At 47.3% G+C, this 72089-nt stretch overlaps 2 protein-coding genes across 2 annotated transcripts; one reads left to right on the plus strand and one right to left on the minus strand.

Annotated features, from left to right (window-relative positions):
• Nucleotides 1–27642: 27642 nt before the first annotated feature.
• On the plus strand, nucleotides 27643–33989 carry LOC123182909 (probable protein phosphatase 2C 71). Its single transcript, XM_044595582.1, has 9 exons — nucleotides 27643–27942; nucleotides 28031–28509; nucleotides 29699–29760; nucleotides 30015–30084; nucleotides 30821–30908; nucleotides 32749–32918; nucleotides 32999–33142; nucleotides 33225–33353; nucleotides 33445–33989. Exons 1-9 carry the CDS (start codon nucleotides 27768–27770, stop codon nucleotides 33610–33612), a joined length of 1485 nt encoding a protein of 494 aa, XP_044451517.1. The 5' UTR covers nucleotides 27643–27767; the 3' UTR covers nucleotides 33613–33989.
• A 941-nt stretch (nucleotides 33990–34930) lies between these two features.
• LOC123182910 (uncharacterized) lies at nucleotides 34931–38046 on the minus strand. Its single transcript, XM_044595584.1, has 4 exons — nucleotides 37666–38046; nucleotides 36916–36965; nucleotides 36743–36795; nucleotides 34931–35604 (listed from the first exon to the last, which is right to left on the minus strand). The coding sequence occupies exons 1-4, from the start codon at nucleotides 37920–37922 to the stop codon at nucleotides 35233–35235; spliced, it is 732 nt and encodes a 243-aa protein (XP_044451519.1). The 5' UTR covers nucleotides 37923–38046; the 3' UTR covers nucleotides 34931–35232.
• Nucleotides 38047–72089: the final 34043 nt, after the last annotated feature.

Raw genomic sequence — 72089 nt, forward strand, 5'->3', positions numbered from 1 at the left:
TCGGTCTCCTACCCCCTCCCGCCGCGCCCATACCCTTGAAGCGTTGCCTAGGCCACCCCAAACCCGGAATAAGCTAGGTCTACGTTTGCACTAATATATCCACCTGCTGTCATGTTTGTGTAATAATTGCCATGTTGTAATATTTGCAGAAACAATGGAGCACGGACGAGATGAGCAAGCAGAAGAGGTGTTGGGGGACATAATCTTAGCCGGAGGTGATATCTTGTCGTATCTTAACGACAATGATGGTCTGGAAGAACAGGGTGAAGAAGCAGGCTACGGTGATCGAAGAGTGGAGGAGGAAAGACATGATTATGATGGCCGGTGACCCAATGCTGGTGCAAGAAGGAGCCCGTGGTGACGGCTCCGGTGACCGAACAGAGTCCGGCCAGGTAAATATATTAGTTAAGCCTGTGCTGACTAGCTAATTGATGCATTCATTGTTTTGGTATGTACACATATTAATTAACACTCGTCTTTCTTCTTTTTTCTAGCCCTCCGGATCGAGCACAACTGCGGTAAAGAGACGAGGCCCGAAGAGAAAGTTGCGCTCGGATGAAAGGTTTGAGATCACAGCAATCGCGCGCGACGGCCAACCGATTGAACCCCTCCGGACAAAGGATGCTTTTGCTGCTCAGTGCGGGGTTCTAGTTAGGGACAAGATCCCGATCAGCATCCACCAATGGTATAAGCCTAAGAAGGAAGACCCTGAGGTGTCTTATGTCAATGATATGCAGAAAGATGATCTTTGGACTGAGCTGAAGGCAAATTTCACCCTACCGCCAGAGGAGGATCCGGAGAAGCCAGTTATAGAGCAATTAATCAAGTCTCATGCTCTTAAGAAGATGGCAGACCTATTCAGGAGGTGGAAGAATGAGCTGAAAACGTTTGTCGACAAAGAAGAGACACCAGAATTCATCGGCCGGTATGAGAAGATCAGAGATCACTGGCCCGCATTTGTGGCCCACAAGACATCGGAAAAGAGTAAGAAGATGTCAGCGACAAACAAGAAGAATGCTGCGAAGAAGAAGCTTCACCATCGCACGGGGTCAGGTGGCTACCTCAAAGCCCGGCCTAAGTGGGCCAAGTCTGAGAGGGATCTGCTTGATAAAGGGATCGAACCAGAGACAATGAACTGGCCAGACCGTTGCCGGACTTGGTTCTTCGGGGCTGGCGGAACCTTGGACCCTGTATCAGGGAGGTGTCGTTGGACGGACGAGCAACTTGCAATACCCGTCAAGAAGCTTAAGCACTATATCGATGCAGCGCAGCAAGGGACGTTCGTTCCAGACAGAGAGAACGACGAGCTCACAATGGCCCTCGGGAATCCTGAGCACCCTGGACGGACACGAGGCACGCCAGGCTCCGTTCCGTGGAAGGCTGGTTTTCCGGACGCGGGCGGTTACAAAACCCAGGAGAGGAGGAAAAAAGTGGAGCAGATCCAAATTCAGAAGCTGCACGAAAGGGTTCAAGCGCTAGAGGAACGAGACGGCAATCGAGATGCCGAAACTGCCCCCGAAGCTACACCGCCATCTCAGCGGAGAAGCAGCGTGGCTTCCACCGAGCTGCCTCAGCTGGAGCATGCGGCTCCTGCTAGCTACCCCGTGGATGCTATCACGGAGTCTCAACATTGCCACCTTATGGCGGAATGGCAGAACTTGAAAGTCAAGGCGGCTGTTGGCTCTGTTTTACCTACTGAACCCGGCGCAACCTACCACTGCCGGCCGATTCCAGAAGGATATGCTAGGGTGATGGTGGATGAAATAACGGAGGGATTTGAGGACCTCCAGCTTGACCACCCTACCGGTGAAGGGGAGACTCGGCTGGGTTTAGCTCTGAAGACTCCATGCCTATGGCGGAAGGAGCTCATCAAGCTTCCGAACTGGACGGCTCCGGCGAGTAAGGGCACTCCGCCTCCTCCTCCGCCTCCTCCTCCGGCGAGTGATCAGGGCACTCAGCCTCCTTCTCCGGCGCGTGGCGGCACTCCGCCTCCTTCTCCGCCAGCGCCGGCGCGCCAGAGCAGCCAGCCTCCTCCTTCTCCGCCTCGTCAGCAAGGGCGGAAGAGACCCGCCGCCGCTGCGGCTGCTCCGGCGCGTCGTAGTCCTTCTCCTCCGCCTCGTAAGCAAGGAAAGAAGACAGCCGCAGCCGCTCCGTCTGCTCTGCCGGCGTCTAGCAGTACAGCTGCCAGAGGCGGGAGGCAATACAGATTCGGTCCTTCTCTGAAGACTCCAGAGAAGTTACCATATGAGAGGACCGAGGAGGAGAACGCGAAGATCGTGCGAGCCGAAGTGAAGAACTTCTTTGAAGGGGTGAAAGCAAAGAAACATCCACCTCCGGAGGAGAAGGTAGATCCGGTGAAAGCAAAGCGCACTCTGGCTGCCCTGACAAAACCACCAAAGTCTCCGCCGAGAGGCAACTATGAGCGCGTTCTTGCAAAGACATATGCCGAAGCGGAGCGGTCGGGAAGTACTGTCAGTGATAAAAGGATGAAAGAACGACGAGCTGGGAAAAAAATTGCCCAGCTCGGCGAACAAGCGAACCAATCGTGCCCCCCGCTCAAGGTGTCAAAAGACATCGTCGCTAATGATCCGAGTATGGTGCCCGGTTATAGCAATCTTGGAGATTACCTGCCCGACGATGTACATTATGAAATCATGGAGGTGGACGAACACAAATACCATTACGGGAAGCCTCTCGTCAAAGATGTCAGATCTCTAAGCACGATGATGCGAAGACTACATGATTGGTACATGAAAACCTGCAGAGAGTCTGATGGGATGAGTACTTTGACGCTGAGAGTTAAACCGGAGCATGACCTCGTTGGAATTGAACTGCTGAATGTTCCATTTGAGGATTTCTTCCAGTTTTACAATCAAAAGGCCCTCGATAAAACAACGATCACTTGCTACTGTCTGTAAGTAGTACTACTTCTGTCATTAAGTCTCTCTATATAGGTCAGCTCTTTCATTGCATGTATTTATACTTATCCTCACTATATTATGCAGATTGAAGATCGCCGAATTGAAGAAAAGACAAATCGGTGATATTGGGTTCATTAACACAAATCTCATAGATGCATATACGGTTGAAAAACATCCCAAAGAAGCCGAGGCCAACTTGCTACAATCGTTGGTATTAAATCAAAACAAAGATATAATACTCTTTCCTTACAACTTCAAGTGAGTGTTACTGTCTTGTGCATATTCGGTTTCCCTTATTAGTCCAGGTTATGGTAATGTAATTGATGACTTATGCATGCATGCGCAGCTTCCACTATATTCTCCTAGAGATTAAGCTTGAGCCGGGAGTAGTAACCGTCTTAGACTCGAGACGAAAAGATCCCCAGGACTATGCGAACATGACTCAAATGCTCGAGAAGTAAGTTAAATCGATCATTATCCACCATATCAGCAACTTTGTTCATTTCCTGATATCAAGTAATTGTTTTCTTTGTCTGGCAGGGTTTGGAGAAAATTCACCTCAAAAGCTCCGGGACTGCCGAAGAAGCTGCAATTTAATCACCCGAAAGTAAGTACTATAGTAGCATGTTCCGCGCATCTCCTAGTGATTCAAGCGCTAGTTTCATCAATACCATTTAGCATGCTTGCTTATCAGTTTGATTGACCTCTATTTCTTGTAAAGTGGTTGTGGCAGGAACCCGGGAATAATTACTGTGGATACTACGTTTGCGAGTCCATCCGCTACCATACCTGTGAGCGGGGCTACACTGAAGAACAATATGAAGTGCGTAAGCAATAATATTCACAATTTTATTTTATTACCATCATTTGTGTTGAGTTTCATTTATTCATATATATATGTATTGACCCCCTTCTTCAAATTAGATGTTTCGGAAGCGGGATGAACTCCTAGCAGAAGATCGTATGCGAGGAATTCAAGAGGAATTGGCGGCATTCTTCCTTGACCACGTGATCGCTGAAAACGGAGAATACTATGTGGACCCTGTGTTCCTACAATATAATTAGGAGATTGTATTGTAAGAGATAATTATTGTATATATGTAGCCGGTAGTGTCGGATAGATATACGAGAACTTGTTGTTCGACCAATATCTCGGAGAAGGAGAGGTGGTCGATATCACTTCTCTCTGTATGCATATGTTCATGACGATCTTCTGTTTCCTTCATTTGATTACTAGCTAGCGTGTCTACTCCTCTCCATACGTATATAGTACGTAGCGTCGACCAAGCACGGAGATAAGAGAGGACACTTCTCTCTATTCATTAGCTAGCTCACACAATATATGAAACACCTAAATTAACCCCCCAAAACCCCTAAACCACCCCCTTTCAAAAAAAAACAAAAACCTCAGCTCCTGCCAGGTGCTGACGCGTGGATGCCTATTGGTCCCGGTTGGTGACACCAACCGGGACAAAAGGCCCTGCCTATTGGTCCCGGTTGGTGGCACCAACCGGGACCAAAGGCCCTCCTGCCTGGGCTCCCCGCACCGGCCACGTGGACGGCCTTTAGTCCTGGTTCATGTAAGAACCGGGACTAAAGGGCTAGGGCATTAGTAACAACCCTTTAGTCCCGGTTCCAGAACCGGGACTAAAGACCCTTATGAACCGGGGTAAAAGCCCCTTTTCCTACTAGTGTGCTGCTAAATATTCCGCCTTTGTTTTCCTTTATGCAGATTATTTCTAAAGATAATGCAAATATAATTTTTTGCGACAATCAGATATTAAGTATTGATCGGAAGAAAGCAAACAGAATCTATCAAAACAACGCAGGTTGTTTCTTTTGAGAACATATAGATTACACAAGTAGACCACCGTGTGTACATGTTGTCCGTTTCACAAGGAAACCGGCAGATGGCTACGACCGCAGCACGGCTGATGAAGTGTCCCGAAGATGAAACATTCAGGTACAAGACAGCTGCTTTTGTTGCAGTTTTTCTCCGGTAATTGTAATACCAATTGATTGCTCTGCGTAGTACAGTAGTAGGCGCTCCTGCACCGAAAATCATACACAGAGATATAATAATTGAAAATATCATACTCCTATGGCGGCGACCAGCCGTCGTCCACTTCCTTTGTATCCCATATCGACGACCACCTCCTTCATCATGCCGTCTCCATGAACGGCGGCGGTAAGACCCGTGAAGTGAAGGTGCAGTCTTCAACAAGGAAGAGTAGAATATGGAAGACGAACTAGCCCACTTGGGACACAATGCCCTGCTCATCCTCGAAGGAGTCTGAGACCTATCCATCGCTAGCACCGGTGGACGTGACGTCGCTGATGGACATGGATGGTCCGTCACTGTCCACTTGCCATGTGCGCCCCGAATGTTGGACAGCAGCGCGTAGGACGGGCACCTGGCAGCCGCGTCCGCGTCTGATTGCAGCAGAACTTCGTTGCGAGCGGCACGTGCGGCCTCGTAGATCGTGCTTTGCTCCGCAACGAAGTTCGGGTTCGCCGTAGATTTGGCCCTCCGCCAGCCGGTGCTGCTCGAGGAGGAACAGGCTGTACCTCTGCGCCTCCTAAGCATGCTGGAACGCCGACATAGGAGCCGACTCAGGCTGCTCCTCCTCCGCCATGACAACGTCATAGTGCGCCTGGGTCTGCTCCATGGTCAGGCCGGCATGCACCGTCGCGGGGTCCGGCGCCGTGTCATCATCGCAGCCAGAGGGATCATCGTTGGAGACCTCAGGTGAGCTGCCCGGTGTGCCCTGCTCGATCCGCCTAGCACGGCGGGACTACCATGCGGCTACAAGAGCGACCACCTCATGTTTCATCTCTGGCGATAGACAATCCCGCAGAGTGTTCCCGCTCGCGGTCATGGCAAATGTGGAGCAAAGGGAGGAGGGCGTGTTCTGGTGTGGAGTTAGTTGGGTGTGGTCGCCTTTAAATAGCGGATATAGGTGAGGCCAAGCGTCTGGGTGCATCAATGCGCGACGCTGGAGTTGTTTCCTTGGGCGGCGAGCCTGCAATGGCGGCATACAGACGGACTGGCATTGGTCGGGTGTGTTAGATATTTGTCCCGTCTCATACAGGAAACGCCACTCCAGCATTGAATAGGCGCGGGCACCCGGGACGCGGCCGGGGCGGCTCCCTCGGTCGGCACGGCGCTTCAATGTCGGTGGCAGTGAGAGGTCGCGTCCGCTTAGGGCCGGCGTCATTGCGGAGCGGCCGCTCTACAGCGGCATGAATACGAGTAGCTGACGCCGAGTGGGACGCATGGGGGCGAGGGAAGAGGGTTTTGGGTGGGTTAGGATGGTCAGGAGCGGGCATGACAGCGGTCCGAAGGCATGCAAAGGTCCCCTAGTTTGTCTCCGGTTTGAGAAAAAAAGCACGTCCATACCGCCCAGCATACCGATACAGTCACATGTTGGATGGCACAACATGTCCGGACAGTGCAGTTCCGACGTATACGGGCGGTTAGAGGGTCTACGTTGGACATGCCTAAAAATGAAAAATATACGTAGAGAAATTGATCTACTTTGTGATTGGGCAGGAGCTCATATGATCTTAAATCTTGAGCCACCTATGGACTGACATCTAACTATGTAAGTGTCTAATCTTTAGACATCATAACATGACGCCCATTTCCTAGTGATTCGCCGTCAGACGCAAATAGGGAGAAGCTACAATTTTGAAACAGCCGAGGTTTTCCATTGAACCGCAAGTCAGTTCCTAGCGTTTCGGCGCGTGGCATAGTAGGAAGCCAAATTGTGAAACAATTGAGGCCATTCGATGGATCACAACACACTTTTTTCGAAAATGAGCGTTTTTTCTTTACTTAAAATATTTAAACATTATATCCGGTCTCTGCATAACTAATATGCACACGATCAAATAAAGGCCTCTCACACAAGCGAAAAATAAAAAGGCGAAATACAAAGAGACATGTAAAATCCGTATAATGTCTAAAGCAGCGGATAAATACTTCCGATGGTGGTGGTAACTGGCACCCACAGACATACTTGGAATTTCACTGATGCGCCGCATTGCTCAACAACCATTCTCTTCACATACTAGCAAGACCCGACTCTACGAACACATACCATGCACACTATATCATACACGCACAGTACATGGCATGCTTAAACAAATTGAATACCACAACACAAACTTTAAAGCCGGGGATTAAGAATACATAACACATCTCTTATACATGAGTAGGTAGATAATTACAAACAAAACATCTCAAAGCATAAAACACATGGGATGGCAGCCCCACCATCCCACCCAAGAGTGCGCCTCGAACGAGCTAGCCAACCGAGCGACCTAACAACTAGGCATCGCCCAAATGACCGGAGTCAAAGTAATCGCCTATGCTTGACTCACCTGCAAAATATTAGGATTGAAATTTCCAATGAGTACTTTCGTACTTGCAAGACTTATACAATTATCTAAAATGAACTAACAACAAGTCCATGGATGTAAAACATAACATAACACCTAGACCAAACACATGGCACAAGAGGTGCCCATTCAACATATCATGTGGTTTTGTACTCCTGGAAATTAAATTATAAGATTGTTATACAGCAAGTCACTGTGATACACCTCGCTACAACTGAAAACAAAGGATACACCTCCATTTCACCATTTTTTGTCAAACAAAAAATGTAGAAGTGATCTGTTCAGTTCACGTCTCAATGGCATCTAAGTGCCTCCTCCAAACCACGAGTAGTGAGCCCGTTGGAAGACGACCAACATAGACACCATTGATATGCTTTACGTGATCCTTTTACCCGGCTCATCGAGGGTACTCCGATTGGTTCACGATAGCAGCCTCCAAACACATGGTTACCCACCATCAACAATTGCGACCACCGCCAACCTGTAATAAACTACCGTTGCTCGCAACTCACTTTACTAGTTCCATAGTTGAGTTAGTCAAAATTAATTTCATGACCCACTGATCATGAACAGCAAGCAACTCCTAGACAAGACACGCAACTCTAGCAGGGATATCACAAAAGGAAATTACCACATGATCACTAGGAGGGTCATCATGACAAGAGATAATCGTTATTTGCAACATGAATAAAGGTATGAGACAAGTTCAACAAGTGGATGTTTGCCTTGTTGATCAAAGTTATGGTATTATTGCTGGTCAATCTCGTAGTACCCCTCGTTTTCAAACTCTATCAAAACGATGAAGAAAAATCCCCAGAAAAGGGTCAGACGAAGCAAAATCAATATCCATGAAGCCCAACATGTTAGCAATGAAAGGAATGCAAGTAATGACATGAAGAAAGATGAAATGAAGCTACTGAAAATTCGAATCTATATTTTTGGGAGCTCCAGAAAGTAAGTTATGCATTTTTTTAGGGAAACGTATATTTCTTGTCCCTAAACTTTCTCAAAAGTATAGAAATTGTTCTTGAACTCCAAAACCGGCAAAAGTTAGTCCCTCAACTTCTCAAAACGGATTAGCTTAGTCCCTTAAGTTTGATAAAAGCGGATTCGTGCTGACTTGGCATGGTTTTGACCGGTTATCGCCCACGTGTCAGTCTTCTTCCTTTCTATCCTGACCTCGGCTGGGCATTTTGTCAACCAGTGGCGCGCACCGAGCAACAAAAGGAGTAGACCGAGTTCGTGTGGCTTGTGACGGCACACACAGAGGGTGCGGGCGACCAGGGAGCTGCGGCACGGCGAGTCTCGCAAGACCAGCAGGGCCGAGGCGGGGCTGTTCTAGCGGCACGGAGGCAAGCGGCGGCTTGGTCTCCGAGAGGCAAACTCGTAACACAACTGCTGTTCCTTGCTGTCTCATTCTCATGGTCCGCCTCGGCCATTGTAAATGACGGCGCCGTCGATGTCTCCCCGTGATCCAGTTCTCATCCACATCCATCACTTAGCGCTCTTAGTTAGATATATTCGCACTTATTCCTGTCATCTGGCCAGATGTGTATATCCAAAAATCGGATTAGTATCGCGCTGTTTTCCGCAAGAAAATCAACGCAAGTCTTACTATGAATTGGACTCAATGTCCCGTGATATGTGACCGATTGCGGCGAAGCGGGAGGCTGATGAGGATACAGAGAAGGGCCATGGCGAAGCTGTGTGGGAGATAGGTCGGGGTAAAGAGCATGTGCTCCAAGTCCGGGGATGCGGACGTGGCCGCCGTCATGGAACACGACGTGGACAGGAGCACGTCGGAGGGACGCACACTTGTCTGTGGGCACCGTTGGATGTTGAGTTTGCTCTTTCGACGTCGCCAAGATTCGTCATTCCCACGTCACGCATGTCATGAGCGCCGTGAGCTGGTCGCGTGGATGCGAGCTCCGGAGCGCGGCGCACAGAGAGGATGGGTCGACGCAGAGCGCTGACGCGTGGAGCTCCGGCATCCTGGACGCGCCCAGATGTATGCCGCCCCACGACCTCGTCGAGCTCGACGCCATAGAGCACGCGGCTGCGTTGCTGCCGGCGTTGAGCCATCTATGCCACACGCGCAGATGCCGACGGCCTACACCGTTGCGCCATGGACGGCTACCCGCGAGCACAATCCCGCCTCGGCCCTTCTTGTCTTGTGAGCCTAGCTGTGTCGTAGTCCCCTGTCCGCCTGCACCCCTGCGCGCGCCAACCGTTCGACAAAATGCCCAGCTTTGGTCAAAATGAGAAGGAAGAAGAAGAGCTCCAATTTTTTTGAATTAGTCTTTTTTGCAGCGCGCTACTTCGAATGTCATTTTTGCTGCGCGCTACTTGATTGGAATTTTTGAATTTGTCATTTTTGCCGCGCACTACTAGAATGTCATTTTTCCGGCGCCCTACTTGAATATTTGGAATTTTTGAATTTGTCTTTTTTGCCGCGCGCTACTCAAATGTTCAAACATCACCAAATTTTACACGAACATCACGCACTTGCATAAAAACAGAATTTTTTTTATTTTTTTTCTATTTTAAATCACATTACTGTTCAGTGGGCTTAGATGAGCCCTGGCACCGAGTTAGACTTTTGAAATAAACCCATCTCTCTCGACTATTCTCAGCCTACGTCCAGCAGCAGCAAGCAGCAACAACTAGCAGCATGAAGGAGGCAAAGGCGGCTCTCACCCTATTCATGGTGTGGTCGGACGGAGCAGGGCAGCAAGAGGACAGACGACAGTGAGCTTCAGACAGTGGCAATGGCGGTCAGCGTCAAGGAAGGAGATGGAGCAACGCAGCTCTAGGTCTTTTTTGAGAAGATGAAGCGGCCGATGAGGAGCTCATTGTGGGTATCCGCTTGCTTGGGGAAGGAGGCGACAAGGGCGGCACACTGCCGGAGGTGAGCACGACGACCTAGCCCCGCCTATTTTCCTGCACGCATGCAACCGACGCGACCACCGGTCAGCAGGGAACGAGGGGGCGCATCCTGGGAACGAAAAAACCTAGGGGAAAACTCACCGGAGGAAGAAAAAGGAGGTCACCCAGGAGGGGGCCACTGGTCAGTGGAATAGGGATAAAAGGAGAAAAATTAATTACATATATAAATATAAATATATATTTCTTTTAATAAATTTTCAGGACCCTAAATGTTTGGTGATTCAAACCACTAGGGAAAAGGCTAGAAAAACTTACAGATGTTATTTACTACCTCCGTTCCTAAATATCACTCTTTCTAGAGATTCCACTGCAGACTACATACGAAGTAAAATGAGTGAATCTATACTCTAAAACATGTCTATATACATCCGTATGTAGTCCGTAGTGGAATCTCTAGACAAACTTATATTTAGGAACGAAGGGAGTATGTTATTTAAACACTCTTGTGAAAAATTTAAAGATTTTCAAAATTATTTGGCCGCCATTAACATTCAAATTTGAATGTGCCCCAAGTTTGGGTTTGAACTGCAAGCAGGTGATATAGAATTCCATAATTCATGAGACTTTTACTGGAGTTTTGAACATACAACTCATAGATATAATATTTCATGAACTTCGAGTAATGGAATCATCACCAAACCAATGTATCACAGATCTGCCATGACTTGAACGTGGACCAAAAACACTTGAATCAAAAACCAAAACTTGTTCAGATTTTTTTTAGGGAATTGAACTTATGGGTGAGATATGACATGTAGGAGCTAACATAACATCCAGGTTAACGATGTTGATGACTAAACACACGCACAATCATTTAGGACCAGATTTGAGTAGAAGAACAAAATTTTAACTTGGAGAGGTTTTGACCATGCAACTAAGTAATTTAAGTGATACCAAGAAATGCATTTGTATTTGTTTAACATGATGACATGATGATGAGCAAGGTCATTACAGTCCTTAAACAACGGGCTAACAAAATGGGTCATTACACCTCACATGGTTAATGTGTTCATGTCACCTGTATTCAGCGCGACAGTGTCAAAAATGAGATGACGGTAATGATTAGCTTCCCCCCTCCTTGGTCTCCACATTGAGGCCCCATTTGATAGCAAAGTATTTTTAAAGTATTCTGACAATACTACAGTTTTTTCAATACTATAGTTCAATTTATTGTGAGGTGTTTGGCTACCCATAAAAACTACAATATTGATACTATGGTATTCCCAAAACCAGAATATTTTCTCTGTCTAATAAAAAGAACCCCACACCTCTTTTTTTAAAAGAGAGCACGCAAAAGAACTGAGTGTCTTCAACTTCTTCCTCACTCCAAGCCTGAGCACTACATCTACTCTATATTGGGCGCCACACCCGTCAAGGTTAATGGAGCCTTTGTCAACATCTTCCGAAGAGCGCCTACATACCCACGAGACCCGATATAATGGGCCGCTCCACCTCGCCTTCTCAGTGCAGTTGCGACAGTTGTGGCAGGGGCCTCCTCGGGCTTGATGGTGGATGTGCTGATGGAGGCCACATTAAGGAATCCTCCTGCTCTGGAGGCAGTCGGGGCGCCCACGAGGAGGAGCCATCCACCTCGGGCGATGCTAGCCAACGCACCGCCAGTCATGCCTCACCCTCATCGGATCGTCGAACTCGAACTCCTGCGCGACCGATTCTTTGCGGTGGAGAAAATTAGTACAGTGATGCCGATGCAAGAGGAAGGAGAGGAGAACGACGATGAGATGGGTTGGCACATAACCGATAACTCATATTTGAGGCGATTCGTGGGGGAATCTACCTACAATACAACCATGTTAGAGGTGTTTTTTCAACTAGAATCACCTCCAATAGTGTGTCAGTTCATTAAATGCGGTTTCACTTTTCTAAATAGCCTAAGCATGCTCATTTGAGGCGGTTAGAGATTTTTATGCTCTTAACCGCCTCTGTGGATCACCTCTAATGCTCGTTTTTTGTACATTGTTAGGGTTAGATTTTTTATGAGAGAAGTTCACTTTACAACCTTGAACAATTCTCTTTGTCCAATAATCAATTTTAAACACTAACAACGATTAAGAATCAACACAAACTCTTCAGACATGTTTGGAAAAAATGTCTGGAATTTTGCAAGAACGAACTTAGAGCAACTCTAGGAGACCCCGCATCCCGCCGGCCCGCAAAACTCGTTTGCAGTTCGCGCAAAACAGCTTTTGCGGTCCGGCGCGGGCTAGCACAGATGCAGACCCTTCAAACGGATCCGTAAAAAAGTATATTCGCGGAATATGCTTTTTTACGGGTCGGCTATACGGGTTCTGCTCTTTGCGCCGCTGCATCCCGCATATCATCAGCCCGCAAATATCAAATCCAACATAATTCAACAATCAAAAACAAACTGAATTATTCAAATCAAACATAAAACAATAATCATCCGCATTACAAATAATTATTCAAATCACCGTAGCAAACTTAAATAGTGCAATACAAAACTTGTCATGAATACAAATACAAATGAATACAAAAATTAGTCACTGTCCAGCCCTTTGCCAATGGTGCTCAACGAGATCTTCCTGAAGTTGAAAGTGTGTGTTTGCATTTTCAATCTCCTTGTATGTCTGAAGAAAAACTCTAATGCGGTTTGGGTCTCTAGCTGGTTTGACACGGCTACCCACATTGTCGTAAAAGAATTCTAAGTTCATTCCTCTTTCATCTTCAATAATCATATTGTGCAGGATAACACAACATGTCATGATGTTCTTCAAGGTTTTCTTATCCCAAAAACGAGCAGGACCACGGACAATGGTAAACCTAGATTGCAAAACACCGAATGCTCTTTCAATGTCTTTTCGGGCTGCCTCTTGCACCCTTGCAAATTCACATTGTTTTTTGTTTTGGGTTCTTTGATGCTCTTGACAAATGTGCATCAAGGAGGGTATATACCATCTGCAAGATAGTACCCCTTTGTGTATTCATGCCCATTGATAGTGTAGTTGCAAGCAGGAGCATCACCACTAGCAAGCCTAGCAAACAAATGAGAGCATTGCAACACATTGATATCATTGAGAGTGCCCGGCATACCAAAAAAGCAATGCCAAATCCATAAATCCTCGGATGCTACGGCCTCTAGCACAATTGTTGCATCACGAGACTTGCCACAATACATTCCTTGCCAAGCCTTGGAGCAAATTTTCCAATTCCAATGCATACAATCAATGCTACCTAGCATGCCAGGCCAACCTCTCCTCTCATTAGCTGCCATTAATTTCTTTGTGTCATCTTCATTGGGTGCCCGAAGATACTTAGGACCAAAAACACGGATAATCACTTTCGCAAATCTATGCACAGACTCAATTGTGCTATCTTCACCAATGCGAAGATACTCATCGGAATAGTCAGCTGGAACGCCATATGCAATCACCCGCATAGCTGCGGAGATTTTTTGATATGCACTAAATCCCTTTAAGCCCGCGACATTCCTTCTTTGAGTAAAATACCGGCAATTTGCCTCGCAAGCTTCAACAAGTTTCACAAAAAGGGATTGGCGCATTCGGTACCTTCTGCGGAAGAGGTGTGCAGGATATGTAGGATTCTCCGCAAAATAATCTTGCATCAACATCTCGTTCCCAAGATGGCGATTTCGAGGAATGCACAGACGCCCGACAGTAGATCCTCGCCTCCTCTTCCGGTACTCGTCTTCATGCTCCTTCACGGCAAGCGCCATGACTAATGTTTGCTACCGAAAGGTCGCAAGCTGTGACGCCCGGATAATCAAGCTGCAGTAAACCTCTGCTAATGGTGCCACGTCACCTCGGTTACTCTTGATAACTCGAGTTAGTTCAAAAACGATTCAAATTAAAATCTAAAATATAGGCAAACAGTAAAATTTTCAAATATCAAAACTAAAATGTTCGGGTTGTGTCAAATAAATCGTAAGTAATTATGGTGGAGAAACCAAGCTTTGATAAAATATTTAAAGGCTCTAAAACAATTAAAACAATAGTGAAAACAATTAAACAAATGCCTATTGAATTTATAAAATGCTAAAACTATTTTATTATGGGTTAAGGATTAATCTCACAGTAGTATGTTGATAAATACAAATTTAGGCACTAGTGGTAATTTTTGTAAAACTAAAAATAAAAGAAACTACAAATAAAAAAAAGAAAATAAGAAAAAGTAAAACAAAACAAATAAAAGCAAAAGGGGGACAACACCCCCCCTCGCTGGGCTTCGGCCCAACTGTTCACCGGGCCAACCAGGCTGGCCCAGCTGCCCACTACTAACCCCCCCACCCCCGGCCGAACCCTAAACCGCTACCACCCACACCCACTCGCTCCCACACAACCCCCACGCCGTTCTCTCCCCCTCCCCGATCCAGATCTGGATCGGGGGAACGAACCCACGACGCCCATCCCCGCCGCCCCGCACGACCCCCCCCCACTCCCTCTCGTTCTCCATCGTCGCCGAGCACCCCACGCCCGATCCCTTGCCGCGTCGGAGCCCCACCTCGCCCGCGCGACCGCGCCCGAGGAACCGTCGCCTGCCGCCGACCCCCAGCGCCCGAGGACGACCCCGCCGTCGCTTCTCGCCGCCACCCGGAGCTCCTCCGCCTCGACTCCGTCGACGCACGCGTCCCCGTCCTCCTCCCCGACGGCCTCCCTCGAGCCTCGTCGCCCCCTGGTCTCTACTCGACCGTGAGGACCCCAACCCCTCTCTTCTCCCCTCTGCTCCCTACCCCCCTGGCCACCGCGCTACCCACGCCCGCGGCCGCCGTCCGGCTTCCGCGCCCGCTGTCACCCTGACACCGCGCGCCCGTTGGCCATCCAGCACGCACATGCATTGCCCCGTCGCCGGCCCCTTCCGCTGGCCACTCCCGATGCCAACGCCCGCTCCTGCCTCGCGCACGCCGCCCTACGCGTCCCGGACGCGCCCGGCTCACGCCACGCACCTGCCCTGCTGGCGTGCTCCACGGCCCCCGTGCCTCTCTCGTTGCTGCCTCACGCCCTCTCCTCCTCTGCACCCGCGCCCTGCTCGCTCCTCGAGCTACTGCTGTGCCGCACGCGTGCTGCCTGCTGCTGCGGCCGCCGCCGCCCCGCGCCGTGGCCTCGCGCTCACCACCCCGCTCCCGGCGACCGCCCTGCTCCATCGCCGGCCCTGGCCGAGGCCCCCCCTGCTACGTGGGCGTGCCCAGCCGAGGCCACGGCCTCGCCCTCGATGGGCGCCTGCAACCGCGCCCGAGACCCGCGCCCGTTCGCCTGCTAGGGCTCCCATGAGCCACTGGCCTTGGGGCCCCACGCCCCCTGGAACGTTTTAATAAAAAAATGATTTAAAATAATAATAATAAATTAAATTAATAAAAATAAATAAATAAATAAATAAATAAATAATAAAGATAATTAATTAACTTAATTAACCCTGTTGATATTAACTAATTAAGATTAATTAACCTAATAACTAATTAACCTAATTAACTACTGTTAATTAGCTAACAGCCCCTGACAGGTGGGACCCACCTGTCAGGTTGACCAGGTCAACGGTCAACATTGACTGCTGACGTCATGCTGATGCATTAATTAAATTTCGAATTAAATTAATTTATTAAATTCTAAAAATGATTTAAATCTTTAAAATTTAATATAAAATAAACCGTAGCTCGGATGGAAAAACTTTGTACATGAAAGTTGCTCAGAACGACGCGACGAATCCGGATACGCAGCCCGTTCGTCCGCCACACATCCCTAACATATCGAACTCGCAACTTTCCCCCTCCGTTTCATCTGTCCGAAAATGCGAAACATCGGGAATACTTTCCCGGATGTTCCCCCCTTCGTAGGTATCACCTCCTACCGCGTTAGGGCATACCTAGCACCGCGTTTTGCCTCCTTATGTTTTGTGATGCTTTGTTTGCTTTGTATTTACTGTTTCTTCCCCCTCTCCTTCTCCGGTAGACTACGAGACCGACGCTGCTGCTGCCCAGCTCGACTACGGAGTTGACGACCCCTCCTTCTTGCCAGAGCAACCAGGCAAGCCCCCCCTTGATCACCAGATATCGCCTATTCTTCTCTATACTTCTTGCATTAGAGTAGTGTAGCATGTTACTGCTTTCGGTTAGTCCTATTCTGTTGCATAGCCTGTCATTGTTGCTACAGTTGTTACCCTTACCTGCTATCCTACTACTTAGTATAGGATGCTAGTGTTCCATCAGTGGCCCTACACTCTTGTCCGTCTGCCATGCTATACTACTGGGCCGTGATCACTTCGGGAGGCGATCACGGGTATATACTATATACTTTATATACATGACACATGTGGTGACTAAAGTCGGGTCGGCTCGTTGAGTACCCGCAAGTGATTCTGATGAGGGGGCTGAAAGGACAGGTGGCTCCATCCCGGTAGAGGTGGGCCTGGGTTCCTGACGGCCCCCGACTGTTACTTTGTGGCGGAGCGACAGGGCAGGTTGAGACCACCTAGGAGAGAGGTGGGCCTGGCCCTGGTCGGCGTTCGCGGATACTTAACACGCTTAACGAGATCTTGGTATTTGATCTGAGTCTAGCCATTTGGTCTATACGCACTAACCAACTACGCGGGAACAGTTATGGGCACTCGACGTCATGGTATCAGCCGAAGCCTTCGTGACGTCAGCGACTGAGTGGCGCGCGCCGGATTGGACTGGAACGCCTACTAGGCTAGGTCTGCTTTTGGCCGCGTTCGCAACGTGCAGGTGTGCAATGGGCGATGGGCCCAGACCCCTGCGCCATAGGATTTAGACCGGCGTGTTGACCTCTCTGTTGTGCCTAGGTGGGGTTGCGACGTGTTGATCTTCCGAGGCCGGGCATGACCCAGAAAAGTGTGTCCGGCCAAATGGTATCGAGCGTGTTGGGTTATGTGCTGCACCCCTGCAGGGAAGTTTATCTATTCGAATAGCCGTGTCCCTCGGTAAAAGGACGACCCGGAGTTGTACCTTGACCTTATGACAACTAGAACTGGATACTTAATAAAACACACCCTTCCAAGTGCCAGATACAACCCGGTGATTGCTCTCTAACAGGGCGACGAGGAGGGGATCGCCAGGTAGGATTATGCTATGCGATGCTACTTGCTGAACTTACCATCTACTCTCTTCTACATGCTGCAAGATGGAGGTGGCCAGAAGCGTAGTCTTCGACAGGATTAGCTATCCCCCTCTCATTCTGGCATTCTGCAGTTCAATCCACCGATATGGCCCTTTACACATATACCCATGCATATGTAGTGTAGCTCCTTGCTTGCGAGTACTTTGGATGAGTACTCACGGTTGCTTTTCTCCCTCTTTTCCCCTTTCTATACCTGATTGTCGCAACCAGATGCTGGAGTCCAGGAGCTAGAGATCCCGAGGATGATTCTACGTGGAGTTCGGCTTCGAGGAGTAGTTAGGAGGTCCCAGGCAGGAGGCCTTGCCTTTTCGATCGTTGCTACTTTTGTGCTAGCCTTCTTAAGGCAAATTTGTTTAACTTATGTCTGTACTCAGATATTGTTGCTTCCGCTGACTCGTCTATGATCGAGCACTTGTATTCGAGCCCTCGAGGCCCCTGGCTTGTATTATGATGCTTGTAGGACTTATTTTATTTTTAGAGTTGTGTTGTGATATCTTCCCGTGAGTCCCTGATCTTGATCGTACACGTTTGCGTGTATGATTAGTGTACGGTCAAATCGGGGGCGTCACAAGTTGGTTTCAGAGCCGACTGCCTGTAGGAATCCCCCTTCCATACTCCTTGGCCGAAGTCGAGTCTAGACATTGCAAAAACTTTTACTAACATGGCTGTGTGGCTTACGGGCCCACGTCGCCATTGGGTGGTATTAGGATCTTTTACTCCTCGATCTTTACTCAGGGACTCTGAACTCTCTCCTATTCGGGTTAAATGATTTTGCTAAAAAGACTAACTGTAGGGTCTCGTAAATACTTTCTCCCAGAGAGCCCCTTATCACAGATGGTCGCCGACTGCACCAGAAGATGTTGAAGATACTCTTCGATCATTCCCGAGACCCTTGTGCCCTCTGCCTTTTCAATTCCCTACTACCGATATATCCATATGGATAACGACATACACTTGTTGTTCATACAATTACTCTGAGTTTCTCTTGTTATTACCAGATACATCGAATTGCTCTCCGGCTTTTAAGAATCCCTTATACCACTGCCTTGTAGTTCCTTGCCGCAGAAATACCCATACGGATAATTACTCGCACCTACCGAGTATCGACTCATCCCCAGTTGATTCATGTACTTCACAATAGTCTTCAAAATACTATTCGATCTTCCGAAAATCCTCAGGAGTCTATTGCTCTTGAAATTCTTGCTTGCTTGCATTATGGTTAATCCCATAAGTATAGTAATCTTATTGGCAGCCTTTGTCACTATCATTTTGAGTCCATGGATTCAATATGTTGCGAATGCTCGCATTCCTAAGTCGAATCCTAGAATTCATCCTTCCGGCTCAGTGTCAGTTTGAACATGAGTAGGTTCCCGACCAATCAAATTGTTGTCAATTTTACCCCTAAGCTTACTAAACCTATCCATCCTTAATCAGAGCGTTTGCTTCTGATCCCTTGAATTTGAAATTATAATTCCTTTGCATTGAGCTTTGAGTTAGTCAGTTGTTTCTATAATCTGATCTCCTTGCATTCTTTCTTCCTCTGGTTGAGTACTGATGCTCACATCAGATCCCTTGTGGACCACCAGACCCTTTGTCGGATTTTATCCGACAATGTCCTTCATATTAACTAAGCTTGTGAGCTTTTCCTCGGATACATAATGCCTTTGGTAAATTGTATCCTCTGCTTTGTGAACCATGCTCTACTTTCGAGCTTGTATTATTTACTCCGAAGTTTGTGGTATATGTTCCTAAGATGCCCTGATGGGTTGAACCTATGCCTTCCTTAATATGTGTGAACTTGAAAGTTTTCACGGGTCATACTCTACTGGTGTGATGTCAGATAAAATTTCAACACACAACTTCGTTGAAGGCGAGAAGTGAATGAAAGGTTATGCATTAAAGAAGTGGGAGTCGACCTTGAACTTTGTGTTCATGCCCATGGACACGATGTAAATCTTATCATGGAAGCTTCTCGTAAAATAGTTACCCCCTTGTTATAAGTTCTTGTATCCGTGGTTTGATCATTTACAAATGTGGTTCTGACCATACTGTTCCCCTTGATTCAATTTCTCAGACAAGTTAAACCACTTGTCCTCTGCAGATCATTGCACCTGTCCAACCTTTACTTTAATCTATCGTCGAGTATTACCCCCTGGTATCTCGAGATAAACACAAAACATCATAACTTCTTATGAGTTCTTCATCAAGTACTACATTCTCACTGATTCCAATTTTTTACGGGCTCTCAGTTATTAAACACTCAAAGACACCGATAACTGAACCGAGTCCGCACTACGGTTCAACAACTTTAGTAATCTTCTTTACTTATGAGTTGGTACCCAAACACGTCATTCCTAGCCTGATTGGCTATATCATTATCGTGCTAAATTTTAAACTGTGCCACCCGGTCCTTCTTCCCGGAGCACAACTTTCGACGGTGAGCAAAGCTTACGTCGATCTTCCTCTCATACCATTTCACCTTGAACAACAAGCTTGATTTCAAGTTTGTGTCATACCCTTGGTTCCAATAACTTTTCGCTTCACCATTCCTTTGACTTGATGTCATTGCCGATCGATTACATCTTCTAGAGACCTCTCGACAAGTGTGTCGTGATCATCGTCAACATTTTAACTTCTTCCGAGATATCAATTGAATTCATGCTGAGAAATTCCATGCTTGTCCCTCGATGATCTATGTTATCATCGACCACATCCATGCCTTCCTTTCAAACACAGACTTGGTCTTGTTTTGAATGAACTTTAAGTTCCTTGCTATCCAGCAATTGTTCTTCTTTACCTTGGAACATTAACATCTATTTTGTCCTCAATGTTGTGAGGATTGCTCCACCTCTTAAGAATTCTTGCTATAATGATACTTCTCACCATCACCATTCTTTCTTGGTCCTCGTGTTGATTCCAACCGGGGTACCCACAAGTGGATGGTGTTGTTTGGATTCTGCACTTCTAGCAACCCTATTGCTTTGAAGTTAATGATCGATAATTCATTCTTAGCCTATCGGTTGCTGAACCACCATTCTAACATTGATCATGCTACCTAACCCCATATTTCGGGTGCACCTTTCAACCAATGTTTAATTGTGTATGTTTTCCTCGAACATACATCATTATACCATTTGATCTGACAAATGTTATCTCCTTGTTCACATAGTTGTGGAAATCCATCTTTTGTTGATCTCGATGAATTGTCGTTGATTCCATCAGCCACCCCCTCATCCTCTCCTTGATTTAATGATGAACTCTTGTTCCGGAACTCGCTTCCATGGTTTAATTCCCGAGATTCATACAATGTCACCTCAACAATTTGTGTTGCACCTTTCTTCTCAGGCATCCCGAGTCTGAGGTATCCTGACACCAATCTGACCTGAATCTTGGTCAGAAATGATCGTTGGAACGTAATTCCAAGAGTTATAACATTGGTCTTTATATAACCCGGTAAGATGATGTCATGCCTAGCACACATGGCCGGATGACCTATTGATATAGTATCCTCTTTACCAAGGTTAGCCATTCTTCCATGAGGAAATTGTAAGACTTATTCCATAAGTTGTTCCTGATGGATCCTTTGTGTATCCATAGCCTGATCTTTACCTAATGACCATGTCAATGCTATCTCGAAGCATGTCTGTGGTACTCCGATTTTCAATAAGAACATTTGAAGCCCAATGCTAAATGTTTCTTGCTCAATTATCCAAACACCGTTGTTTGGGTAATGACATGAAATTCCTCTCCCCTTACCTAAATGGTTTTCTACATTATATCCTGTCACGGATATCATACCCTGCTTGTCCTTGGGAAGGATATACCCTTGAAATATGTGTTTTAACACATTTTCCTTTCCATTGTTCTGTTTAATCTGATAATCATATTTTCCTTTCCATTGGTTGGTTTAAACTTTCTGGTGATCTATATGATCTAAGCAGTAGTATTCTCCTGCTTATGTAAACACCTCGGTGTACAATTCTGTCAGTAAGACCCTGTTACTATTGTCGATGATATTCCGGTAACCACCGATGGACGAGAACTTTGCCTATTGGTCCGCCTCGTTCAAAGAGCAGGAAAATGGTTCTCTTCGTCCCTCGCCCTTGGTACCGACGATGTTGCCGACATAACTGACATGCTACGCTCTGACATGCCTTGCTATCATGACCGTGCAAGATGTCACCGCTCCTATTTTTAACCCACATGGTGGGCCCCTAACCCACAGAGGTGGGCCCATAACCCACAGTTCCACAGGATCAAAACCTGACTCTCCTATACCCCCTGTTCCCAAATTTATTCATCGCCCGTGGCCTCGTATGTGATTCACGGACCACCGTCCTACTGATCTATACTGGCATCAGACATAATACTTACTCCGATTGCTTTGAACCCCTTTCACACTTTGTTTCAGGCTTCGAACGATTGCCTACCCGTTTGAAACTTCTCATGGTACTTTCTAACTTGCTCTCGGCTTTTTCTTAAGATTTAGTTCGAGAGTTACTTTCCGCCACCTTCCCCGATGATATTGACCAGATAGTCAACCTTGCAGAGGTCCTTTCTCCCAGAATACCCCCTTATTCTTTCGTAAGTACGATGGAGTTCCCGAAGAAAGGACGACAACTTCATCATGATGACCTGAAACAGCAGAATGAAGACATCAACGTAATGGATCAACCTCTTCGAGAAGAACAACCAAGACCAAGAACACTCCCTAGAATTTCGTAACCCGAACCTTCCCCCTTTACTTCCCTCTTAAATCTCGGGACGAGATTTCTTGTAGTGGAGGAGAATTGTGACGCCCGGATAATCAAGCTACAGTAAACCTCTGCTAATGGTGCCACGTCACCTCGGTTACTGTTGATAACTCGAGTTAGTTCAAAAACGATTCAAATTAAAATCTAAAATATAGGCAAACAGTAAAATTTTCAAATATCAAAACTAAAATGTTCGGGTTGTGTCAAATAAATCGTAAGTAATTATGGTGGAGAAACCAAGCTTTGATAAAATATTTAAAGGCTCTAAAACAATTAAAACAATAGTGAAAAAAATTAAACAAATGCCTATTGAATTTATAAAATGCTAAAACTATTTTATTATGGGTTAAGGATTAATCTCACAGTAGTTTGTTGATAAATACAAATTTAGGCACTAGTGGTAATTTTTGTAAAACTAAAAATAAAAGAAACTACAAATAAAAAAAGAAAATAAGAAAAAGTAAAGACAAAACAAATAAAAGCAAAAGGGGGACAACACCCCCCTCGCTGGGCTTCGGCCCAACTGTTCACCGGGCCAACCAGGCTGGCCCAGCTGCCCACTACTAACCCCCCCCCACCCCCGGCCGAACCCTAAACCGCTACCACCCACACCCACTCGCTCCCACACAACCCCCACGCCGTTCTCTCCCCCTCCCCGATCCAGATCTGGATCGGGGGAACGAACCCATGACGCCCATCCCCGTCGCCCCGCACGACCCCCCCACTCCCTCTCGTTCTCCATCGTCGCCGAGCACCCCACGCCCGATCCCTTGCCGCGCCGGAGCCCCACCTCGCCCGCGCGACCGCGCCCGAGGAACTGTCGCCTACCGCCGACCCCCAGCGCCCGAGGACGACCCCGCCGTCACTTCTCGCCGCCACCTGGAGCTCCTCCGCCTCGACTCCGTCGACGCACGCGTCCCCGTCCTCCTCCCCGACGACCTCCCTCGAGCCTCGTCGTCCCCTGGTCTCTACTCGACCGTGAGGAGCCCAACCCCTCTCTTCTCCCCTCTGCTCCCTACCCCCCTGGCCACCGCGCTGCCCACGCCCGCGGCCGCCGTCGGGCTTCCGCGCCCGCGGTCACCCTGACGCCGCGCGCCCGTTGGCCGTCCAGCACGCACATGCATCGCCCCGTCGCCGGCCCCTTCCGCTGGCCACTCCCGATGCCAACGCCCGCTCCTGCCTCGCGCACGCCGCCCTACGCGTCCCGGACGCGCCTGGCTCACGCCACGCACCTGCCCCGCTGGCGTGCTCCACGGCCCCCGTGCCTCTCTTGTTGCTGCCTCGCGCCCTCGCCTCCTCTGCACCCGCGCCCTGCTCGCTCCTCGAGCTACTTCTGTGCCGCACGCGTGCTGCGTGTTGCTGCGGCCGCCGCCGCCCCGCGCCGTGGCCTCGCGCTTACCACCCCGCTCCCGGCGACCGCCCTGCTCCATCGCCGGCCCTGGCCGAGGCCCCCCTGCTACGCGGGCGTGCCCAGCCGAGGCCACGGCCTCGCCCTCGATGGGCGCTTGCAACCGCGCCCGAGACCCGCGCCCGTTCGCCCGCTAGGGCTCCCGTGAGCCACTGGCCTTGGGGCCCCACGCCCCCTTGGAACGTTTTAATAAAAAAATGATTTTAAAAAATAATAATAAATTAAATTAATAAAAATAAATAAATAATAAAGATAATTAATTAACTTAATTAACCCTGTTAATATTAACTAATTAAGATTAATTAACCTAATAACTAATTAACCTAATTAACTACTGTTAATGAGGTAACAGCCCCTGACAGGTGGGACCCCCTGTCAGGTTGACCAGGTCAACGGTCAACGTTGACTGCTGACGTCATACTGATGCATTAATTAAATTTCGAATTAAATTAATTTATAAAACACCTGTCAGGTTGACCAGGTCAACGGTCAACGTTGACTGCTGACGTCATGCTGACGTCATACTGATGCATTATTTATTTTTATTAATTTAATTTATTATTATTATTTAAAATCATTTTTTTATTAAAACGTTCCAGGGGGCGTGGGGCCCCAAGGCCAGTGGCTCACGGGAGCCCTAGCGGGCGAACGACCGCGGGTCTCGGGCGCGGTTGCAGGTGCCCATCGAGGGCGAGGCCGTGGCCTCGGCTGGGCACGCCCTCGTAGCAGGGGGGGCCTCGGCCAGGGCCGGCGATGGAGCAGGGCGGTCGCCGGGAGCGGGGTGGTGAGCGCGAGGCCACGGCGCGGGGCGGCGGCGGCCGCAGCAGCAGGCAGCACGCGTGCGGCACAGCAGTAGCTCGAGGAGCGAGCAGGGCGGGGGTGCAGAGGAGGCGAGGGCGCGAGGCAGCAACGAGAGAGGCACGGGGGCCGTGGAGCACGCCAGCGGGGCAGGTGCGTGGCGTGAGCCGGGCGCGTCCGGGACGCGTAGGGCGGCGTGCGCGAGGCAGGAGCGGGCGTTGGCATCGGGAGTGGCCAGCGGAAGGGGCCGGCGACGGGGCGATGCATGTGCGTGCTGGACGGCCAACGGGCGCGCGGCATCAGGGTGACCGCGGGCGCGGAAGCCGGACGGCGGCCGCGGGCGTGGGCAGCGCGGTGGCCAGGGGGTAGGGAGCAGAGGGGAGAAGAGAGGGGTTGGGGTCCTCACGGTCGAGTAGAGACCAGGGGGCGACGAGGCTCGAGGTAGGCCGTCGGGGAGGAGGACGGGGACGCGTGCGTCGACGGAGTCGAGGCGGAGGAGCTCCGGGTGGCGGCGAGAAGCGACGGCGGGGTCGTCCTCGGGCGCTGGGGGTCGGCGGCAGGCGACGGTTCCTCGGGCGCGGTCGCGCGGGCGAGGTGGGGCTCCGGCGCGGCAAGGGATCGGGCGTGGGGTGCTCGGCGACGATGGAGAACGAGAGGGAGTGGGGGGGTCGTGCGGGGCGACGGGGATGGGCGTCGTGGGTTCGTTCCCCCGATCCAGATCTGGATCGGGGAGGGGGAGAGAACGGCGTGGGGGTTGTGTGGGAGCGAGTGGGTGTGGGTGGTAGCGGTTTAGGGTTCGGCCGGGGGTGGGGGGGTTAGTAGTGGGCAGCTGGGCCAGCCTGGTTGGCCCGGTGAACAGTTGGGCCGAAGCCCAGCGAGGGGGGGTTTTGTCCCCCTTTTGCTTTTATTTGTTTTGTCTTTACTTTTTCTTATTTTCTTTTTTTATTTGTAGTTTCTTTTTTTAGTTTTACAAAAAATTACCACTAGTGCCTAAATTTGTATTTATCAACAAACTACTGTGAGATTAATCCTTAACCCATAATAAAATAGTTTTAGCATTTTATAAATTCAATAGGCATTTGTTTAATTGTTTTCACTATTGTTTTAATTGTTTTAGAGCCTTTAAATATTTTATCAAAGCTTGGTTTCTCCATCATAATTACTTACGATTTATTTGACACAACCCGAACATTTTAGTTTTGATATTTGAAAATTTTACTGTTTGCCTATATTTTAGATTTTAATTTGAATCGTTTTTGAACTAACTCGAGTTATCAACAGTAACCGAGGTGACGTGGCACCATTAGCAGAGGTTTACTGTAGCTTGATTATCCGGGCGTCACACAAGCATGGTCTCCACATCCGAGTCGCCCGAATCGGATAGCAAGAACTTCTCGCACGGGGTCAACTCCATCTACACGCACACCGGCGCGTCAATCTACTACATAGCTCGCAAAAATCACAAAAAGGGACTAACCGGTGGCGGGTGATCCCGGGCGGCGAGAAGGAGGGTGCGCTCGACGGTGGTCGATCCCCAACGGCGGCGGCGACGGGGGGCGGCTCTTCTCGCTGGATCCGGAGGGGCGGTGCAGCGGCTCGGCGCGGGAGGGTGTGGGGTGGCCCCGCGGAGCGATTCCGCCCGCAGATATGGCCGGAATCGCCGGCGGCGGGCGGGCGGCGGCGGAAGGAGGGGGAAAAGAGCACGGGGCTGAAATGTCCCTCCCGCCAACTGCTTCTCTGTGATGCAGGGCACCACAGCCGCGAGGGGGAAACCCGCGTTTTCCCGGGTTGGGGTCGGGAATTTGCCGCGCCCCCCAAAAATTTTTGCGGGCCGGGGCAGGATGCAGGGTCTGGTCGGGGAGGCTTTCCGGCCCGTACCCGCATTTTGGCGGTTATTTTGCGGGTCGGGGGCGGATGCGGGGTCTGCTAGAGTTGCTCTTAGTCTTGTTTTTATATAATTATATACAAAATTTCTAGTATCATTTTTTTGACAATATTTGGCCAAAAAAGGCATTAGGTTGACGTGGCTGCTGACTAGGCTAATTGACTAGACGGTCGACGGGTCAAACCCAGCCTACTTAGTGAAAACCAGTTTCAAGGGAAGGAATGGTTGAGTCCTAGCTGATTCTGTAGTTCGAGTTGAATCTTATATGATTTTAGAGCTCAGGGTTGAATGTTGCACAAACCAAATAGTTCAGGGTTGTAACGTGGACTTTTCTCTTTTTTTTTAGGATTTTTTTTATTTAGGGTTAGGGTTAGATTTCTGGTTTAGGGCTGGAGTTTGCCAATTAGGGTTCATTGTTTTGGATTAGATTTAAGATAAGTAATGTTAATAAAATTGACATCCAACATTAAGTGGTAAATGGCATACAACCAAAGTGGTAAATGGATTTGTTTGGGGGGTGGGGGGGGGGTGGTAGACCTCTTTTTGTTGCGCGTAGCCACACACAAAAAATATTATGGTCAAGTTTAAATATTGTGCCAAAGATGCTCCACCAAATGTGAGATTTGTTGCTCGACCCGAACACTGAATTTTTAGTAAGAGCCCACGCAAAGCCTGAAAACCCAGCCCATAGCCCGATCCAAAATTCTGGAAATAGAAGCCCGATCCCAACCCCAACTATATTATAGGCCGAGCTAGGGTTTATTTCAAGGCAAATTTTAAGATGCTCTCTCTTACCCCTTATTTTCACATTAGAGGTAAGAAGGTAAGAGTTACTCAGACGCATTACTTTATGAAATTAACGGCTCAGATCTATTATATCTCTTACCTCTCATATGAAAAATATGAGGTAAGAGGGAGCATGTCAAATGGTGCCGTCTAGCCTTCCACAGTTCCACCTAGTGCCTTTGTAATAACTGACATGGCGATGGTTGAAGCACTTGCATATAGGGAAGGCCTTAACTCTGGCAGAGGCCAACTGATTAAGTCTAGAACACTTTCTTTTAATTGTAAGTTTACTTTCGAAGGTAGAGCAGCAAACAATGATGCTGATAGATTAGCCAAGTTCTCGTATTCTTTGGATCAGGGAAGACATATATGGATATCGGTACCTCACTATCCTTGTGTATCCCACAACTCGTGAAATTTGAGCAATAAAACTTGGTTTAAACCCCTAAATAAACCTAGTGCCTTTGTTACCGCTCAAAATAAATAAATAAACCTAGTGCCTTTGTTACCGCTCAAAATAAATAAAAAACTTAGTGCCTTTGTCTGTCTAAAGGAAAATACAAAAAACCTACTTACTGTGCCTAAAATAAATGAAAGCACGGCCCCGTCTGTCCTGCGAGCCGCCATTACAGTCTTTGTCTTGGTTCAAGCAATGGAAAGCTAATCTCCGCCTCACACTTGAGTTCAACATCAACTCCTCTCTCTCTCCCTCTCTACCTCTCTCTCTCGGTGAGCTGAGCCATGGCGGAGCTGCCGCTCGCGGGGGGCTTGCTGGACCTGCGCCCCGGCAAGCTCTCCCCGAAGCCCCCGCCCCCGCCGCTGCCCATGCCCTGCCGCCGGACCCCGCCGCGCTCCCAGGTCGCCGCGGCCGTGGCATCGCCGTGCCGCGCCGTCCCCGAGCTCCACTCCACCACCGGTAAGCAGTAACGGCGCCCCCTCACTCCTCGTCCCCTTCCCCGCCTGATTCGATTCGCTCCGGCGTAAGTCCTTTGCCGTGGCCGCAGAGCTGGCGGACGGGAGCGTCGTGTTCCACTTCGCGCACCCGCCTGTCAAAGACCGCCCGGAGCCCACGGCGTCCGGTCCCGGCGCGGATGCCCCGGCCTCGCCGCGGCCGGAGCTGCGCGTCGAGGAGCCGAATCCACACACGGTGGCTGACGCCGGTGAGATTTCGCTGGCCTCGTCGGAGGAGCCTGAACAGGCCGTCGGCTCCGGCGTCGGTGTTGAAGCGGAGGCCGGGTTCGCTAGTGGAAGGACGGTCCCTCCGGCCGATTGCCAGCTCGATACTGACGGCAATGGAGTTGAGCTTGGTGCCTTGGAGGAGGGTGAGACTGTAGAGGCGGGCATGACGGGGCCTGCTGGTTTGGAGGATGCAGATGCGGATGGGGGGGCTTCGTCGGAAGGCTCTGACACTGGCGTGGATGCAGAGTCTAGAGGCGACGACCAAGGGGCCACGGAATCCGGAGTTACCATCCCACCAGCAACGGTATGCGTTCCTCCGTGTGCTGAATTACTCTCTGATTTTTTGACTTGATGTGCCATAGATAGTGTTCTCATCATTCTCAGTCTTGCTCTGTTCGATGTGGATGCACCATTCTTGTAGCTTGAGTACTTTGTGATGTGTCTGCGAATTTCATCAGCCGTAAAAAGACTGATTTCTTCAGAGATGCTGCAAAAACAGTAAATTTGTAACATTGTTAATTAGCTCATCTAGGTTTGTAGTTCACATTCATGGTCGTTTTTTCAGACCCTGCTACGGTAGTTGAGCTTCTGAACACACCCCAAACAGAACAAAGGCGTTCAGCATCTGTTGAATATACTCCTGGTTTTCTGTTTCGAGTGATCACGGACCATAACTTTTACCTTTTTTCTCGAACAAACCGTAACCTTTTATGTTTGTTTTTGTGGGAATCAGTTGTTGTGCCATCGCTTTCCCCATCTGTTCATGTTCTGGATCATGCTTGATTTCGTGTGTTGCTGTCATGATATTTTTGTTTCCCTCGCTCCTCGTCTAGTTGACCATATATTTTTAGGGACCACATCCTACACTACTGCCTCAGGGCTCAGGGTCCGGTGTTTAAGGCCCATCGCATTATTGGTCAAACTCTGACCATTAATCTAACAAACAAAATATGGGTTATATATAGAAAAAATTATACCATTGGAAACTTATTTCAAATACGAATCCGATATTATACTCTTTTGTAGCCACTTATGTTTTGCTAGTTTGATCCAAAATATGAGGGGGGCTTACATACCCAAAAAGAGGGGGTAATAAACACCGTCTTTCTATGAAATCAACATACGAGATAGGTATACCAAATGAAGTGAAGCATGCATACACCATGAAACTTTGGTCTGGAAATTTAACTGCAAAATGGACATGTCCTTGACCATGTCTTCTTAGGGACCACATCTTATACTGAAGAACACTGCCTGTGTGAGAAATTAACACATGAAATGCATGCATGCCGGTACCAGTTGAAGTGATGCAAACATACACCTTGAAACTATGATCTGGAAACTCAAGTGTAAGGTGGAAATACCTTTTGAGCAAGACATGTACTTCTGGCTTGTGGGTATAGAACTTATGCTATGAATTAGATGTCTCTTGGTGGTATTCAGTTGGATACATGCAGTTTAGTGGCTAACCATTGCTCCTTTTTCCACAATAGGGAGAAGTTCGCAACAAGGTGAATCGGGAAAAGAACACTTCAGAAGTGAAGAGTTCTGATAGGCATGACTTTCTTCACCTCACTTCTATTTCAAATATTTCAATTTTCAAACTATAGGTGGTCAGTATCATCTTTTCCATATAATCCGTCTGTGCTGCTATTTCTTGTAAAGATGAATACGCCATACATATATATTGTCTTCATATAGTTGTGCATCTCTGTAACCAAATGTTATGGCTTTTACTGTATTTGAACTTTTAACACAATCTTACCGGAATGATCTGATCATTCTTTCTTGTTCAATATTCATATATAGGACGGTTCCAGTAGCCTCGTCAACGCTTTTGTTGACTTCGGGTGCTGCAATCTTGCCTCATCCTTCAAAGGTAATAACTGTCCTGCGTCTGCATTCTCTAAATGGCAGAAGCAATTTCACTTATTCTTTTGAGAAACACAATTTCACCTATTTATAATGTCAGTTGCTCACCCGTCTTTTCAGTACTTCATCTGATCCCAAAAGATGGTTGTTTTTCTACTCTTCAGGATACCCAAGTCTTCGCAGTAACTTTTAAAGTAGCACATAAAAAACTGTAAAGTAATATTTTGGAAACATATTGATCTGCCTACACAATTATTTTCGCCAGTCTAGATATATATAATGAAAATTCCAGGTTGAAAATGGAGATGTGTTGTGTTGTGTTATGTATCCTACTTCGATAAAATTGTGTCTGGAGGAAATAACTGGGTTAATACTTTGAACTTTGCAGTTCTCATAGAACATACAAAAATTTCATCATAGTACAATTTATTTATCCATGGCAATACATGCAGTACACTGGCAGTCCAGTGGCAGAGCCAGGAATTATGTACAGGGTGTGCACACCAAAATTTTCCTGGGTTGCCTTCTGATGGGCTGTAGTCTGCACTCTGTAGACCTGGTCCTAAACTGTTCTCAAAATTTCTGGGTGTGCCTGGGCTCACCTGGCCCACCCTCTAGAACTGCCTATGTGGCAGTCAATGCTACCAGTAACATATATTTTATTATCTCTCTCATGGGCCATCATAAGGCTAATCCAAGCTCCCGCTGACGCTTTGGCTGTGATATCTGTATAATTTTCCCAGGCAGCGACAGGCGGAGAAGATGCTTATTTTATTGAACACAATGGTTGGTTTGGTGTGGCAGATGGAGTTGGTCAGTGGTCATTTGAAGGTTAGTAGGTTCATTTTCTTTGGTTTTGATTCTGTAGTTTAACCTTATGTATCATGCCTGGCCTTCTAGACACCAAATTCCCCCATTCAATTGGTGATGCTAGTCTTAAATCTTAATGTTAGATTGCTTTTCAAAGGCAGTTTGTTACCCCCTTTGTCCTGAAATATCAGGCACTCTTGACCTTGTACAGTCTCCATTGTATAATTTTGACTATAATTTCGATTATAACTTGCCTAAAATTAGTAACAAGGTATATATATAAAATAAAACTTTTGCAACAAAAATACAATAACAGTATTCTTGCATGCTCAATCCATATAATTCTGCACCTTATATTTCTGGACAAAGGGAGTTAAGATAACTGGTCATAAGTCTTAACTCACTGTTGGTGGTCGGCCATTAACTTTAGCAACATTCCTTCTCAAAGCCCTGAAAAGCGGGGCCATACAAACGTACACGTACAACAGCAAGCGATCCCCGCCAGAATCTTCATGCCTCCTGCCGGATGCCATCTCCCCTCACCCCTCACCAATCCCTTCACTCATTTTCATGTCAACAAGCTTCTTTCTTTAGCTTTTCACTTTAAATGTTTCATGTCAGCAGGCAAGTTTGTGGTCTATTTTTTTTGGACATATTACTATAGATGTAAAATCTCATGAATATAACATCGACTGGGACATAACGAAGTTTCAGTCGACTGAGATTTAGCGAGACTGATTACTTTAGTAAACCATGCTCCATCTCTTTTTTTCTGGTACCGTAGCATGGGCACCTTGCTTGGCCAGTAGAATGCGTATTCTTTAGGAAAGGCAACTATCGATATGTGGGGAAAAAGTTATTGACTGATCGCTACTTCTACCTTCTGTGGATGTTCAGCAGAAGTAACTAACATATACCAATATAAGATAGGGATGCTGTTTTGTAGTAAGAAACACCTTTTGCATAATTTAGGTTTAAAACATAAATCTTCTTTTTCTGGACCCTGGAAGCTTAATAAGAGTTGAAGTTCTCTTGAAATATTGCTGTAAGCAGGTACTTATGACAATTTAGTGAGAAATCAAGAACCGATTTAGTCTGGTTTGCATCCAGTGCTATAATAAGGTACATAGATCAAGTACTACCAGTGCCAGGACGATGACAAGAACTAAGTTGTAAGGGTTAGGCAATGACCATTGAGCTGCAAAATGACAATTCAATTCCTTGGAAAAGCAAAGCGTGACATGTGCACCAACTATAGACTTAAGAGATGTGTCAAGCCTCGAGTGCTCTTACCTCTTATTATTTTGTTTGTGTAATAATTAATTCATAAGATATGATTGATTACAATTCCATATGTTTATTTGTAAGAGAAACATATTTTGTATGTTTATACCTCAGAAATATGCGGATAAATATGTTGATTGACAAGTTGAAACAGAAAAAGTAGAAAACGGCAGGATCTGAGAGATGCGTATTGATTTAAGATGTGCACTACCGAACACATTATATTTGTACGTACTCCCAGCCAAAGGTTTACATCAGTTTAATTTGGCTCTGGGTACAAGAAGTAGGATCATCACTCTTTAGAGGATTAATGTCCTAATTCCTAAATGCCAGCCTTTGTTCACAGCCTCTATAGACATGCGCAGACAATTTTCTTCCTGAGATGTGGTCTTCAAGACTTCAAGTTAGGGCGCATTACTGTCAATATAGGTTTGCACAGGATAACTATAAATATCATGACTTTAGCTCATGTTTTTTTTACCTGACGTCTAGCAAATGTGTATTTGAAATGTAGTGCACATGGTTACTCATAGGCATGCCACAGTGCTAATTTTGTTGTTGTAATATTTGTACTTAGGAATCAACGCAGGGCTTTATGCAAGAGAGCTAATGGATGGCTGTAAAAAAGTAATTGCGGAAAGTGAAGGAGGCTCTGAGCTTTCACCCGAGCAAGTTCTCTCCAAGGCTGCAGCAGAAGCAAGGTCTCCTGGTTCTTCGACTGTCTTAGTTGCTCACTTTGATGGCCAGGTCTGTTATTTTATCAAGAACGTCACATTTCTTATTTCTCCTCGTATCATACTAACTTATTGGACCCATCATTGTTACAGCTCCTTCATGTATCAAATATCGGAGACTCGGGGTTTCTGGTGATAAGGAATGGAGAAGTACACGCAAAATCAAAACCAATGGTTTATGGCTTCAATTTTCCACATCAAATTGAGAAAGGGGTTGATCCCTTAACCCTTGTAGAGGTGATTTTTTTTTGGTACCAAGTCTAGTCCCGCACCATATGAATAATTGAAAACCAACACTTGTTTCCACTGCGTTTTTCAGAATTATACCATTGACATAGAGGAAGGCGATGTCATTATAGCAGCGACCGATGGCCTTTTCGACAACGTCTACGAGCAAGAAGCGGCAGCCATGATCTCGAAATCTTTGCAGGCAGATCTAAAACCAGCGGTAGAATCATCAACTTGCTTTCTAAATAAAAATTACCCTGAATCTCGGTCTCAAGATTAAATGATGGCACGACTGGCTATTCTACTCGCAGGAGATGGCCGAGCACCTTGCTGCCAGGGCACATGAGGTAGGGAGGTCTGGAGCAGGGAGAAGCCCATTTTCAGACTCTGCCGTCGCAGCGGGTTACCTAGGTTTCAGCGGGGGGAAACTGGACGACACAGCCGTCGTTGTGTCGATCGTCAGGAGATCTGAAGCTTAAGCTGTAGAAGGCCCCCGAGGTGACAAGCTACTATTTTGGTCGCAGGCAGCTGCACGCACTGTCTGGGAAAGTGTTGCATCAGTAGTTCAGAAATTGCGCGACAAGAAGTGCAGTGGTGTGCATGGCAAAGTTCGCCTATGTAAGTAGTCTAATTCAAGAAGCACATGGTACAGCACACACCTGGTCTGGTTTGGTCTGGTCTGATCTGATGAGCAAGGCGCAATTCGCGCATGTAAGTAAGTGATCTAAATTTATGTTTGGTGTTGGTGTTGTGTGTAAATTTTGGGCTGTAGAAATATGATGCATGATGCATTTGAACTGTAATATTCACGATCAAAACATGATCAGAAATTCGTGGCGTCAAGTTGTTACTGGTACATCCCCACACTGTCAATTGTAGCCCTAGGGAATTGGTCAGACACTCGCCGACTCCTCTAGGCACTTGCGGATGGAGAAGCAGCCCTAGGGAATTGGTCGGGCTATGGAGGTGTTCGACATCGGTCGAGACCTTGTCAGGTAAAGCGAACCCTTGTCGGCGTGGTCATAGTGGGTGTGGTGGCCAATCTCCTAAATCAGTGTAAACCGAAGGTTGTTGTATCCTTCTATTAGTGAGGATACACCTTTTCCATGATGAATCTAGTTCTAGAAAGAAAGAAAAAACTCTCCATCCAAATATACAAGGTCTCTTTGAATTTTGAGGCTAATTTTTAGCCTTAGTTTGACTAACAAAGTATAAACTATATGCAACAGCATTTATACCATCAAATTCATATCTGAAAGAGGTTTTCAGTGCTATAAATTTTATGGCATATACTTCACATTTTATCAGTAAAATTTATGTTCAAAATTAGAATCAAATATTGTACTCAAAGAAAAAGGCAGATGAAAGTTCTTCGACAAGTATTACATTCCTTCCCCCAAATTAAACTCGCCAGCCTCCTACAAAAACATATATAAACCAGAGTGCCCATAGCATGGTATGGTAATGGAAGCACAAAAAGGACAGATGATACAAGGAATTCTGACTCAACACAGAGCCATATATATGTATTTCAGAGGTAAGAACCGAAGTTAGGTACATTGCGGTTATCACCAGAGACAATAATACATCAGTAAAAAAGGGAATTATCAGATCTTACAAATTCTGGTTGTGCGTGAAAATCAAATATAGTTATGATGATCCAGTGTAACCTGGAGCCACAAGACTGTTGACCTACGCCAATCTACCAACCAATAAACATGTTTTGGCCAGCCAGAAAAATGGATATGCGTACAATTATTTTCCTAGGTTTGAGACTTGCAACTTTGAAAAATGTAATTCAAATAAAACTTTAGCCTCAGGATTAGGTTACTTTATGAGTTGTTTTTACTCTATAGTTGACAGAGCGGATATACACCAACCTGGAGCAAAGCTCCCACAATTTTCGGCAAATGGATCAACGTAGCCATGACTTCTAAGTGCTAACTGATCTCCCTCAAAAAGAAATGATGCTAACTGTTCTCCATCAAAAAGAAAAGGTGATACCTGATCTAGCCCTTTGCCTTATCCACGGACTATAAATTGAACTGATGGCTACAACACATTTCAAAGGATCACTACAAGCACCCCAAAACAGCGTGTCAACTATTTGACTCACCATTTGCCTTGCCTCTGTCCCGTTTAGTGTCCTGCTGTGTCGCATCTGGCGGAGCATTAGTAGCATCCTTGGTGTCCTTAATCTTGACTGATGCTAGCTGACTATCACTTCCATCGCTTTTTGAAGCAGAGGCCTTATCAGGAGATGATGTCTCACCTTTCTTCAGAGATTCCTCTTTCGTAAGGGCAGGACTTCTCAATTTTTCCTCTGCAATTTCCTTAACGACACCCTCTAATGTATCTAACCTGACTAAAACCGTTGCCAGCTTCGAATCGGCATCCTCCTTAACAGAGTCGGCTTCAAGTTGTTTCTGTTTCTCTACTTCCTCGATTTTTTTCCTTTTTACTTCTGCTTCCTGAGACAAGCAACATAAAACTCTATCAGTAAATGTTTACTGAATAAGCCTTTCATATCGTGACAAGAATCTATCAAGTGCCAGAATAACATGTGGAATGTCTGGAGTTATGCTAATTTTAGTTTTACTTGAACACCGGATGGTTTCCACATAAAAGTATAGTTTCCTATTGAAATATACGGAATTCGGAGCAAACGTCCAACCTTCAGACTAGCAACTGTTTGTACAACTTGATATTTAAAGTATACTTTCAGAACAGAAACTATGACATTCTTTAGAAACCTGTAACTGCTTAAGGTGTATATATCCGCTGTATCACACATAATATTTCCTGTGAACAAACCAATTGATGGCGATGGTCTGTTTGCATTGAGATATTTCCAACAGCCAGATTTGCTACCAACAGTTGAGATTGAAAAGGGACTGCTCACCAATCACTTAATACTTTTTTGTGGAAATACCAAAATCTATCATGAAATTGCAGATATGTAAACATGTAGCATAACATTTTTAGCCCGTAGGGAACAAACATGTTTCTAGTAAGTAACTGATAGCATTAATAGTAGAGTGCAATTTTTTTTAGTGAAAAGTAACAAGGTTGGTGTGTTCATACTTCACAATGTAGAAAGAGAACTCCAAAATAGAGTATCTACCCGCAGGATCTCCTAATAAAATGGCTCAGTAACCAATGTAACTGAAAAAAAAGTGCTACATGTGCCTCGGCACATAAATAACATATCTGGCAGAGAGTGATCACTATAACATCGATGGTTTGAAAAGTCCACAGCACATGAACTAACAATTTCAACTGCCCTAACAGGTTCCATTGTACGTGCATTTAGGTTAAAACTTTATCACAGAGCTTTAACCAAGGGCGCATTTAGAATGCTGAATGATCATGACTAAGAGTACTTGGCTTAAGAGCCAATGTCATACAAGTCAAACTCTTTCACTTAGTAGCTCCAAAGGATCAGTTATGTAGCATTGATATATGAAAACAAGTTGCATCATAATGTTCACTAAATAATAAGATATCAATAGGTCATATTTATGCCCACTGTTGTACAAGATTCAAAATTTTCAGAGATCCTTTATTCCAAAGGAAACTGCGCAGTATGAGGGAATCACAGCATATTACCGCTTCCATCCTTTTGATCTCACTTCGCGCATACTGGGCTACCAAATAGACAGCTGCACACCAAAACAAAAGCCGCAATGTAAACATAGAAAACTGAAAAGAACTCCCAATTTCACATTTGACATCCCAAAGATTACATATCAGAAATGAATGAAGTTTATCATGAAACAAACCTAGTGAGGGCATGCAAACAAAGAAGAGCTGTACAAGGTGGAAGTCAAGCCTGAAATACAAAAGAATTATAGAAATCAAAAAAGGCCGCCATACAGAATATGCTTGTAACGGAGATCATCTCCAAAACCAGCATTCCAGGAAAATGTTACAGATTGAATGCTCCTCAATTTTGTAAAGGCATTCTAGATTTCACACACGTTATTAGCACCATGGGAAGAACTGGAGATAGAAACTATGACCTCCCGTACTACTATTGATCTTAGTGTCACCTTCTCGTTCTGAGGAAATATGCAACTTGTATTTCCATGACCTTATTACTAGAACACATGGGGAACTTTCCTAGCTTCAGTTCAGGCATGATTTGTTGAACGTTAACAGAATAGGAGTCACATAGCCTCAGTACGAGAAAAGAAAATCCTCTTAGGGCTTGGATTCAGCGAAGTAGGATTCTCACAAAAGAAAATCTTGTTTGTGGGTAATTCCTGGCAGAAGGGTATGATTTATAGGCAAACAAAATAGAACGAAATGCATCATGATTTTTCCATGATATGTGCTCCACGAACAAGGTTCCATGCCGAACTCAAATGACAGATTCTACAAATCAGACATCAGCGAAAGAAAAGGAATTGCCAATAAATTTTAACATTTTATTGCCATCCCATCATCACATATCAATCCTACTGGTGTGGTGTATGGTGACAACCTTGCAACGAGACTAGTTACTATGGTTACTGCCTAATAATGCTCACCCGAACTCCTTGCGCTTGGGGGGCACCGTGAAGAGGATGTTGGCGGCCGTCTTCCAATCAGCGCCGCTGGACCAGTCGAACTCCTGCACTTTCTTGTACGCCTCCATCCGCGCCGCATGCGCCTCCCGCGCCTTCGCCGCGGCGTCCGCGGGGGCGACGGGGGCAGCTCCCTCGCCGGAAGAGGACGAGGACGAGGAGAGGCGGCGGCAGAGGTGGGCGAGGGGGAGGCGGAGACGATGCCTCAGCGCCGGAAGCATCGCGTGGTGGGTGCAGGGCGCGTCGGAGACGGCGGCGGCCTTCAGGGGCTTTGGGGCATGGCCGCCGGCCGTGGTGCTCGCGTGCCACAGCCAGCCGCCGCCAGCTTCGGGGGGTATCGGGACGTGTGGGCTTGTGGCCTGTGGGGTGGTGGACTTGATATTGGACGAGTATCGGTGGTGGGCTGGGCCGGTGAAGTGCAGAACATGGGAAGGTGAAAGTGCTGTTCTCATCCCAACGTGAGCTTGGGCGAACAGTAAAATTAAAAAGAATCATCTAAAAAAAGTAAAATTAAAAATAATTGAACAGAAATTTCAAAGTTATGAAATTTATTCTGTGCTAAAAATTGAAAAAAAAATACTTGTGTGAAAAGTTTCATCAGCATATGACATTCGTGAAAGATGCGACAAAAAATCCCGATGCTTTCGAAAATAACATTTCGGAGGCCACGTTTTCCATGAATGTCATCCGGTGATGAATTTTGTAACCAATAATATATCTTTTCAATGTTAGGCACAATTTGTTTCTAGATTTTTAAAATTTCTGATTTTTTTTATTTTCTGTTCATCCAAACTCACCTCGGGATCAGAATAACCGCGTCCGTAGGAAGGCCTCCTCTTTGCCTAAAAAAGAAGGCCTCATCTAATCGGTAATTTTGGTTTCATATTGAAAAGGCGACCTCTATATATATGGCTCTGAATTATTATTTTTATTAAAAAAATAAGAATCCAAAGCCATATACATGGCTCTGGATTCTACAACCTCTCTCACTTAATGTAAGACTTCTTTTTATCGAAGGAGTATAATCTATACTAATAAAAACCTTGAAAGACATAAGATTATATTTTATTAATTGTATGGTTTTTGGTTTTAAAGATTTATAGAGACCATAGCGACATGTCTTTTATCCAACTCAACCCGCCGGTGCACCACATTTAAGTTTCTATCTAATTTGTACCGTCGTCATTTTTTGCAAATGGTCTATTGTACTTTCTCAAACTTAACATGTAGTCCACTATATCCATGTTAATGAAAGTAAAACTTAACCGGGGTGGACTGTGAGTTGACTTTAGGCTTTGTTTGTTTGGGCTTTTGCTTCTGCTTTTTGCAGCTTTTCTGCATTGGCAAAAAAGCGGCAAAAGCTCCTAAATAGGCTTTTTGCTTCGGCTTTTGGCTTATGAATCAATATTGTTATACGATGGTATAAGCCAAAAGCTGAAGCAGAAAACACTTATTTAGGTACTTTTTTTGGCATTTTTGCCAAAGTGAAAAACCCGCAAAAGCAGAAGCAAAAGCCCCGACAAACGGGGGCTAAATATGTGGTCAATATTGCAAATATGAAAATATTATGGAAATAGGCCACATATTTAGATCTCGGTGTAGTAGGCTTCGTCGATTTAGGTATGTCAGGTCTCGAATTCATATTTGCATTTATGCTTCTGCATTTTTGTGACTGAAATTTGCGTTTATGCTTAGTCTGCATGTATCAAGCAATAACCTTCCGTGGGTTGAAGTCTCCATCAATGTGGATGTACGATAGCGCCACCTATCGGAACAACACCAAAAATCTCTGTGTCTTCATTGTGTTTGATATCTCTGATCCCCTCCTTTACGTTCATATGCAAAGTCTTTAATTTTTGCCGCATACTCTTTAAACTTGCATGTGTAGGGGGGCTACTTCACTTGTGATAATTGCTAAAACTTGCCTACAACTATAATTCGGAAAATATTAAATTTTTATTTGGTCAAGTAGTTTAATCACCCCCTCTCTAGCCTACTTATGATCCTACAGTGACTCTCTCCCAATTTCCTAGACAAGAAAATTGGATGGTTTAGAGATTTTCCTCCAATGGCTGAACTTTGCCTCTGAGCAAGGTCCCACGGTGATCTCATGTTCCAGTAGAACCAAAGTTGACTATAGGGTTTGCTGGAGTGTACCCTTGCAAGAGCGATCTGATGACCCACAAGTATAGGGGATCTATCGTAGTCCTTTCGATAAGTAAGAGTGTCGAACCCAACGAGGAGCAGAAGGAAATGACAAGTGGTTTTCAGCAAGGTATTCTCTGCAAGCACTGAAATTATCGGTAACAGATAGTTTTGTGATAAGATAAATCATAACAGGTAACAAGTAAATAAAGTAACTAAGGTGCAGCAAGGTGGCCCAATCCTTTTTGTAGCAAAGGACAAGTCTGGACGAACTCTTATATAAAACAAAGTGCTCCCGAGGACACATGGGAATTGTTGTCAAGTTAGTTTTCATCATGCTCATATGATTCGCGTTCGTTACTTTGATAATTTGATATGTGGGTGGACCGGTGCTTGGGTGCTGCCCTTCCTTGGACAAGCCTCCCACTTATGATTAACCTCTCTCGCAAGCATTCGCAACTATGAAAGAAGTATTAAGATAAACCTAACCATATCATGAAACATATGGATCCAAATCAGCCCCTTACGAAGCAACGCATAAACTAGGGTTTAAGCTTCTTGCACTCTAGCAACCCATCATCTACTTATTACTTCCCAATGCCTCCCCCTAGGCCCAAATAATGGTGAAGTGTCATGTAGTCGACGTTCACATAACACCACTAGAGGAAAGACAACATACATCTCATCAAAATATCGAACGAATACCAAATTCACACGATTACTTATAACAAGACTTCTCCCATATCCTCAGGAACAAACGTAACTACTCACAAAGCATATTCATAATCATAATTAGAGGAGTATTAATTATCATTAAGGATCTGAACATATGATCTTCCACCGAATAAACCAACTAGCATCAACTACAAGGAGTAATCAACACTACTAGCAACCCACAGGTACCAACCTGAGGTTTTGGGACCGAGATCGAATACAAGAGATGAACTAGGGTTAGAGAGGAGATGGTGCTGGTGAAGATGTTGATGGAGATTGACCCCTTATCGATGAGAGGATCAATGGTGATGACGATGGCGATGATTTCCCCCTCCCGGAGGGATGTTTCCCCGACAGAACAGCTCCGCTGGAGCCCTAGATTGGTTCTGCCCAGGTTCCGCATCGAGACGGCGGCGCTTCGTCCCGAAAGCTTCACTACAAAAAAAAGACACATCCGTGACATTTTGGGCCGAACAATTTTTTTTTCTGTCATACTTATGACACTTCTATGACGATAATTGTGACAAAGCCCGGTATCATCATAGATGTGGTGGGCTCCTAGTTCTATGACAAAAAATCATGACAGAAACTGGGCTTTTCGTCCTGGACGGGCCGGAGACGCAGCTGCATGACATTCTTTGGGTCGTCCATGACGGAAAAAACCGTGGTAGAAGCGAGGGCGAGGAAAATATCGGGGTGTTCCCGGTTACGGTGGGTGGTCGGGGCCGAGCGATGCACGGAGGTTTGCGCGTTTCTCTCATACATGCACGCGCGTGGGTGTGAGGCGTTGGGCTCTAACCGAACCCGAGCGATTGCACTGCAGGCTACGCGTTACTCAACCCGAGCGATCGATCGGAGGCTGTTAACTGAACCCGATCGAGCGATTCCTTCGCTACTGCTGCTAACTGAAGCTGATCGATGCTGCCTCAGGATGAACAGTGAGTGTTGCTGGGGCGGTTTGGATTTCCCGGTGGGGGTGGATGAACAGGACCCCGTGGTGTTGCCTCTGGATGAACAGGACCCCGATCGATCGAGCCGGTTGGGGCTGGATGAACAAGACCCCGTGGAGGGCTGGATGAATAGGACCACCCCGTGGAGGGCTGGATGAACAGTAGACGGTGGAGGGCTGGATGAACAGTAGCCTGTGGAGGGGTGGTTGAACAGGAGCCCGTGGAGAGGGCTGGTTGAACAGTAGACGGTGGAGTAGCGTGCGGTGGAGGCTGGATGAACAGGAGCCCGTGGATGAACAGTGCAGGTGGAGGCTGGAGGAGGTCGACGGTGGATGAACAGTAGCCCGTGGAGGTTGGAGGGGGTCGACGGTGGAGATAAATAGTATCCCATGGAGTCCCGTTTTGCGGTACGCCACACCCCTCCCGATGAACAGGACCCCCGTTTCGACTATAGCGCTCCAACACAAGTCCGTTTCCTCCGTTTTGTGGTACACCACACCCCTCTCGATCAATAGGACCCCGTTTCGACCGTAGGAGGTCCAACACAAGTCTGTTTCCTACGTTTTGCGGTACGCCAGACCCCTCCCGATGAACAGGATCCCGTTTCGATCGTGGCCGGTCGAACACAAGGCCGTTTCCTCTGTTGTGCGGTATGCCAGGCCTCGTTTCCATCGGCTGTTCCGTCCAAGCCGGTTGGCTCCCACGCGTTCCGTTGCCTTCCATGAACACGACGCATTTCGTTGCCTCCCCATGAACACGACGACGACGCTGTTTCTCCGTTCCAACCCAGCCATGTACACGAGCCCTGGCCGTATGTATGTGCGAGTGGGCGTTCGAGACTCCGCCCGTATGTACGTACGTGGCCGTATTTACTTTCTTGCACCCTGGCCGCTGTACGTACGTGTACATGCTACGTGCGCGCCTCTACTACGACACGTGCGCGCCTCTACATCGACCAATATGTACGTACACGTTCGCGACCAGAATGACAACACTACGTACGCTTCGACCAGGTGGGTCCCGACTGTCAGGCACTTCCTTGCATGCGAAGATGTAGCTGGTGGGTCCCAGCATTCAGGGGGCGAATCATTTTTTTTGCCCGGACGCACTCCTTGCGTGCGAAGATGTAGCTGGTAGGTCCCATCAGTCAGGGGGGAAACATTTTTTTCGCAAAATACGGTTGCCCGTCCGGTGGGTCCCTGCTGCCAGGTGGAGGAATCATTATTTTCCGCGTATAAGGAGGCACTTCCTTGCTGCGGCCGTGGACCCAGCTGTCAACCTCTCCACGTATAGTCCACGTCTGATGGAAGCCGTTCCTTGACCACGTTGACCACGCCGCGCCGAGAGCACCAGGGCGGTGGACGACGGCGAGGCCTAGAAAGGGGACAATGCGGAGCCGGGGGAGACACGGCAGTGGATGCCCATGCGTAGAGGAGTATGAGGGTTCACTGGTTCGCTGCGGTGTGAGGCTGCCTTCGCCACAGAATAACAGGGGGTGTGAGTGAGTAGAGGGATGGCCTGGCCAGCGGTGGGAGTAGTAGGGGGCGGTGAGGCCTCCGCGGCATCGCAGCCGGCCACGGGAGGTAGGAGCACGAGGCACGACCGACGCTGGTTTGGGCGGCTGGAGCAAGAAGACCAGAGGTTGAAGAAGCACTACGGCCGTTGGATGGACATCGTACTGTCACTGGAGCTAGAATCGTTCATATTGACTAAGTTGACAAAGCCCTCCGTCCCCGTCGACTTAGTTGGCCCACAAGTCAGCCTCCCACTATTGTGGGTCCCAGCTAGCAGGGGGTATTCATTTTTTTGTGCGTAATAAGGAGGCACTTCCTTGCGTGCGAAGATATAGCTGGTGGGTCCGACCTGCCAGCGGTGTGAACGTTTTTTCATGAAATACAGAGGCCCTTCTGGTGGGTACCAGCTGTCAGGTGAAGGAATCATTATTTTGCACGTAATAAGGAGGCATTTCCTTGCGTGCGGCCGTGGACCCAGCTGTCAGCCTCTCCACGCACAGTCTACTTTGATGGTGTCGTTCGTTGACCACATTGACCACTCCGCGCCGAGCGCATCCAAGGTGGTGGACGACGGCGAGGCCCCGGACAGCAATGAGACGGAGATGGGAAGACGCGGGAGTAGAGTCGCAGACGGAGAGGTGTACGAGGGTTAATTGGTTCTGGTGCGGTGTGGTTCGGCAGTCGATGGAGAAGAACAGGAGGTGTGGAGGGGTGGAGGGATGGCCTGGCCAACGGTGGAGTAGCGCTTCACAGCGAAGCGTGCTAAGCAGAGCTGCTAGCAGCAGGAGGCGGGAGCAGGTGGTCCCGGCAGTGCTGGAGGAAGAAGACGAGAGATTGAAGATGGATGCCGGTCGTTGGATGTAAATCCAACGGCTAACGATGCCAGAATCATTTGTTGACTAAGTTGACAACAACTTGCGTTGGCTTCGACCTATTGGCCCATATTTCGGCCTCCAAAAATGTGGCACGTATTCAACCCATTTTTTCAGAATTTACTGTCTTTTTCTGCGGGGTAGAATTTAAAGTCAATTTGATCTTTTTTGAATTACAGTCCATTAGCTGGGCTGGGTGAACAAATTATGTAGCGTGCATGCGGCCCATTTATGTTTTTCCTAAAAAATTATAGGCCATTTGCACTTTCTCGAAATACACGATTTTGCTGGGCTGATTCTAATTATAATGTTGGGCTGGACGCAGCAATGTTATCAAAAAATAAACAAGGGCTGAGCATTCTGTTATATATATATATATGTGTGTGTAAATAATAAGTGATTTATTATTACATTGGTCCTTAAATCTTACCAAGCTTTTGTACACAATCACCAGGATTTTCGTTGCCAAAAAAATCCAGGATTTTATTGTTAAGAAATTATTTTTATAAGTTAATAAGATGTGGGATATTGTTTTCTTACATATGTAAGTATCTGTTAAATATATGATGACAATAACAATAATATATAATAACATATAAAATAATTTAAATATATATAATATAGTTAGAAGGGAAACATAAGTTGGACCAGGCGTTCCTATTCTTATATAGAAAAATAGAACAGACCTCTGCGTTTTCTTCAAAAAAATACATAAATTGGGCTGCCGATGTTTCAGGAAAAATAAAACCTCGGATGGGAGGTCCATAGGCCGGTCGATACATGACGGCCCTCAAGAAAATACAAACAGGCCTATGGACCTCCCATCCGAGGTCGTGGGCTGCGCATGTTAAAAAAGAAAGCCTAGACGGGGCAGCCCAAAACCCAGCTGATACTTGCTGCCCCAGTGATAATAAATGATACCTGCCAGCTCCCCGGCTTCGTTGTGAATTTATCTCCTATAGTAACTACGTTGAAGCACCTAAAAAATGTAACTATGTTGACAAACCCGTGGGCCCCAACGTCAGTATAGCATTAGGAGGAAGTATTTTTTCGATGAGGCACTTGCTTGCGTACGGCCATAGACCTGGTGGGTCCCGACTGTCCGCCTCTCCACGTACAGTCCTCTCCAGATTCCTCTCGTTTGTTCAGCATGTTCACAACGGCAGACAGCGGCGTCGCGGCGAGCGCACAAAGGCGCAGGAGGAGATCCGACCACCTGAGGAAGTGCCTTATTAGTAACGAAACAACTGAACTAGCCTAGTGGCCGAGTGACACTACCCGACAGCTGTTCCGCCCGGGTTCGATTCCACCTGTGCAGAGAAAATATCTCCAAATTTTTTGCCTCTGCCTTTATTGACATGTGGGTCCCAATTGTCATCTACGCACACCACGTCCAACACTTGCCAAAACTTCGTCCCTCGTTTTCTCTGTTTTTCGCACACTCGACATTGTGTGGGCATTTTGAAAATAGCATATCTTTTTGACTGTGCATCATATGAAGATGTGCTATGCATGAATGTTGATCAGCATGATGTTAACTGGCTGGTAGTTCCAGTTTCGACCATGAATAAAACTTCCAACATGATGTTAACACTGTTTGAAAAGGCCGTGTTAATATAAATGCTCTGCCTCTGAAAGTTGCAGTTTCTTATCTGAAACTGAACTTGGAGTTTCTTATCTGAAACTGAAACTTGCAGTTTCTTCTCTGAGAATCACATTGTCTGCACTTTTATACTCCTATGAAACTACATTTTTTAAGTGCTAAAAATAGATCTCTAGAATTCATAAAATACTTCATATGCTCAATACTGCAAATCTGAAATTCAAAAGACATTCATATCTGAAAGTACTCTCAAAATACACAACACAAAACACAATTCACAACCTGCAAATACTGACAACCCTAAGCTCCTCCTGACAATTCACAACCTGCCCGACTATTGGGCTGGGGGGGGCAGTCCCTCCTATTCCTCGGCGGCAGACAGCCGCCCCGTGAGACGATGTGAACGGCGAGGGAGAGGATGGCGGGGAAGCGTCGTCGGGCCAACTGTTTTTCTCCTCTTGCAGTTGGGTTCGGTCGACGAAGACTCCACCGGCTCGCTCTGGCACGACACCCTCACAAACGGCACCCTGTAGATGCTCGATCCTTCAATCTCTGGTGGATGCTCCATCTGGGATCGATACTCCCACCACCGCTCCCTCACGATCGGATTCGGTGAATCTGTTTGCTCCATGGCCCAGAGGAGCAGCTCTATGTACTCCCGCGCGACTCCCTCCGGGAGTATCGCCGCCTTTTCGCTCTGTTGCAGATATTTGGCCATGGATGTCGCCGTCGCCGCTAGTTGGTCCTTGTTGTCAAACCAAGACTGTATCTCCAACATCCTAGCTAGCTTCACAGGGTCGCCGTCTGCGATCCTCACGTATCGGTTGTACTCCTCCATCGATCTACTTCTCCACAGCACCTTCACTCGCCGGCGGTGGTTTTTGAATGGAAGAGGAGAGGAGCAGCGCTGGTTTTGGATTAGAACGGGAGAGGAGCGACGCTGGTTTTGGATTGGAACAGGAGAGGAGGGGCGGTGGTTTTGAAATGGAAGAGGAGAGGAGCGGCGCTGGATTTAGATTGGAACAGGAGAGGAGCGGCGGTGGTTTAAGAGGAGAAGAGCGGAAGAGCGGCGCTGGTCTTGGAAGTATTTTTTTGTTTTGCGTATTTTGGGTCAAAGTTTGACCACGTACTGTATTTGACAAGCAAAATGTGAATGCATGTCACCAAAAATTGTATCGTTTGGTTCGTATCTGAATGTACTTTCAAATTATATTATTTTTGCAACGTATAACATATATTTTATTTGCGAAAATCATGGTCAATTATGACCCAGAATAAAAGGGAGACTAGTTAATGTGGGGTCGCTTTCTTAATTGAAGGGTAAATTGATTTTGATTTTGATCCAGTCACAGCGCGCCGGCCCTCTCGTCCAATCCTAAATCGCTGCCGCACGCTCCTCTCCCTCTTCTCCATTGCAAAACCACCTCCTCTCCTCTCCATCATCTCCATTCAAAAACCACCGTCTCGCCTCTCCCTCTTCTCCATTGCAAAACCACCTCCTCTCCTCTCCATCATCTCCATTCCAAAACCACCGTGTCGCCTCTCCCTCTTCTCCATTGCAAAACCACCTCCTCTCCTCTCCATCATCTCCATTCCAAAACCACCGTCTCGCCTCTCCCTCTTCTCTATTGCAAGACCACCGTCTCTCCTCCCATCTTCCAAAGCTAGCACCGGACCACTCAGAAGGACATTTATGGAGAGGATGCAGCAGCGAATCAGGCAGATCGCCGGCGGCGACCAGGCAAAGTTAGCCAGGTTGAAGGAGATCCTTACTTGGTTTGACAATGAGTGGGAGATTTCGAGGACGGTGAGGGCCATGTGGCAATGTATGCGAAAGAGCGAGACGGCGGCGATGAGGGCGGCGATGTACATGTACTCCTCGGCGGCAGTCACGCCGCAGTCCTTCGAGTTCATCGAGTATCTCCTCTGGGCGATGGAGCAGACAGATTCGCCCGAGGCGAAAGTCAGGCGGAGGTGGTGGGCGTACAGGTCGAAGGTCGAGCACCCAGAGGATAACGAATCGATCGAGTACGGTGTGCCGTTCGTGAGGGTGCAGAGCCAGCCGGAGCCACAGGAGTATTCGTTCTCCCACCGCAAGAGGAGGCCGGATGGCGCGACGTCGCTTCCCCGCCGTTCTCCACGGTTCCCTCGACGCTCGCCTCGTTTCAACGGCGGCGGTAGGGTTTAAGGTAAGCTTCGCACTAACCTAATCTTCCACCTGCTCATGCTTACAATCAGTGTGACAGCTAATGAAAATCATGCTTACAATCAGTCTCCGAGTACTACGCCAATCACCCTTAAATAGCTCTGGACCTTTGGGTCAAAGTTGTGACACTGTGTACAAATAAAGAAAAATAGATTGGTGCTTCTTTCAGAAAAGAGTACTCCCTAGAAAACTGCCAATATAAGCTACTAGTATTTGGTTAGAGGATTTGCTGCCGAGAAAGATCCGTCCACAGAGAGCGCCACACATCCCACTGGTGGTGGTGGATGCCAATGCGTGCATGGAGCATGGTTGGTGTCGGTAATTTTTACTTGGCACACCTCGCACTCTGCATATATGCCGGTTCCATCCGTACATTTGTGCAGTTCCACCAAAATGCAGCTGAATAACCCTGTTTGCACAGATAATGAAAAAGCGTGATTACATTATAGTGGCACTAGTTGATGAAACACGCAAAATAAATAGAAGAAAATATTGCGATAGTATCATAGTATGCCATGCTGCGAGGGCGAGATGGGCCCTGCGACGCCTCATACGGTACGCCACGCCTCATACTGGAAATCGTCCCAAGTCTCCCCGATACACCTTCTGCCAGTGATGAACATCAGTGTACAGCGGTAGTACAAGGAGGGGCCTTGAGACATTCAAATCTCTATTTTTGTGCAGATCAACTAAAATTAAGCACCCCAGTTTGCAGAAACGCTTAAACATTAACAATGGGACTAGTTGATGAAACATACATTAACAAAGAGAAGCACTTTCTTTATCTACATTGGAAATGAAATGATAGAGAGGACACTCGCTCTATTTTAACTGTATTATTACTTCATTTTATCAGTGACACTAGGGTCGAGCAGGTGGCAAACGAGGTGTACCGTGCGTCGCAAGGATGAAGGCCGGGGGTGCTTAGACTGGGATGCTGAAGCTGGCTCTTTCAGTCCCTATCTTCCCCCTGATGTTTCTGTGGTAGCATTTGGGTTGTAATCCAAACTTGGTCGAGCTGGTGCTGCGTCCCCCTACCTGCCTAGCTTATGTGGCGAACTTGTCTCCTGCTAGTACTCAGTCCGTTCTAGTAGTAGTTGCATAACTGCCCGTTTACACTGAGATGTTGTCGGATAATGGTTCTCTATGGTTGGGTTTCTTTAATGAAATCGGAGGGAACCCCCTCTTTCAATATATAAAAAAACAGTGGCACTAGCGGTGCCAAAACATTGCCTCAAATTAATAGTGCGACTAGATTAAGGTGCAAAATAATAACATTACTGCTTTATGATGGCAGTGCCAAAACAGTAGCACAAGAGCAGGATCAACATGCAGGATCTTTGGCAAACAGTCAGACCAAAAAGGAACATACCTCGTGATGGGAACCATATCTGCAGTCAACGCCATCGTAGAAGGGATGACACCAGTCACCAACATGGATGATTCAATTCATGGGACCTTTTGGTGCAGTTCACCTAAAATGAAGCGATGTCCCATGAGCTAGCAGCTTCTTCTTTTTTTAAGAAAAGGGCTCCAACCCCGGTTCCATTTCCATCAGAAAACGAAACCCACAGAGCTTCTTCTTCATTAGTTGCAATAAAATTGAGCAACATCAAGGTTGGTCGTGAAGCTCCTGGAATGTTCAACTATAATTTGGATATCATTTGTGCAGTTCAACTAAGATCAAGCGTGAAATGTATATCTCTGTTTGCACAAAAAAGGTGGAAAGGAGGGTGACTAACAAGTGATGAAACATGCATCAAATGAAAAAAGCATGTTCCTTATCTGAATGGCAATCGTACAAGGACAGTAGCAATTTCTAGCAGCATTGCTAGATATTAGTGTGGGCATTAGGATTAACTATGACAACCGTTAAATACGACATTACTTTAATGGTGCCATTGCTTCATTTTACCAGCAACATTACATTAACAGCTGCTACAGAGTCGGTATTTGGGCACGGGAGAGTAGGCGGACCAGGACAGTTGCATCTCTAACGAAAAGAAGCAACTTATCTTAATGGGAAATTTAGCAGGACATGAAAAAAGTGCCATTGATTCATATTACTGGAGGCATTACATTGAAAACAACATTGGTTTAACGTGTCCTTACTTTTAACAGTGCGACTGCTACATTTTACCAGTGGCATTACATAAGAGCGGCTCGGGGCAACAAACATCAGAAGAGGATATCTGGGTTGGTCCCATTTTTGTTCGGTATATAGCCACCTTATACTGTGTGAGGCTAGCAAATCTAGTGCTGGACTTACTCTGTTGACTTGTCCCCCAGTCCCCACTTTCTTTCCTTTTTCAACCAATAGATCGGGTTTATATTGAGTTTGTACTGCGTTCCCTTTATTTCCCTATTAGACCTAGAGACCAGTTGGATAGCCAGTCTCTGCTACTTTTCGCCCCCATTATTTCCTCTTTCGACCAAGTCCTAGATTCAGGTAACAAATCTTCCCCCACCCCACCCCCTTTCTTCCTTGTTTGAACCAAGCAGTACTAGATTCGAGTGCATGAACTAGTTTTACCTCTTAACAGTAAAAAATTAGGTGGTTTTCGAACAGCGATCGATCCTATCTACGAGGGGGCCTGAGAAATAGTAAAAGATACAAATGCAGCGACGTCAGGAGCTCGGGAAGTAGAGCAAGGCCGGTTTCGAAGGAAGTTATACCTGAGGGTCGCCGGGATGTCGCTAGGTGGGCGGCGGGAGGCCGGATCTGCCCACACTACGGCAGCGAGGAAGAAGGGGTGGGAGGCGCTCCCTCGGCAGCGATGCTTGGGAGAGAAAGGCAAGGCACGCTGATCGGGACGCGCCGGCAGTGGGTAAGAGCCGTCGCCGAGGACGACCGCGTGAATGTTGCACCTTCTCACCTTCCCCGGCGGAGAGGATCCGGCTGGATCTGTGACCAGCGGTGAGTAGAGAGAGAGAGTGTGTCCACCGCTGTCGTGTTTAGATCTGGAGAGGACGAGACAGTGTGAAGAGAGCAACACTAGCAAGCAAGCGCGGAGGCTCGTACCTATATAGTGGAGTACTAGTTTTCTTTTGTCTACCGGAGCCGGCTTGACCTCGGCAATGACTGTCGATAAGTCTTCATGCACGTGCCCCGGAGGCGCAGTTGTCGTCATTTTGATCTGAAGCACCGGATTATAACATATAACACGAAAAAATGCCACATGACAAGAAATCATAACCTCACTGCCCAAAGGAGACAAGATGAATCCCGATGGACAAACTAGACGAGGATCAAAGCTCAAATTAAAGATAAACTCGTAGAAAAGGGGTCCGTCGATAGATGTCCTAATTAACATAGCCGGCTTGACCTAGATGGCAGCCGAGTAGTCTTCGTGCATGTGCCCCCAATGACTAGCCCAACTCAGTTGTCGCCGTTTAACCCTCGCAGTGATCCGAAGCACATGACACCTAATTTTGCGAGATGACAAGAAACCTTTTTTAGATTTCTCACCAGAACTACAGCCCTGTACAACACAGCCTGCACGATATGTAGACGATAGCCAATCCAGGCGTGTCTGCTGGAGTCTGGTCACATGCATGGACGAACTGATCTTCCGTGTCTTGCAGGGATCGTCCAGGTACCAACGTATGTACTCCTACAACACTTCTCTAGTAGTACTATCACTCGTCTCTCTCTTCTATTAACTCACCCGACTTGCAGGGCCGGGGAGTGTGCCTATGGTCGGTTCTCAATTGCGGTCCCACATGTGTGTGCAAACGCAATATGACGCGCGTTCCATTCGGAGAGCGGCGTGCCAGACCGACCGACCGTCTGGGGTGCGACGCGAACGCGACGGGCGTGCTGTATACTCTGTACATGTGTACCGCCGTTTTCTTGAGGCTTTGCTCCATGGCGCAATCCATGGATACAAAATTAGTATATTGTACTATTTAAAAGTCGAGGGTGGAGCTTTTCCTGCGCGGTAGGTGGGGCAGTTCCGGCTAGTCGGTTCGACAGAGACGCGAGAAGATGAGGGAGTAGGCTGCTGCAAACGTAGGGCTGTGTGATTTGACAGCGAGTTACTGCTGGACAGGTGGGGCCCCGTGATTTGACTTGCCATTATCATTTTAACTGCGGCGCTATGACCGGCGTGAGTCTCCCGATTCCTGACCACCTCCATACAGGTACCTCTCCCAATGCTCCACCATGTAGAGGCTGTCTCTTGCATGAGAGCCCATTCCTCCACTTTTTCCTTGCCTCTTTTCTCCACATATGCAAAAATGCCATGTAAAGCGGGCTTATAGCCCACTATTGTACTCCCTCCGTTCCAAAATAGATGACCCAACTTTGTACTCCCTCCGTTCCAAAATAGATGACCCAACTTTGTACTCCCTCCGTTCCAAAATAGATGACCCAACTTACTTGCTCCTACAGGTGCTAAGCTTGCCACATAGGCATAAAGTCTGATGTGGCAAGTTAATTAAGAAGAGAGAGACTAGTTTGGTGACCCAAGGAAGAAACGGTGCTAAGCGCGTGTACCTAGGTGAAAAGACAATTTTGAGTCTATAGTTAATTAAATGAAGCAAACTTAGCAACAAAAAAACTAAGAACCTATGCATTGGGGACTTGATTGCTAAGCCATTTAATGCCCTTAGCACCTCATCTACGCACCATTTCATTGAAAGAGGTCACTCCTTGGCAAATGCAATAAATACTATGAAGAAAGAGATAGAGAGAAGTAAAAAAAATACTCTTATAGCCAACCTTATAGCTAACCTTATTTTTTTGATCAAAAGGGGTTTCCCCCCGCCCCATTTTTATAAAAAACAGAGCAACACAAGTCTCCAGGACTGTTACAAGTGATCGGGGCTACCCAAAAATGGCAGACCGGAAGACCAACTAAGCTAAAGCAACGGCTAACCAAGCGCAAACCGACTGTATCAGTTTTTAACAGGAAAAAAGACGTCTGCTGCCATGCAAGGCCAGCTATCAAACCATCAACTCGAGCTACACCAGAGGGTAGCACACATATCAGATCGCGCTCCAGTCATTTTTGTTGATGTTGCCGCCTTCGTGCGACTCATCCTAAGTGAGCCTTCATTGCTCCACCTCGTTGACTATGTAAGACATGCCAACATCAGATAGCCTAACGCACCGTGTTAAATCTCCAAGGGTGCGACCGCGCGAGCGAGGCGACGGTCGTGGTAGGCGGCGCGACCATGATACGGGCTGCTGGTAGCCCTTGGATCTGAGATCGAACGGTCGCATGCTAAGTTGCTGAAAATTTGCAGAATAACCCTCTAGGATAGGATATTCACCCATAGGTCTAGAATCACGCCATGCAACCGTTCGATCTCAGATCCGAGGGCTCTCGGAAGCCTGTATCATGGGAGAATGGAAAGCTTCGTATCACCTGTAATTTTCCCGACGCTTGACATGACATCGAAAGCCATTTAATTGGGCGTCGAGTAGACATGACATCTAATTGGCCCCCCATAGCACTGTGCATGAATCCATTTATCCAGCAGGCAAGCCACTACCCTGCCGTTCGCACGCCCCACTCAGCATTTTTACAATTGAAAAACCACTGGCAGTTCTCTCCTACTCGTCCCCGGACGTCCTTTAACATTACGGCAGTTCGCTCCTAGTCGTCCCGTCCTTTCACACTACGGCAGTTCCACTAATCCTAACCCTCCTCCCAAATTCATGGAGTCCCAAATCTCCATGATCGGCGGTGAGTAAAAGGTTAGAACCATCACCGGTGATGAGTTCGATGTCATCTACACCCGTTCTTCCGCGACGGTGAAAGGATGCCTTGCTCGCTTCAGTCGCATGTTCAAAAACTCAAATGATGAGTGGGTCGCTGGGCTAGCTAGATGTTGAGTACACCACAGTCCTGGGACAAGAGAAGGATCTAAAGGAGGAAGAGAAGAAGAAGCCCACCGTGATCCAGGTTTGCGTGCATGACTTATGCTTGGTTTACCACATATGCCATGCCGACGTTGAGTGCAAGGAATTGAAGAACTTCCTCAAGGGCGGCCTAGTCAAATTCATTATTGTAGACTTTACGAACGACAAAGAGTCCTGGGTCGGATAGGCCTCGTTGTAGGCAACCCCTTCGACCTCCAGAAGAATCGGCTACTGCCCTCTCGTTGTCAGCCTTCAATGCCGACCCTGACAGGAGCCATGGTTCATCCTTCGTACGGTAAACTAGAGAAACCTCCATACACGTTTCATCATCATGCATGGCAGTGGAATGTACTAGATATAGACCACATCCACTATGCTGCAATGGATGGCTACCTTTGTTTCAATATCTACAAGGGTTGGATGAAGAGCAAGAGCCAAGTGTGCGGTTCAAGCAAAGAAGTATCGGCCAAGAGGAAGAGGGACAAGGACAAAGTCAAGGACGTGGATGAGGACTCCGAGTAAGGTGGCAGTGTCGTTGCTCATGGTGGTTCTAATGTAGTGTCTACCGGATTAGTTGCATAGTTTAATTTCAGGTGTGCTTAGTTTAATTTGAGGGGTGTGTTGTGCTGAGCCCCCAGCAGAACTATGTTATGTTTCTTCTCATTATATTTCGTACTGCTGAGTTGCTGGTCATTTAATGTGCATAATTCAAATTTGAACTACAAGCACATGCTCCCGTGCACCAAAGTTGATTGAAAAATTACATGTGTGTCCTCGGGTGAATTTCTAGGTCCCATGCAAGAAATGGGAATGAAATTCAAACATCAGGGCATCGTGGCTCGGCCGAGAACATTGAGAAGCTTGGTTTTAAAATTCTTCTAAATCCAAAACACGCCTGAAAATCATGAAACTTGGCATGGTGTCATGTCATGGTACTACCATGCTGTGGTACAAAAATTTGCAGAATAGGAACAAGTTTTGGTATAAGTTTCTTGCAAACCAGAGCTTCTCTCAAGAAGGCTCGTGGTTCTGAGAGGGAACGTGTCACCTTTGTGTGCATAATTCAAATTTTAAATACAAGCACATGCTCCAGTGCACCAAAGCTGGTTGAAAAATCACATGTGTGTCCCCGGGTAAATTTCTAGGTCCCATGCCAGAAATGGGAATGAAATTCAAACATCTGGGCGTCATGGCTCGGCTGGAAACATTGAGAAACTTGGTTTTTTATTTCCTGTAAATCCGAAACACGCATGAAATCATGAAACTTGGCTTGGTGTCATGACATGGCACCAACATGCTGTGGTAATTTTGCTGTCCGATTTGCGAAGGCGCACACATTAACAATCAACAAAGTCATTTTGGAACAAGTGTTGTCACGTTACAATCGGAAACAAAGTATTATTGAAACCGTGGTCGTTCTATTTACCATTTACGTGCCGCCACGCGTTCCCTTTTTTATTAGCTAGGAGGCGCCGTGCAGGGTAGCTATTTGAGTACGGGAGGCTGGCGATCAGACTCCTGCGCGTGCTTATCGGGAGGAGAGCCCTTTGACCTCCATCTGCCATCCACCTCTCTCCCAAGGTCTCCATTAATGGCGCCCGAGCCTCTGTTTAATGGCGTGGCAATGTCTCACTCGACTGAGATTTAAGAGAGAAAAAAGAAAATCTAATTTTTTTTTGCACGGATCTTGATGTAAGATCCGACGGACCTATATAGCATCTACTGCGACTTATAGCAAGACTGATGAATATATATAAGGACGACCAGAGTGGATAATAATTGTCTTACATAATTAGGAAGATAATTAAAAAAGCCACATGCGGCTACGACCGAAGTACACAAGGGCGAAAGAAGAAGGAATACACATACAACGATCTGGCTCGCTGATCTCTACTTTCTTTATGCGCTGCAGGTCGCGAAGACTAGTTCTCGCGGCGGGTGATGATCTCTTTCATCAGTTTCATGTCCTTAATACGCTGCTTGGCAGCATCCATGGATTCCTCCACCAGCCTGTTGCGCTCGATGCGGAGCATGGCATTCTCGTCCATAAGTTTCTTGATGAATACGCCCGCCCTCTGCAACAAGGCAGCGGTCTCCTCCTGCTTCGCCCTCAGCAGGTCGCGCTCGCCCCGGAGCTTCGCATTGCCCTCCCCTAGTTGCCGGATGACGCCGGTAGCCTCGTCCTGCAACCTCGCCCAGCCGGAGATCTGATCCATCTGGCTATGGACCATCGCATGCATGCGCCTGTAAGAGTCCTCGCCTGCCCGCGAGAAATTTTCCCAGGCCGCCGCGGCACGGCGGGACCTCCGTGCTGCTTCAGCGGCACGACGGGACATCTCTGCTGCTTCCGCAGCGTGGCCGGACCAGTCTTCTACATTGACGGTGCGGCGGGACCTCCGTGCTGCTTCGGCGGTGCGGCGGGACCTCTGTGCTACTACTGCTGCGCGGCTGGACATGTCGGCTGCTTTCATGGCGAGGCGGGACATCTCTCGTGCTTCCTCTTCCATGCTCACCTCTCCCTGGTGGAAATCTCTCGACCCAGAACTCACGCTAGCCATGGCTTGATTGTCTTGATTGTTTTTTGTGGATGAGGAGTTGAGGAGGAATGTGCAGTCATCTTAGCATAGTAGTATTTATAACCGAGTACTACTAATACGCTCCTAAGTGGGAAACCGTTTAGGTTGTGATCGGTGTGAACAGGTTTGCAATTAAATATAGCGTGGTAGTAGTAGTAATTTGGAATGTGACGAGACGCGCTCAAAATTTATTGACGGTTCTAGTTTCAAAGTGCGGCACTATTCCCGGATGGCGTAACGTCGGCACGTTTTCTTGGCCGTGGTGTAGCATATGCTATGGTACTAGTTCTTTTTCTACTACTGTGTACGTGCAAAAACTGGCACCGTCGGATACATATCTTACGCTTGGCGTTTGACAGGAATAGCCTCGTGGCGAGCTATAGACTAGTCTTTTATTCAGACACATTACACCTATCTCTCTGGACTTCTCGCACGCACCATCACTGCTCCCTAGGTTGATGCCACCCACATACACTTGTACTCTGAGAAGAGGTGCACACACGCACTCGTCCTCTCTCACACACGCATCTATAGCTACGAATTGTAGTGTTCTCAACCATCCGATTGGCTCTATCATAGGTTTCACGTTGCTCCTTGGCCTTGAGATTGAGAAGTTTAAAACGCGAAGGCTAAGATGGAGGCGCGAGGTTTTGGTTAATGTGCGGGCCGCACACGGCACCAACACGGCACGAGCTTCATCTGCCTGGTGCGCATGCAGTCGGGTGAGTTGTCCAAGTATAGACACAACCAGGCCCTCGTTGGTATCCACGCCTCGACTTTGGCTGGTCATAGTGGAGAGTAACATAGACTAGTTACTAGTCTATGTTACTAGTACCTTCATAGTGGGTAGTGTCATATAGTATATGCATAATTTGGCGACGAGCGCTCTCTATATGTACCACCTTTTTTCTTTAATTTCATCTTGTTAGTTTTGCTCCATGTTGCAATCCATCGATACTACTACTGTACAAATGTATACATTTTTTAAAAGGCTAGAGGGCGGGGCAGTCTAGCTTGGTCCTTTTCACGAGAGGCGAGGGCCTTTGTGATTTGACAGCTCATTACTGCTGGAAGGCGGTGCCTTGTGATTTGACTGCTCGTATAAATGTGCCGATGACCTGAGGAGGAGCAAAGAACCATGTGGTATACTCAAGTTTTCCATTGGAGTAGTACTACGACGGAGGAGCACGAAACACGGCAGCCCAGTGCCATATGGCGATAAAAAATGATCTAATTTGCTAGTCATCTCATTGTTAGCATTGTTCTATTCATGCCTCGCAGAGAATGTGACATGTGCGGCGAAACACCTGAAGCAAAAGAAGAAACACAGGAGCAAAAGAAGAAGGAATATTATCACCCCAAATGATCTAATTCTCCACAGAGTCGTAACTGCTTCTTCATCGCCTCCACGACCTCCATCTCCTTGTGTGTCTCCTCCGCCATCTTCTTCATCCTGTCCATGACGCGGGATTTCTCGACGCGAGCCTTCATCATCTGTTCCACGGCCGCATTACGTACCTTGACAGCAGCCGGGTGCTCGATGCGGAGCTTCGCCAACTCCTCCTTCTGTTCCATGATGAGGGCATGCAACATCTTCATTGATAAACTACTACTCTCATGCAGCTTCTTCCAGCCGACGTTCTTCTCCTTCAGCAGGTCAAGCTTGTGTCAGAGCTTTGCCTTGTCCTCCTGAAGTTGCAGGATTTCTCCGGTCGCCTTCTTCTACGAGGCAATGCTCTTCTTCAGTAGCATCACCAAGTCCGCGGTCAACTCCCCCTGCTTATTGAGCTCAGCGGGCATGTCGCCGAGGCTCTCCTTCAGCAGCTCCACCAAGACGTGGATGAACTCCTTCTGCTTATTGCGGTGCTTATTGAGCTGATCGGGCATGCCGTCGAGGGATAACGACTCCAACGCCGCCAGCTCGGCATGTTCGCCTCCGCGGCTAGGGCGCTCCTGGGAGCCATCGCTAGCCCGTGAGAGATCTTTCGAGGTCTCTGTGTGGCGGCGAGTGAGGGAGTCCTGGACTAAGGGGTCCTCGGGCATCCGGCCTGTTATCTATGGGCCGGACTGATGGGCTATGAAGATATGAAGGCCGAATACTATACCCGTGTCCGGATTGGACTCTCCTTGGCGTGGAAGGCAAGCTTGGCGATCAACTATGAAGATTTCTTCCTATGTAACCGACTCTATGTAAACCCTAGATCCCTCCGGTGTCTATATAAACCGGAGGGATTAGTCTGGATAAACGGATACTCATTACCATATTCACATAGGCTAGACTTCTAGGGTTTAGCCATTACGATCTCGTGGTAGATCAACTCTTGTAACACTCATATTCATCAAGATCAATCAAGTAGGAAGTAGGGTATTACCTCCATAGAGAGGGCCCGAACCTGGGTAAACATCGTGTCCCCCGTCTCCTGTTATCATCGATCCTAGACGCACAGTGCGGGACCCCCTACCCGAGATCTGCCGGTTTTGACACCGACATTGGTGGTTTCATTGAGAGTTCCACTGTGCCGTCGGCAAAGGACTCGATGGCCCCTTCGATCCTCAGTGATGACATTGTCCAGGGAGAAACCTTTCTCCCCGGACAGATCTTCGTATTCGGCGGCTTCGTACTGCGGGCCAACTCGCTTGGCCATCTGGAGTAGATCGACGGCTACGCCCCTAGCCATCAGGTCAGATTCGGAAGCTTGAACTACGTTGCGGACGCCCGTGGAGACTTGATCTTCAATGGGTTTGAGACCGCAGCGATCGCTCCCCCTCTCCCCGATGAACATGACTTAAATCTGTCATCGGATCACATCCAGGAGATGATTCCTGTTGCTGCAACGGCCTTAGAACCAAAGCAGATCGTGCCCTCCGAGGCCACCAGGTCCACGGCGTTTGAGCCGCACACGGACTTGACATCCTGCCATGTCTACGTCAATGGAACTCCGGACTCGTCTTAGGCCATACGTTCTGTACCAGGCACGCCTGTGGACACCGAGCTGGATCGGTTATCAATTTTCGAATTTAGCGCCGCAGACATCTTCCAGCATTCACCTTTGGGTGACGTGCTAAAATCTTTGCAGAACTTGTCCTTCGAGAAGGACTCACAGCCGAACTATATTCGGTTCGAGCTAGAGACGGACGACCTCGATTACGACTCCGAAGACATCGATGGTATGGACAACGATGCCGGAGAAGAGGAGGCCCAAAACTCGCCATTCACTGGACGTTGGACGGCCACCTCTTCGTACGACGTGTACATGGTTGATACACCTAAAGGATCTGACGATGACAAAGGAGAGCCAGATGTGAATAAACCCTCCGAGACGCAGTCCAAGCGCCGGCGCCCCAAACGCCGCTCTAAGCCTCGTCGCTCAAAAGATAACAACACTGGCACCGGAGAAAACAGTACGCCGGGCGACGCCAAAAACAACGAAGAACCTGTCGGAGCTACATCCGAACAGGAGGAACACGACGACAGGCAAGACAACCCTGACGAACAGGCCGTAGAAGATGACTCGGAGGACGATAGTTTCCGTCCACCCTCCAAAGAGGAGACAAGCCTCGGCAACGAAGACTTCATCGTGCCTGAGCATCCTCTAGAGCAGGAGCGCTTTAAACTCCAGCTCATAGCCACCGCAAGGAGCCTGAAAAAGAAACAGCAGCAGCTTCAAGCCGAACAAGATCTGCTCGTCGACAGATGGACCGATGTCCTGACAGCCGAAGAATACGGCCTCAAGCGCTCAGTCAAGAGCTACCCAAAACGCAGACTGCTACCTCAGTTCGATGAGGAGGCACCAGATTCAATACCTCCCTCGCGCAACACGGACCGACCACCGCGTGGTCGGGATAGAGTGGCGGACCGAACACCCCGTGGTCGGGATAAAACGACAACTCAGACCGAACAGCAGCCCGCCCCACCGCCTCGCAAAAATAGGGACAGACCAGGTCGGGACCATACATACGATCTCCGGCAGGAACTGGACAGTAGAGCAGGCCATACAAGATCGATCTACGGATCGCGAGGACGTGCCTCGAGGCACGACGACGGCTACCTATTCGGACGTGACAAAACTAACCACGCCCGGGACGAATGCTGCAGACGGACTCCATCAGAGCTCCGCCGCGATGCGGCCCGATACAGACGTGCCGCACACCCTCTCTGCTTCACAGATGAAGTACTAGATCACGAATTCCCCGAGGGATTCAAGCCTGTCAACATTGAATCATACGACGGCACAACTGATCATGCAGTATGGATCGAGGATTTTATTCTCCATATCCACATGGCTCGAGGAGATGACCTCCACGCCATTAAATACCTCCCACTAAAGCTTAAAGGGCCAGTTCGGCACTAGCTTAACAGCCTGCCTGAAAATTCTATCGGCAACTGGGAGGACTTGGAAGAAGCTTTCCTGGACAAATTCCAGGGAACATATGTACGGCCACCAGATGCCGATGACTTAAGCCACATAGTTCAGCAACCTGGAGAATCAGCCAGAAAATTCTGGACTAGGTTCCTAACCAAAAAGAACCAGATTGTTGACTGTCCGGATGCCGAGGCCTTAGCAGCCTTCAAACACAGCATCTGTGACAAATGGTTAGCACGCCACCTCGGCCAAGAAAAGCCGAAGTCCATGGCAGCCCCCAAGGCACTCATGACCCGCTTTTGCATGGGAGAAGATAGCTGGCTGGCTCGTAGTAACAACACAGCCAGCGAGACAGGCCCCTCTTTGGCCAAGAATAGCAATGGCAAGCTCTGGCGCAATAGACATAAACGCCGAAGCAATGGCAACAACACCGATGACACCACAGTCAACGCCGGATTCACTGGCTCCAAGTCCGGCCAGCGGAAGAAGCCCTACAAAAGAAACAATGAAGGACCTTCCAGCTTGGACCGCATACTCGACCGTCCGTGCCAGATACACGGCACCCCGGACAAGCAAGCCAATCATACCAACAGGGATTGTTGGGTTTTTAAGCAGGCTGGCAAGTTAAATGCCGAAAACAAAGAAAAGGGATCACAAAGTGAGGACGAGGACGAAGAGCCCCGACAACCGAACACTGGTGGATAGAAGAAATTTCCCCCTCAAGTCAAAACGGTGAACATGATATACGCTACACACATCCCCAAAAGGGAGCGTAAGCGAGCGCTCAAGGACGTCTACGCGGCAGAGCCAGTCGCCCCAAAATTCAATCGGTGGTCGTTGTTCCCGATCACCTTCGATCGTCGAGACCACCCAACTAGTATCCGCCACGGCGGTTCAGCCGCACTAGTCCTTGACCCAATCATTGATGGGTTTCACCTAACACGAGTCCTGATGGACGGTGGTAGCAGCCTCAACCTGCTCTATCAAGACACAGTGCGGAAGATGGGCATTGACCCATCATGAATCAAACCAACAAAGACTACCTTCAAAGGAGTCATACCAGGCGTAGAGGCCCGCTGTATGGGCTCAATCATGCTGGAAGTGGTCTTCGGTTCTCCGGACAACTTCCGAAGCAAGGAGTTAATCTTCGACATCATCCCCTTCCGCAGCGGCTACCACGCACTGCTCGGACAAACAACGTTTGCTAGATTCAACATAGTGCCACACTACGCTTATCTCAAGCTCAAGATGCCCGGTCCACGCGGCGTCATAACAGTCAATGGCAATACGGAACGCTCCCTCCGAACAGAGGAGCACACCGCCGCCCTAGCAGGAGAGGTACAGAGCGGCCTTCTCAAGCAGCACCATAGTGCGGCTGCCGAGCCCCTGGACACCATCAAGAGGTTCCGGACTACTCTACAGCAGGACAACGCGGCTCGTCAAGAGCTCGATTAGCAATTCGGTCTCTGTCCCAATGAAGTAGTGGCATTCGCACCACGCGTACATAATTACGCACTCAAAATCCCATGGACATCGACGGAGGCAGAAGCTAACCCGGGATCTACAGTTCGGCTTGACCGGCCCCGGACTCACACATACTTTCATCCTTTTTCTTTTTATTTGTTATAGGTTCCCTTTTTTCGCGGGCCTGATCACCAGTCCTTTCGAAGGATCGACACACAAAGACGGCAAGCAGCATAGGTATGTAGGGTAACCTCTATACGTTCTTCTTGACAGTATTTTCACTTATTTCTTAGGACCCGCACGCTGCGCCCTCTTGATTCCGGCATGGTAAATAGCCCGGATGCTTATCGCACCATTTGTACAAGATATGCATTGACGTATCCATACAGTTATAATGAAAATGGTTCGCGGCCCAGTTTCTGTGGCTTTCGCTTCTTACTTCATTTTATTTCGATTTGCTTATCAACCGCATCCGTACACTTTGGTAAGTCTCATATTCGCCAGGGGCTCCCCATGGCCCCATAATATGGCAGCAAAGTCCGAACACTTCTTATAGATAAGTTCGGCACCCCGAATTTAGCATTATATGCATTGGCTCCGAATCATGTCTTTGGTCAATAGTTGGGTTGCCCGGCTCCTGTGCTTGCTACCCTACATTCCGCTCTATCGGCTAGGTTAGTAAAGGGAGAACTACTGCGATTGTGCCCTGGCTTTGACCAGATGAGCACCTCAGTAGAGAAAGCCGAAAACTGACTGTCATGATACGGCGGGAGCCAGTCAGCTGTTCGAGGGTCACAAAATCGTTGGAGATTTTTTCCGCGTCATGCGAAGGATCGACACTTCCCGATCAGATGCTGATAGCACCCTGGCTTGGACTAGGGGCTGCGCACTTGCTTAATTATAAAACTCCTATGGCTAAGTGAGGGCGTTTAAGCCGTATAGTCTGATTGCCTTGTTCGTTGTGCTAAACAACTCCTCCAAAGGACCATATAATTGGATCAAGATTGTTTAGATCCCATCCCGAACACCTCCGTACTACCTACGTGAGGGCAGAAGCCGACGACTGGCCAACCCTCAGATGACATACAACACGGCCGCACAGGAGGAAACAATTAAAGCATAATAAAATTATACTACAGGCTTTGTTTCCATAACACAATGCAAGGGCAACATGAATACATTTACTCAAATACAATGTCCTGCGAACATTGAGCTGCCACAAGTCGAGACCCTCCTATGACATCCGCAAAATATCTCTCGGGTGTGCGGTGCTCCTTGCTCTCCGGCGGCCCGCTGGCAACTTCGACGGCATTCATCTTCGCCCACCACATCTTGCAACGGGCGAAGGCCATACGAGCACCTTCAATACAGGCAGAGCGCTTGACGACGTCCAGCCGCGGACAAGCTTCCACTAGCCGCCTCACGAGTCCGAAGTAGCTGCCGGGCATAGCTTCGGCTGGCCATAGCCGGATCGTCAAATCCTTCATGGCTAGTTCGGCCACCCTGTGCAGCTCTGCCAACTGCTTCAGCTGATCGGTGAAGGAGACGGGATGCTCTGGCGTCACATATTGCGACCAGAATAGCTTCTCCGTAGAACCTCCTCCTTCGGCTCAGTAGAACTCCGCGGCGTCTGATACGCTGCGTGGTAGATCCGCAAAAGCCCCTGGGGAACTCCGAACCCGGGTTAGTAAAAGGTATTGCCTCTCCGCATACTTGCTTTGCATCTTAAATGCCTTACCCGCCATGATCTTCTTGGCCTCCTGGATCTCCTGGAGGGCAGTTCGGGCTTCATTCCGTGCGGTCTCCGCGCTCTGACGAGCCTTGGTGAGTTCGGCCTCTCGAACTGACGCATTATTCTCCAAGGTATCACATTTTTTCACCGCATCTTGGAGTTCCTGCTGGACTTCTTTGACCCAGGCCTCGAGCTTCTTACGAGCGGCCTGCTGCTGGACAGCTTGCTCCTCGGCCTCGCCCAAGGCCTTCCTCAGGGCCTCGACCTCGGTCGCGGCTCCTGCACATATTATGACAACCCGGTCATTACATACCACTTATTCTTTCCGCATATACAGCAAGACGTTACTTACGTTGCTTCTCCTGAAGCCGAATTGTAACCTCGCCGAGCTCGTTCTCGGTCCGCCCCAGCCTCTGCTTCAATTCAGAGACTTCGGTAGCATGCGAGGTTGCGGCTAACAGCGACGCCTGCTTATGCATACATATTACGTTGGTCTCCTACAATAAGGGATTGATCCCTTGCCCGGTCTCTCTTCTCGAACACCGGACAGTGTTTCAGGGGCTACTGTCTATATCGGGATTTTCTCCTTTTGCGACGCTTACCTCAAAGCCTGTTAGCAGGTTGCGGCAGGCTTCGGTCAGTCCGCTCTTGGCGAACTGAACCTTTTCAATCACCATGCCCACAAGAACATGGTGCTCCTCCATAATGGAAGCGCCTCGCAGCGCTTCCAGCAGATTATCTGGTGCCCCTGGTTGGACAGTGGTCACCGGGGGAATAGGCGCACCCCCTCCTTTTAAAGGAGGCTGCGTGCCAGATCCTGGAGTCGTACCGGTCTCCGGAATCGGGTCCGGTTGAGGGCCGAATTGAATACGGCCCCCGCCCCCAGTTTCCATGGGATTTGACTCCCCCTGATGTTCGGTGACAGGGGCTTCGCCCTTTGCCGCCTCTCCCCGGCCGGGGAAAGTCCGTTGGGAGAACACCTCCTCGTCTCCTTTGTCCCCGGGAGAGTAAGCGGCCGGCGGTGTCTCGCTGGCCATCTCCTTCGAGTCCAACGAATCCTCCGATGAGGGTCGCTGGGAGCTGCCATGTGCCGGACTGTAGCAATATAATTAACCATATCAATACAATAAGGAGGAGAGGCCGGGTTTAGGAATATGCAGGAGTCATAGCACTCACGATGCGGCCTGGGGCTTAGTGCGGGCGCGTCGCTCCGGACTACTGTCGACGTCCCACGCGGTGTTGACCGCAAGGGAGCCTTTCCCCCTCTTGGGCGTCCCCGCCTCCAGATTTGTGGAGGCCGCCCTCTTTTTCTTCCCCTCCTCAGGGGGAGGGTTGTCCTCCTCCTCCTCCTCGTCGTCATCGTCCTCAGCAGCGGAGGATGGGGTTTCTTCACCTTCGGACGTCACGTCTGAAGGGCCTTTACGGCGGGGGCCACCCTTGGCCCCCTTGGCCTTCTTCTTGGCCTTTTTCTCCGGCGGCTGATATGGCGCCGGAACCAGCATCTTTGCCAAGCGCGGGATGACTGGCTCTTCAAATAGTGGAGCCGGACTCCAGATCCGCTCCGCTCTCTCCGACCACCCCTAAAAAATATATATGCACATCAAAGATTAGGCGTCCTCCTTGGACAATCAAGTAGAAGGCAAGCCTTGAGGAGTAAAAACTTACCGCGCTAGCGGGATGGGTGTGGTCGTGCCCGCGGTCCGAATCCAGGGCCGGCGACTTCTCGTTGCCCTTAACAAGGGACTTCCAGGCGTCTTCATGAGTCGATCCGAAGAGCCTCTCCAGGGTTTGGTGCTTTTCTGGATTGAATTCCCATAAGGGGAAAGTTCGGTCTTGGCATGGGAGAATTAGACGGACCAGCATTACCTGGATCACGTCGACAATCTTGACCTTTTTGTCCACCATGCTCTAAATGCGCGTTTGCAGCGCTATCAGTTCGTCTGTCGATGACCAGTTGGGACCCTTCTCCGTCCAGGAAGTGAGCCGCATGGGAGCTCCGGATTTGAACTCCGGGGCCGCCGCCCAAGTGCCACCGCGTGGCTCCGTGATATAGAACCATTGCTTCTGCCACCCCTTGACAGTGTCCACAAGCGTGCCCTTGGGCCATGTAGCATTGGGCATCTTGCTCATGATGGCGCCGCCGCACTCCGCGTGCTGGCCATCCACCACCTTTGGCTTCACATTGAAGGTCTTGAGGCATAGGCCGAAGTGGGGATGGATGCGGAGGAAGGCCTCGCACACAACGACGAACACCGAGATGTTGAGGAAGGAGTTCGGGGATATATCATGGAAATCTAGCCCGTAATAATACATCAATCCACGGACGAAAGGGTGAATTGGAACCCCAGTCCGCGAACGAAGTGAGGGAGGAAAACCACCCTCTCATTGGGCTTTGGAGTAGGGATGATTTGCTCCTTGGTTGGCAGACGGTGGGCGATTTCTTTCGCCAGATACCCGGCCGCCCGAAGCTGGGTGATATCTTTCTCCTTGACGGAGGAAGTCATCCATTTGCCCTGACCTCCGGACATGATTGAGTGCTAGCTCGAATGGAAGGGAGATGAGAACTTGGGTGCTGGAGCTCGAGATTGGAAAGGTGGAGACAGAGAGAGAGCGTGAGAAGAGGAAGAGGGAATCCTTATCCCCTTATAAAGGCAGCATATATTAAACGCCTCCTCACTCGCCTTAAGATCCGCCTATTCCCGAGGGCTGTATAAACAACACGGTTGGGTTACCCATACCCGCATTGATGAGAATCCCGCAATAAGGGGACATGATCTCTGCTTCGACAAGACGTGCCAATAGCAACCGCGTCTTGAAACATGGGATGGCAGAAGAAAAATGGTTCAAAATTATGACCGGACGGGCGTGATGTTACGTTGCAGAAAGCTGTCAGCGGATGGAACTCGTGTAAAATATATATATTCTCTCTGCGGTTGTGTATGGTGTGTGTAACAGGTCCGGATACAATCATCGCATCCGGAGACTATCTTCGAGTTCGGAAGAAGGGGAATCCGCCTTGCAATGCCGAAGACAATCTGTGCGCCGGACTCCTCGTCATTGAAGCCAGGTTCAGGGGCTACTGAGGGAGTCCTGGACTAAGGGGTCCTCGGGCGTCCGACCTGTTATCTATGGGCCGGACTGATGGGCTGTGAAGATATGAAGGCCGAAGACTATACCCGTGTCCGGATTGGACTCTCCTTGGCGTGGAAGGCAAGCTTAGCGATCAACTATGAAGATTCCTTCCTATGTAACCGACTCTATGTAAACCCTAGATCCCTCCGGTGTCTATATAAACCGGAGGGAGTAGTCCGGATAGACGGATACTCATTACCATATTCACATAGGCTAGACTTCTAGGGTTTAGCCATTACGATCTCGTGGTAGATCAACTCTTGTAACACTCATATTCATCAAGATCAATCAAGCAGGAAGTAGGGTATTACCTCCATAGAGAGGGCCCGAACCTGGGTAAACATCGTGTCCCCCGTCTCCTGTTACCATCGATCCTAGACGCACAGTTCGGGACCCCCTACCCGAGATCCGCCGGTTTTGACACCGACAGTGAGCCCTCTTTTTTTCTGCAGCCTTGGTTGCCACTCCCTTGTTACGAGTAGTTCTCGACCTAGAGCTCTGCGCACCGGACATGGAAAGGACGAACGAAGAAGAAGCACTTATGAGGAGGAAAGGTAGAGTAATTTTTGGTTAGGTTGTTCCCCTTTTTATAACCTAAGTACTAGCACTAGTACTAATACCTGCATAGTGGCAAGACGTTCAGGTTCGGTACGTACTAGTAGGTGTGAGCAGGCTTGCACTTAATTGTAGCACTAGTACTTTCGAATGTGATGGGAACAAGGTAAAGATAAATTGATGGGTTTTGGTTTCGAGGCCCGAAACGGCTCCCGATGAGTTTAGTGGAACATAAATTTTCAGTAGACTACACTGCTCAGATGCGTAAATATTATGTTACTGTCAAAAATTGGCACAAAATACGAAGGAGACCAATGGAAGTACTACTAGCAACCCATGATTTAACTACTCGCATGCACGCAGTGGAGTAGTAATGTCTTTCTTCCGCCCTCACGTCCACTCAATTTGCATGCGCTGTATTAATTGAACATCAATGAAGTGAAGGACTTTACACGCATCAAATTATCACATGGGGTGGATCTTGGTACAAAATTGTGTTCGCCCGCGTACCCGCGTGTGCGTGCGAGCGAATGAGTGCGTGCGTGGCGTGCGTGCACATCTTCGCTTCATGCATGTACCGCCAGTGTGGCTCAGGGAGGACGAGTACATTCTTCTGGAACCAGCAGCACGTCACTGTGATCAATCCACACAAGGATGTCGCAACAACGCATCCACATGTGCAACGTGGCTTCATGAACTGTAAGAGAGACACTGTGTAGCGTGCCATTGTGTTTTGCACATACTCGAAGTACTAGTAAGGTACACGTGCATTGCACGCGTCAGATTTTGCAACCAAATTATGAATAAATACCACACTATAGCATGTAAGCTCTGAGTCATATATGCCTGATGTAGACCTTCGTTTAATTCTTATAGTTCATCTCATTCAAAATCAATTAGTTGTTATAAAAAACCTAGGACCTCTTTGATTCGTAGGATTTCCAAACCGCGGGAATAGGAAAAACATGGGATTAGAGTGGAATGTCGTCTTGAATCCTACAGGATTGTATGAGTGTTTGATTGTGCATAGAAAAAACGCAGAATTCTTTCAAACAGGTTAGAGTGGATGGGATGTTTCCTATGGAATCTAGTGCAAATGAATCATATGGAAAAATTCCTATGGTTTACAATCCTACGAATCAAACAACCAAGATAGGAAAAATTCCTAAGGATTAGAATCCTCCAAAATTCCTTTGAGAATCCTTTGAATCAAAGAAGCCCTTAATCTATTTTATGATTCATGGAATTGTGCGTTGTAAAGCATAAATTAAAAACAAATAATGGCAATTCAACTAGAAAAAAAGTTTGGGCAGTTATGATACGGAAGATTCTAGAACAAAGGAGAACCACTGTTGTTTTAAGATTTGTGCATTATTCTTAAGTTCAACCATGGAGTCTGCTAGATTGTACATGTGGCAAAATCTGGTGGGGGTAGAAGATGGTGCGAGGGGCCGAGTGGAGGGAGACTATGAAGGAGTGCAGAACTGCGAGATCGATATTTAGAGAGAGGGGGCGAGAACGTGCGCTGTTGCGCGCAGTGGCGGAGCCATGAAAAATGTCCCATGAGCTAGGGGGCCAAGCATTGCTAATCCTTTACGAGGAGGGCCAATTCATCAACTTAAACCATTTTTACCAGCAATTGTGTAATGATCACATTCATATTAGCCTCGATATATAGTGATGTTAGGGGGGGGGGATCACAGCTTCAACACAAGTATTTCTCAAATTCATAACTACTCAACTAGCATGACTCTAATATTACCATCCTCATATCTCAAAACAATCATCAAGCATCAAAGTTCTCATAGTATTCAATGCACTTTATATGATAGTTTTTATTATACCTATCTTGGATGCTCATCACTTTAGGACTAAAATTTTAACCAAAGCAAATTACCATGCTGTTCTAAAGGACTCTCGAAATAATATAAGTGAAGCATGAGAGATCAATAATTTCTATAAAATAAAACCACCACCGTGCTCTAAAAAGATATAAGTGAAGCACTAGAGCAAAATTATCTAGCTCAAAAGATATAAGTGAAGCACATAGAGTATTCTAATAAATTCCGATTCATGTGTGTCTCTGTCAAAAGGTGTGTACAGCAAGGATGATTGTGGTAAACTAAAAAGCAAAGACTCAAATAATACAAGACACTCCAAGCAAAACACATATCATGTGGTGAATAAAAATATAGCATCAAGTAAAGTTACCGATGGACGAAGACGAAAGAGGGGATGCCTTCCGGGGCATCCCCAAGCTTAGGCTTTTGGTTGTCCTTGAATTTTACCTTGGGGTGCCTTGGGCATCCCCAAGCTTAGGTTCTTTCCACTCCTTATTCCATAATCCATCAAATCTTTACCCAAAAACTTGAAAACTTCACAACACAAAACTCAATAGAAAATCTCATGAGCTCCGTTAGCGAAATAAAACAAACCACCACTTTAAGGTACTGTAATGAACTCATTCTTTATTTATATTGGTGTTAAACCTACTGTACTACAACTTCTCTATGGTTCAAAACCTCCGATACTAGCCATAGATTCATCAAAATAAGCAAACAACACACGAGAAACAGAATCTGTCAAAAACAGAACAGTTTGTAGCAATATGTATCAAACGCAAACTTCTGGAACTTAAAAAATTCTGATAAATTAGGAAGTCCTAGATAATTTGTTTATTAAAATTATGAAAAAAGAATCAATTGAAAATCACGTTTCTGTGAATTATTAAAACTAATCTCGTGAGCGCCAAAGTTTCTGTTTTTCAGCAAGATCAAATTAACTATCACCGTAGGTTATCCTAAAGGTTTTACTTGGCACAAACACTAATTAAAACACAAAACCACATCTAACCAGAGGCTAGATCAAATATTTATTACTAAACAGGAACAAAAAGCAAGGAATAAAAATAAAATTGGGTTGCCTCCCAACAAGCGCTACCGTTTAACGCCCCTAGCTAGGCATAAAAGCAAGGATAGATCTAAGTATCATCATCTTTGGTATGCAATCCATAAGTGGCTCTCATAATAGATTCATAAGGTAATTTAATTTTCTTCCTAGGAAAGTGTTCCATGCCTTTCCTTAACGGAAATTGGAATCTAATATTTCCTTCCTTCATATCAATAATTGCACCAATCGTTCTAAGGAAAGGTCTACCAAGAATAATAGGACATGTAGGATTGCAATCTATATCAAGAACAATAAAATCTACGGGCACATAATTCCTATTTGCAACAATAAGAACATCATTAATCCTTCCCATAGGTTTCTTAATGGTGGAATCCGCAAGGTGCAAATTTAAAGAGCAATCATCAAATTCACGGAAACCTAACACATCACACAAAGTTTTTGGAATCGTGGAAACAATAGCACCCAAATCACATAAAGCATAGCATTCATGATCTTTAATCTTAATTTTAATAGTAGGTTCCCATTCATCATAAAGTTTTCTAGGGATAGAAACTTCTAATTCAAGCTTTTCTTCATAGGATTGCATTAAAGCATCAACGATATGTTTGGTAAAAGCTTTATTTTGACTATAAGCATGAGGCGAATTTAGCATGGATTGCAACAAGGAAATACTATCTATTAAAGAACAATTATCATAATTAAATTCCTTGAAATCCAAAATAGTGGGTTCATTGCTGTGTAAAGTTTTGACCTCTTCAATCCCACTTTTACCAATTTTTGCATCAAGATCTAAAAACTCCGAATTATTGGGACGCCTTTTAACTAAAGTTAACTCATCTCCAGTCCCATCAAGATTTATATTGGAAAACAAAGATTTAATAGGAGACACATCAATCACTTTTAGATCTTCATCCCTATTATCATGAAAGCTAGAAGAACACGCTTTTACAAAGCAATCTTTCTTAGCACGCATCCTAGCGGTTCTTTCTTTGCATTCATTAATGGAAATTCTCATAGCTTTGAGAGACTCATTGATATCATGCTTAGGTGGAATAGATCTAAGTTTCAAAGAATAAACATCAAGAGAAATTCTATCCACGTTCCTAGCCAATTCATCAATCTTAGGCAATTTTTCTTCAAGCAAAGCATTGAAATTCTTTTGAGAGATCATAAACTCTTTAACACTAATCTCAAAATCAGAGGGCATCTTATTAAAATTTCCATAAGAGTTGTTGTAGGAATTACCATAATTATTAGAGGAATTACTAGGAAAAGGCCTAGGATTAAAGTTTCCTCTATACGCGTTGTTACCAAAATTGTTCCTACCAACAAAATTCACATCCATAGATTCATTATTATTCTCAATCAAAGTAGACAAAGGCATATCATTAGGATTAGAAGAAACACTCTTATTAGCAAACAATTTCATAAGTTCATCCATCTTTCCACTCAAAACATTGATCTCTTCTATTGCATGAACCTTTTTACTAGTAGATCTTTCGGTGTGCCACTGAGAATAATTAACCATAATGTTATCTAGGAGTTTAGTAGCTTCTCCTAAAGTGATTTCCATAAAAGTGCCTCTCGCGGCCGAATCTAAAAGATTTCTAGAAGCAAAATTCAATCCGGCATAATTTTTTTGTATAAGCATCCATAAATTCAAACCATGTGTAGGGCAATTACGTATCATTAATTTCACCCTCTCCCAAGCTTGTGCAACATGCTCATGATCAAGTTGCTTAAAATTCATAATATTGTTTCTAAGAGAGATGATCTTAGCGG

Source organism: Triticum aestivum, chromosome 1D (genome assembly GCF_018294505.1).
Source record: "Triticum aestivum cultivar Chinese Spring chromosome 1D, IWGSC CS RefSeq v2.1, whole genome shotgun sequence".
NCBI classification, from domain to species: domain Eukaryota; kingdom Viridiplantae; phylum Streptophyta; class Magnoliopsida; order Poales; family Poaceae; genus Triticum; species Triticum aestivum.

Coding starts and splice junctions, on each gene's coding strand:
- LOC123182909 (XM_044595582.1), top strand. CDS start 27,768: ATGGCGGAGCTGCCGCTCGCGGGGGGCTTGCTGGACCTGCGCCCCGGC. Junction 30,085..30,820: donor TCTTGCCTCATCCTTCAAAG/GTAATAACTGTC, acceptor TAATTTTCCCAG/GCAGCGACAGGCGGAGAAGA. Junction 33,354..33,444: donor AGGCAGATCTAAAACCAGCG/GTAGAATCATCA, acceptor TTCTACTCGCAG/GAGATGGCCGAGCACCTTGC.
- LOC123182910 (XM_044595584.1), bottom strand. CDS start 37,922: ATGCTTCCGGCGCTGAGGCATCGTCTCCGCCTCCCCCTCGCCCACCTC. Junction 36,966..37,665: donor CCCAAGCGCAAGGAGTTCGG/GTGAGCATTATT, acceptor TTTGTATTTCAG/GCTTGACTTCCACCTTGTAC. Junction 35,605..36,742: donor AGATCAAAAGGATGGAAGCG/GTAATATGCTGT, acceptor TGCTTGTCTCAG/GAAGCAGAAGTAAAAAGGAA.